At 40.0% G+C, this 72,089-nt stretch overlaps 1 long non-coding RNA gene and 1 pseudogene across 1 annotated transcript; both read right to left on the bottom strand.

The window, feature by feature from the left end:
• Positions 1 to 5,035: 5,035 nt before the first annotated feature.
• Positions 5,036 to 16,848, bottom strand: LOC102281955 (lysine-specific demethylase 3A-like; annotated as a pseudogene).
• Positions 16,849 to 22,206: 5,358 nt separating this feature from the next.
• On the bottom strand, positions 22,207 to 46,145 carry LOC138990432 (uncharacterized). Its single transcript, XR_011466534.1, has 4 exons — positions 46,009 to 46,145; positions 23,052 to 23,092; positions 22,534 to 22,839; positions 22,207 to 22,353 (listed from the first exon to the last, which is right to left on the bottom strand). It is a non-coding gene; the product is annotated as an uncharacterized lncRNA (long non-coding RNA).
• Between the last annotated feature and the right edge of the window lie 25,944 nt (positions 46,146 to 72,089).

Here is a 72,089-nt window from a genome sequence, read left to right on the forward strand (position 1 = left end):
GAGTGCCTAGAAATTTTTCTGATATTCAAAAAATTAATTTTGTTCAATAAACTTTTGAGTTTATACTTTGTGAAAAGGTAAGATATTATTCCTAATTTGCAATGGTGCATGCAGTCAAGTTATTACAGGCCAATGGGACTAGAAACTAGTGCTTACAGTTTCAGAGCAGACACATCAATATCACATACAGGCAGGCTAACTGTCACATAGCAAGAAAAGATTCTAACCAGATATTTTACCTCAGATCAACCACATGAAAATTGCTGCCTCACTGTCACTGCACACAGAGCGCCTGAAGACCTGTACTATTAATAGAAACTTATCTATCTGGACCCCTCTGCAGTTCACAAAATGCAATGCCCGTAAAACAGCTCATTCATCTCCATAAAAATCAGTCAGAAGAGTATAGTCCAGAAGAAGTGAAGTTTCTTGCCCAAAGTGATGAATGAAAAATAGAAATCAAATTCTGATTCAGATCTTTGATCACAAAACCTGAATCCTTTTCACAAAGTGAATTCTATGTAATTCTATGTAAGTAATCAATAATGTTTATAATATCATAATGTTAATTAATGCAATAGTTACAGTATATCTCATCCAAGTTCTGATGACATGAAAATGTTAAAAATTCTTAAACTAGACCAGTTTAAGAAACCGTGGAAGAATTCACTGAAGTCCTAACGTTACCATATGGCATAAGTCAAACACTGGAAAGTGGCAGCAGTAAGTGGGATAGTAGAGTACATGATAATCTAAGATGACATCACTTTATTTTTAATTCCTCTCCCGACAATTCCTGGCAATCGCCTATCTTCTCACTGTCTACATAGTTTTGTGTCATAGATGGAATCACATTAAACAGCCTTTGCCGATTATCTTCTTCCACTTAGTAATATGCATTTAACTTTCCCCTGTGTATTTTAATAGCTTGATAGCTCATTCCTTTATAGCACTGAATAATATGCTCTTGTCTTGCTATCACACAGGTTATTTACCATCCACCTTCTGAAGGCATCTTGGTTGCTTCCAGATCTGGCAATTATGAGTAAGGCTACTGTAAACATCTATGTGCAGGTTTTTGTGTGAGTTTTCAATTCTTGTGGGTAAATACCAAGGAGTGTGTTTGCTGGATTATATTGTAAAAGAATGTTTTGTTTTCTACGAAACTACCAAACTGACTTCCAAAGTAGTTTTGCATTCCCACCAGTAAGTTCCACATCCTAGGCAACACTTAAAGTTGTCAGTGTTCTGGATTTTGGCTATTCTAATAGGAGTGCAGAGGTATCACACTGTTGTTTTAATTTGCATTTCCCTGATGACTTATGGTGTGAAGCGTCTTTTCACATGCATATTCGCCATCAGTATTTCTTCTTTGTAAGGTGTCTATTAAGGTCTTCACTCATTTTTCAATCAAACTATCTTCTTACTGTTGAGTTTTAGGAATTCTTTTATAATTTGAATAACAGTGCTTTATGATGCTGAAAAGGAGTGGTCAGATATAAGCCTTACCTTATATCTAATCTTAGTGAGAAAGCATCCATTTTCTCAGCATTAAGTATGCTGTTAGCTGTATTTTGTGTTTATTGGTTTGGTTGTTTTTGTAGATATTCTTTATCAAGTTGGGGAAGGTCCCCCTATTCATAGTTTACTGAGTGTTTTTATCATGAATGAGTATTGGATTTTGTCAAAAGCTTTTCCATCTATTGATATGATCATTAGATTGTTCTCTTTTAGTGACAGAGTAATATTAGTCAATATTTAAATGCTGAACCAGTCTTGCATATGTGAGACAAATTCCACTTGGTGGTGGTGTATAGTACATTTATACAGTTGGTCCTCCATATCCATGGGTTTCATATCTACAGATTCAAACAACCCTGGCACCAAAAATATTAGAAAAAAGTACAGAAAGTTCCAAAAAGCAAAACTTGAATTTTCTGGGCATCAGCAACTCTTTACTTAGCATTTAAGCTGTATTTACAACTATCTATATGGCATTTACATTGTATTAGGTATTATAAGTAATCTAGAGATGATTTAAAATATACAAAAAGATACATGCAGGTTATCTGCAGATGCTACAGAATTTTATACAAGGGACTTGAAGATCCATAGGTTTTGGTATCTGCAGTGGATCCCGGAACAAATCCCTTGTGGATATTATGGCACAACTGTATGTTATTGAATTTGATTTGCTCATTTCTTTTTTTATTTTTTTTTTTTAGGATTTGTACATCCATGTTCATGACAGACATCAGTCCATAGATTTCTTTTCCTATAATGTCTTGTCTGATTTGGTATTGGGGTAATGCTGACCTCATAGAATGAGTTAGGAAGTATTTCTTCATATCCCCACTATTTCTGTCCTTTGAAAAAAATTATAAACAACAAGTATAATTTCTTCCTTAATGTTTGGTAGAATTCACCAGTTGACTCATTTGAGCTTGGTGCTTTCCATTTTGGAAGGTTATTAATTATTCACTTTCTTTAATAGATATAGGTCTATTCAGATTTTGTATTACTTGTGTGAGTTTTAGCAGAATATGTCTGTCAAAAAATTGGTCCACTTCATCTGGGTTATCAAATTTAAGGGCATAGAGTTGTATAGTATTGCTTGATTATCCCTTTAATGATCATGGGATGTCTCTCCTTTCATTTCTAATGTTAGTAATTTGTGTGCTCTTTTTCTTAGCCTGGCTAGACGCTTATCAATTTTATTCATATTTTCAAAGAAACAGCTTTTGGTTTTACTGATTTTCTCTATTGATCTCCTGTTTTTAATTTCATTTATTTTTGCTCTGTTTTTGGATCTTTTGGAGCTATAATTGACATCCAGCACTGTATAAATTTAAGGTGTACTGCATAATGATTCTACTTTCATACATCATGAAATGATTATCACAATAGGTTTAGTAAATATCCGTCATCTCCTACAGATACGACATTTTATTGACTATATTCCCCACAGTGTACATTTCATACCTAAGACTCATTTATCTGCTAACTGGAAGTTTGTGCCTCTTAATCTCCCTCACCTATTTCTCCCATTTCCCCGCTCCTTTTTCCTCGAGCAACCACCCATTTGTTCTCTGTATGTATGATTCTTTCTGTTTTGCCATGTTTGTTTTTTAGATTCCACATGTAAGTGAAATCATACAGTATTTGTCTTCATCTGTCTGACTTATTTCACTTAGTATAATACCCCTTGGGGCCCATCCATTTTGTTGCAAATGTTAAGATTTTATTCTTTTTTTGGCTGAGCAACATTATATATATATATATATAATATTTTGATATATTATTTATATAAAATATATAAATGTATTTATATTATATAAAATATATAATTTATATAAATTATATATATATATGCTATTAACTGGTACTTAAGTTGCTTCCGTATCTTGGCTATTGTAAATAATGCTGCAATGAACAGAGGCATGCATATGTCTTTCCAAATTAGTGTTTTTGTTTTCTTCAGATAAATATCCAGAAGTGGAATTGCTAGATCATATGGTAGTTGTATTTTTAATATTTTGAGAAACCTCCAGTTTTCCATAGTAACTTCTTTTAATTTCATTGATGCCTGCTCTAATTTTTATTATTTCTTTTCTTCTGCTTACTAATTTAATTCACTCTTCTTTTTCTGGTTTTCTGAGGTAGAAACTTAGATTATTGATTATAGAAATTTATTCTTTTCTAATATGTGCATTCAATACTATAAATTTTCCTCTAAGCACTGCTTTCACTGTATCTCACATATTTTAATAAGCTGCATTTTAATTTTTATTCAGTTGAAAGTGTTTTTTAAATTCTTGTGAGATATCTTCTTTGACTAATGTGTTATTTAGAAATGGTGCCTAATCATAGCATATTTTGGAAATTTTCAATTACCTTTTTTTTCTCTTGATTTCTAGTAGACTCCACCATAGTCAAAGAGCAGACATTTCATTATTTCTATTCTCTTAAATTTGTTAAGGTGTATTCCAGAATGTGGTCTTGGTGAATGTTCCCTGTGAGATTGAGAAGAATGCATATTTTATGGGGTTTTTTTTTTCATTTTGTTTTTTGTGGGTTTTTTTGTTGTTGTTGCTGTTTGTTTTGGCTGTGCTGGGTCTTAACTGCCACATGCAGGATCTTTAGTTGTGGCATGTGGGATCTAGTTCCTTGACCAGGCCCAGGATCCCTGCATTGGGAGCACAGTCTTACCGCTGGACCATCAGGGAAGTCCTTGTATATTTTACTATTGTTGGATGAAGTGGTCTGTAGATGTTATTATATCCAGTTGATTGATGGTTCAACTATGGTTCAACTGATTGAGGTCGACTATGTCCTTACTGCTTTTTTGCCTTCTGGGTCTGTCCATTCTGATAGAGGGACACTGAAATCTCCAATTATGATAATGGATTCATCTATTTCTCCTTGTAACCCCCTTAGCTTATGCCTTACATGTTCTAATGCTGCATCACTTTTTTTTAAGCAAAGGTATCCTGTATAATTTTTTAAATTATATGAATAGTTTAATGCAAATGCTTAGCATTTAAAATTATCGAAGCTTTATTTAAATAAAAAAATTTATTAAACAATGATGATTAACTCCAAGAATTATTTCATTTCTGCTCTATAATTCTATATAATGCCAATCCTATGCGATACAATGAGAACTGCATCTTCACTATTCTTCACTCAAGGGCAGAGGAGGGAGTAATCAGACAGACACAAAGCAAAACACAATCCAAATACAGTGCTCCCGGGCTGATAAGTTTTGTTTTTACAGCTTAGTAAAAGCTTTATACTAAGTACTTAGTAAAAACTTTGTCACAGTTTAAGAATGCATGCTCTTTAAATAGAAATTACATATATACATTTAGTGTCTATAAACACTAGAAATATGTTAGACAGGGTAGGTCTATGTATTCTTCAAAAGTTGGGTAGGTTTTAAAAAGGATGAAGTAACATGACTTTCAAGGTCCAGGGGAATCCTGCCTGAAGGGTTTATCTTCATTGTGCAGGAGTTAAGGCATCTCTGGGACCCTTAGGGTTTGTCCAAACTGGATTTTCTGGTCTTCAGTATAGCAAGTGCATCTTTCACTCTGTGGTAAATAACATTCTTCACCTTAATTTATCTTCATGATTAGTATAAGTTTGTGACAAATACCAGAATTCCTAGTTAGTCAGAAGCATTAACATGCTCTGGAGAAACAAAATCTTCAAACACTTTGATGTGACTATGTAAGTTATGAACCTTGCATGTAATTCCAGCTGGGATAAATGCCACATCTCTAGGAACTGTATAAACTGTATAATAGCCCAGCCTTGAGTTCCATATTTTTTATGAAGATATTTTCTTAGTGATCAATCTAAATACCAGCTCTAATCACTGATAAGATCATGGTTGCAGGGTTTTCTTGAACATTCTCTTTTGATGCCTTTTTAAAGAATCTTCATATCTTCATATCTTTTTCATGTCTTAATTAACATATATTTGCCAGAAGGCTCCTGGCTTCTCTTCCAATAAATTGCTTTATTGTGAGTTCTTGAGAATTTCCATCTTGCACAACTTTAAGGACTTCCTGGTCACACTGTCCTTTGAGAATTCCCACATAGACCAGAACATTAGCCGTATCTGATGTCTCAGTAAAGACATTGCTCCACATTTTTAATCTTCTGGAGTAATTAATCCATAAGCATTATGGACCCCATTATGGGACCTCAGTCTGAGCAAATAAAGTAGTTAGGCAGCCTAGAGACAAAATTCAATTGTCAGCTCACCCTGCATACTCAAGTAACAGGATGCTGGCTTTGGTTTGGCCATCAAAGCTGGAGGACATGGCATCTCTGAACTTCCCCAATAGTCAGTCCTTAAGTATCAACATCATTAATTCTTTTTCATTTTCCAAGAGATTTGGAAAATCTTCAAATCCATTCCAGAAGTATCCTACTGTGGCTTCTGTGACGATTTCATCGTTCCTTGGTATAGCCTGAATGTTTGTGTCCTCCCAAAATTTGTATGTTGAAACCTAATCCCCAAGTGTGATGGTATTTGGAGGTGGGGCCTTAGGTTTGAAGGCAGAGCCCTCATGAATGGGATTAGTGTCTTTATAAAAGAGACCCCAGAGAGCTCCACCACCCCCTTCCATCACATGAGGACACATGAAGACAGCCACCTATGAACAAGGAGGTGGACCCTCACCAGATACCAAATCTACTGGCGCCTTGACCTTGAACTTCCCATCTTCCAAAACTGTGAGAAATAAATGTTTGGTTTTTTTAAGCTATCCAGTCTATGGTATTTTGTTACAGCAACTCGAACAGTCCTACAGTTTAGTAGATCTACTTCCTGGTCACCAAACACTTTGCTGAAGGAGTCGGGTTTCCAAAATTCAGTGTCCAGTTTATGATGGCTGGTTGCCCTTGTTTCCAGTACTCTCTGAACACATTCCAATTGCTCTTAATATTGGGATCTTGCAAGTACTGAAAGCAATTACTCCCACGGTCAGCAGTAAAGAGCATAGAATGCCAGGTATGTCCTGTGCCCTTGAGGTTCTTACATAAATCAGAGAAAGACATTTTTTACCAAAGAAGGAAAAATGTCATCAAGGATTTTTACTGTGCTCTTAAGTTCATTATATGTCTTTTTTCCCCTCCCTGTGGACATGCCTGCTGGTTAGATCTGACAGCCAGTTTAAAAGGGAAGCACTAATTGGACAGGCTGATTTCATGCGGCTAGCTGGCTTGGAGGCTGCACCGCTCCTCACAGATGCTCATTCCAACACTGAGAAATTCTGCAGGAGCATAGCACCAAGAATTTTTTTTTTCCTGACTAAGGCATTCTGTTTTATGTCTCCCTTTGAGACTGACTTTGTAAAGAGTTCAAACTGCCTGTATGAACAATTTGCCTCACTACTCATAAAATGAACAGACTTCAACATCATAGAGGGTTTTTCTAAGAATGACCTGTGTAGGCATCAAGTTCCCTGGTTCATGTATTTAACTCTTCATTCATCTCAACCAAGAAAAAGTCTTGCAGGTAATACCCCATTGGCAGTCTTCCCCCCTTCATCTAGTAGCAATTCACACAAACTCCAAATTCACACTGAGGATACACTCAGTGCAAACTGAAGATGGTGGAATCACACGCACCACACAGTTCCTGAACACCTTTGACAGCTCACTCCTAGCAACCCTCCAAGAGACGCTCTTACTATATGGTTGCACTGTGGACTGGGCTTCCTTTTCAGAAATTGCCATTTGATACAGGTGTCTCCAACAGTGGCCTGGAGAAGGCAATGGCACCCCACTCCAGTACTTTTGCCTAGAAAATCCCATGCGGAGGAGCCTGGTAGGCTGCAGTCCATGGGGTCGTGAAGAGTCGAACACGACTAAACGACTTCCCTTTCACTTTTCACTTTCATGCATTGGAGAAGGAAATGGCAACCCACTCCAGTGTTCTTGCCTGGAGAATCCCAGGGACGGGGAAGCCTGGTGGGCTGCTGTCTATGGGGTCGCACAGAGTCAGACACGACTGAAGCAACTTAGCAGCAGCAGCAGCAACAGTGGCCAGGATGTACTTTTCTAAACCCACATCAGTCCCTAACATTTTTGGTTACAGGTACCCATAAGCTAACTACTTCATTGTTATTAGAAACACTTTGACAAAGCCAAGGTTCTAATAACCTAGTAAATAAAGTTTTCTAGAATCTGTGTGAGGAGACTTGTAATCATACAGCTCCCTTTTCTCTTTCATCACTCACCTCAGAGAAACAGTGCCTAGGATGACTAAACTGACATTATTTCAAGTATACTAGGTCAGGAGTGCCTTGGGAAGCAGAAAATCTAACTAAACAAAGAATGTAGAGATTGGCGGTCATGGATGTTGGTCAACCACTAAGCCATGTCATCAAGAGCCCAGACTTTATTTGCTCTATCATCCTTAGCTGTGTGGCTTCCTAGATGGTGCAAAGGTAAAGAAACTACCTGCCAATGCAGGAGACACCAGGGGTGTGGGTTTGATCCCTGGGTCAGAAAGATCCCCTGGAGTAGGACATGGTAACCCACTCCAGTATTCTTGCCTGGAGAATCCCATGGACAGAGGAGCTTAGCAGGCTACAGTTCATGGGGTCACAAAGAGTTGGACACAACTGAACATGTATGCACAACCTTGATCCTTAGCTGTTAGCTTTACATCTTTGTGTCTTTTGATTTATGGTCTCAAGATGCCCACTGAATTTTCAAGCAAAGAAGAAGAGGGAAAGATCACTTCCAGTCCCCACCATGCCTTTTATCAAGGAGGAAAAAGCTTTTCCAGAAGTCCCCTGTAAATACCTTTGCAAATTTCTTTGGCCAGTCTGGGTCATTTGGACACTCCTACCTCCAAGAGAATCTGGAAATCAACTGTATTGAAAAGAATAACAAAATTAGCTTAGACCAATTATGATTCATCCCCTGGAACTGGGCAGACTGCTGCCTGTATTAGTTGGCTATTGCTGTGAAAATGCTCGATAACAAGCAACCCCACATTCTTAGTGGTTTACAAGAACAAGCATTTGTTTCTTAATTATGATCGAGTAGGTCATTTGTGTGGAGTAGGAAATGGCAACCGACTCCAGTGTTCTTGCCTGGGAAATCCCAGGGACAGGGGAGCCTGGTGGGCTCTCGTCTCTGGGATCGCACAAAGTTGGACACGACTGAAGCGAGTTAGCAGCAGCAGCAGGAAATGGCAACCTACTCCAGTATTCTTGCCTGGGAAATCCTATGGACAGAGGAGCCTGGTGGGCTACAATCCATGAGGTCACAAAGAGTCAGACACGACTGAGAGACGAACACACACAGGTCATTTGTGACTCTGCTGGGTTTGACTAGGATCAACTGGACTTGAATGTAGGCTGTGTGTTTTCACGTCCGCTCCATGTATCTTCTTATTCTGGTACTACTGGCCACATAGCTTATTCTTCTCACGGCAAATGATAGGTGCACAAGAAGCCAGGTACAATTTATACTAACACATTTAGAGGATCTGCTCATGTCCTGTCCAGTAACATTACATTTGCCAGACAAATCACCTGGCCAAGTCCAATACAAACTAGGCGAGAATATACGCTCTGCCTATTCCGGTGGAAAGTGCTAGAAAGTCATGTGCCAAAAGGTGCATTAATGGGTGTGTAATTCTATTAGAGAGAATGAAGAATTGGGAACAAAAATTCAATCTGTCCCCTAATTCCACCAACCTGGGGAATGAGAAAGAAAGGAATGGCTCTTGGGTAGGCATCCAGAAGTGTCTTCCCACCAGAGTAGTCAAAAGAAGCCTTAGAAACTTCTTTTTCTGATTTAGTTAGCAGAGGGAAGAGGGGAAAGTAAGGAAACAGTAAAGTTACAGACTGCTTTCCTGGGCAGGGGTCTCCAGCTATAACATTGATGGCTAGTTGAATAGGCTGACAAACTGTTTCACAACTCAAACTCAGTTTCACAGTCTGACTGCCTGCAAATAGCCTGCGTGTCTCTGATGCAGGAGGTGCCAGGTATGACACTAAGTACTTCGAATGCATTAACTCACTTTATCTTCACAACAAATTTATGAAGCTTTTTCACTTTACAGTTAAGTGGTCAGGGGACTTAGGCAGCTGCGCACACATGGCAAAACCACTAGCAAAGCCCAAATCCCTCTGATTTCATTCACTCAGCCATCTATTACTCACCAGATGTTGACTGAGGATGCAGGCCAATAACACAGTCCCTGACCTCCAGGACTTCAGATCTCAGTCTCTAAGTTTCCCAGCCCACTGGACTTTACATGTCAACTAAAAAAAATTGAGTCCAAGACAAATGTGTTTTATTTTTTAAATCAATATACTTTATGCCAGTTACACTTCTAAAAGCTTATCATGATATATTCCAATAAACCATCATGCCTACTCTTGGAGATAAGTACTATTATTCCACAATTTAAGTATGAATGAACTGAGATCCTGAGAGGTTTCCTTTGTTACCTTTGTGAGAGGGAATGTTCTCACATCATGTATGGATGTGAGAGTTGGACCATAAAGAAATCTGGGCACTGAAGAATTGATGCTTTTGAACTGTGGTGTTGGAGAAGACTCTTGAGAGTCCCCTGGACTGCAAGGAGATCCAACCAGTCAGTCCTAAAGGAAATTAGTCCTGAATATTCATTGGAAAGACTGATGCTGAAAGCTGAAACTCACCTGACGTGAAGAACTGACTCATTGGAAAAGACTTTTATGCTAGGAAGCACTGAAGGCAGGAGAAGGGAACGACAGAGGATGAGATGCTTGGACGGCGTCACTGACTCGATGGACATGAGTTTGAGTAAGTTCCGGGAGTTGGTGATGGACAAGGAAGCCTGGTGTGCTGCAGTCCATGGGGTCTTAAAGAGTTGGTACCCAACTGAGTGACTGAACTGAACTGAGAAACGGATGGAGCAGAATTAGAAACCAAGCCACTTGACTCCAGAATCCACCTTTTCACCACACCTGCCATGCACAGTCCATGACCAGTAGAAAATAGATTTCTTCAAGTAAAGTAATAAATCAATACAACGTTTTCTGATGCATTTTCTCATTAAAAGATATTAGTTATAAACTTATTGCATAAAGGCCTGTTAACTACTTTATGTTAAAAAGGGTTCCTCACACTTAACACAGGCTTTCCAGGTGGTACTCAGTTCAGTTCAGTCGCTCAGTCGTGTCCAACTCTTTGCGATCCGATGAACCGCAGCATGCCAGGCCTCCCTGTCCATCACCAACTGCCGGAGTCCACCCAAACTCATGTCCATTGAGTCCGTGATGCCATCCAACCATCTCATCCTCTGTTGTCCCCTTCTCCTCCTGCCCTCAATCTTTCCCAGCATCAGGGTCTTTTACAATGAGTCAACTCTTCGCATCAGGTGGCCAAAGTATTGGAGTTTCAGCTTCAGCATCAGTCCTTCCAATGAACACCCAGGACTGATCTCCTTTAGGATGGACTGGCTGATCTCCTTGCAGTCCAAGGGACTCTCAAGTCTTCAACAACACAGTTCAAAAGCATCAACTCTTCAAAAGCGCCAGGTGGCGCTACTGGCAAAGAATCCACCTGCCATTGCAAGAGATCCAAGAGACACAGGTTCGATCCCTGGGTTGGAAAGATCCACTGGAGTAGGAAGTGGCAAACCACTCCAGTATTCTTGCCTGGAGAATTCCATGGACACAGAAGCCTGGCGGGCTACAGTCCATGGGGTCACAAAGAGTAGGACACAAGTGAGCACACTTAAAACACTTGGGGTCATGGGTCTGGTATTTTTTTAGTGTTTCAAAATTATAAACTAAGAGAGAAGATATCAAAATATAAAATGACAGTTGTCGTTTCTTTTTCTTTAAATCTCACAGACTGGATTTCATTGATTCCACTATTTTATCTGCTTGATGTTCACATAATACTTTACAACTGCTAATTAATCACACTACATTTTAGCCATAATTATTAAAATCACCTCGTATTCGGGAGCTGGAGGCACCTCTGGAGCCCTCTTGCCTGCCAGTTCCACCAAAGAGTCACAAGTGGGGCGGCAGCCCGTCACTCCGGCTCCTGGTCCCCAGCCACCTGGCGACACAACTGCGGGGCGATTTGTCCGCACCCGGGCGGCGCTGCTAAGCGCTGATTCCCCAAAGCTGTGGGGCTGCCCGCCGCCGCCCGTCTGCTGCCGCAGAACTTCCGGTCCAGGGCCCCGACTCCGCGCTGAGGACCGGAGCCCACCGCCCACACTGCAGCAGACTGGCCCTGCTCCATATCCAGGGCGCCTTTCAGCCGGAGCAAATTTTTCAGAGCATCAAGCAAGACTACAGTCACTATCAGAAGTGGAGTCATTCAGAAGTTGTTCTTAAAGCTTGTGTTTTGGGAATTCATCTCCCTCCTCGGCATGCCCAGCATCTAGGTTCTCCAGGTTCCTCCTGTATGAACACCAATCAGTCCTCCTCCATCGTCCAACAAGTTGCAATTATGTGTAAGCATCTCTTACAAGACTAAAAAGATCATATTTGGGAAGGGTATGAGCAAATCCTCTACAGCTAATTAGCAGAATGGTATGAATCTTTTGTGAAATTCACACATCGTGAGATTAGGCCACGAGATGGGAGGAGGCCAACAAATTAAGTGTCCTGAAGCTGTTTGCACGTCTGGGTACCAGGCTAGCCATCAAAGAGATGGCTGGTATGTACTTTTTGCAGCTGGTTTGGTTTCATATTTCACTCCAAGTTTACTACAACCTGAGAACACTTAAGTGTTTCTACAGGTCCTTTTTATGAACTTAAACTTTCTGGTTGCAACAAGGATCTCATTTCTGTTCACCCAATAAACAGCCATGCCCTACTGGGATAGATTTTCCAAACAAAACAGCTGGAGGAACAACTTAGCAAAATATACCTTCAGTGGCATTTAACGAATGGAGTTTCCCCGGGCACAATTCTGTAAGACGTGTGTGTATGTATCTTTTACATTATTGCTAGTTTTGTTCAATTAAAAAAAAATCCTTGGGGATTCTGGCTGTGAATGTGAGACGTGATAACTATGGTTAAAAGACTATGATCTTCTACAGACCATTCATGTTTTGTGACCATGTATTTAATACATTGCAACAGTGGATTCTGTGTAGGAATTATGGTTAAATACAGGGGCCGTTTCCAGGCACAGAATGTGAATCATAAGTTAGTATGGGCATCAGATGGTCTTATAATGATATAGCAAAGTCTGTGGTCCTAGGTCTGCAAATGCATGGTAGGGAAGTAGGACAAACCAGAAATGAGCCACTGACAGCTGGATTCTCTCTAGCTGGTATTAGGAAAATACTTTGATTCCAACCCTTAAACACCCACGTGGCGCCTGTGTTCACTCAGTCACATAAAGAGCTCCCTGGACACTGACCTCTAAAAAGAAAACACTTCCTCTGGAGTGAAAGCATCAGGATTTATTTGGGAGCTTAGCAGAGGTGAGCATAGGGTGGGCCTGATTCAGGAGGCACTGCTGCTTGGCAGAGACCACTTGACCTTTGTATCTGTTCTAAAAATAGAACTTGGATTCCTTGGTCAGATTCCCCCAAATTCTTTTAAGAGGTGTCCACATCCAACTGGCTTGAGCTTGGCTTTGGCAGCCCTTCCGTAAAATTGCTTATGGATTGTTTTTCACACTGTTTCCAAGGCAGAGAAACAGCAAGCAGCCTCTGCTTGGAGGAAGTGGAAGTTAAACATACATTTATTCATTTACAGTGACTTGTTCAGGACCACATTTTATAAATGCTTTGTTTCTTTTATTGTTGTTTCTAGAAAGAAAAGTTCTATTAAAACTAATAGTTTCGATATGGAATAATTTTTTTAATAGGGCTTATTTGGGGACTTCTCTGGTGGCTCAGTAGTAAAGAATCCACCTGACAATGCAGGAGTCATGGGTTCGATCCCTGGTCCCAGAAGATCCCACAGGCCAAGGAGCAACTCAGCCCTTGTGCCACAACTCTTGAGACGGTGCTCAAGAGCCCATGCTCACCAGCAAGAGAAGCCCCCGCAGTGAGAAGCCCGCACACCACAACTAAAGAGAGTCCCCGCTTGCCACAACTAGAGAATGCCTGCACACAGCAGTGAAGACCCGGTGTAGCCAAAAATCAGTATATACACACAACTATTAAAAATGACAGTAAAATGAAATAGGGCTTATTTTGAAAAATTGAGTTTAATTCCCATGGGAAAAAAAAATTTTAAAGGTAACCTTATTGATAAATACAGTTGCAAAATTCCTAAATAAAATATTCACAAACTACACTTGAAGGAAAGTTACAAGGCTCAAAATAGCCTGGAGTTAAAACTCCCTTCCTATCCTCCCCACCATTCTATGCAAAACAAAGGGGTCTTCTCACCTGAAGAAAAAAAATGGACATTAAGGTTGATTACGCCCAGCTCCCAGCTGGTCCCAGCCTCTGGCCGATCTCCAGAATTCCTTACACCAGCCTTTTAAGAGATAACTAACCTGAACAACCTTGGAGAAGAATAGGCCCCATTAAGGCAGTAGATTTCCACATATATGCCTATATATACTTACTCTTTTCTTGGATTAGTGCAGCAGCTCACTAATCTGACTGCTGCCCCTTCTCACCTCATTCCATTCAGTTCAGTTCAGTCACTCAGTCATGTCCGACTCTTTGCGACCCCATGAATTGCAGCACGCCAGGCCTCCCTGTCCATCACCAACTCCCAGACTTCACTCAGACTCATGTCCATTGAGTCGGTGATGCCATCCAGCCATCTCATCCTCTGTCGTCCCCTTCTCCTCTTGCCCCCAATCCCTCCCAGCATCAGAGTCTTTTCCAATGAGTCAACTCTTCGCATGAGGTGGCCAAGGTATTGGAGTTTCAGCTTTAGCATCAGTCCTTTCAATGAACACCCAGGACTGATCTCCTTTAGGATGGACTGGTTGGACCTCCTTGCAGTCCAAGGGACTCTCAAGAGTTCTCCAACACCACAGTTCAAAAGCATCAATTCTTCAGCTCTCAGCTTTCTTCACAGTCCAACTCTCACATCCATACATGACCACAGGAAAAACCATAGCCTTGACTAGACGGATCTTTGTTGGCAAAGTAATGTCTCTGCTTTTTAATATGCTCTCTAGGTTGGTCATAACTTTCCTTCCAAGGAGTAAGCGTTTTTAATTTCATGGCTGCAATCACCATCTGCAGTGATTGTGGAGCCCCCAAAAATAAAGTCTGACACTGTTTCCACTGTTTCCCCATCTATTTCCCATGAAGTGATGGGACCAGATGTCCTGATCTTCATTTTCTGAATGCTGAGTTTTAAGCCAACTTTTTAACTTTTCTCTTTTACTTTCATCAAGAGGCTTTTGAGTTCCTCTTCACTTTCTGCCATAAGGGTGGTGTCATCTGCATATCTGAGGTTATTGATATTTCTCCCAGCAATCTTGATTCTAGCTTGTGCTTCTTCCAGCCCAGGGTTTCTCATGATGTACTCTGTGTATAAGTTAAATCAGCAGGGTGACAATATACAGCCTTGACGTACTCCTTTTCCTATTTGGAACCAGTCTATTGTTCCATGTCCAGTTCTAACTGTTGCTTCCTGACCTACATATAGGTTTCTCAAGAGGCAGGTCAGGTGGTCTGGTATTCCCATCTCTTGAAGAATTTTCTACAGTTTATTGTGATCCACACAGTCAAAGGCTTTGGCATAGTCAATAAAGCAGAAATAGATGCTTTTCTGGAACTCTCTTGCTTTTTTTGATAATCCAACGGATGTTGGCAATGTGATCTCTGGTTCCTCTGCCTTTTCTAAAACCAGCTTGAACATCAGGAAGTTCACAGTTCACATATTGCTGAAGCCTGGCTTGGAGAATTTTGAGCATTACTTTACTAGCGTGTGAGATGAGTGCAATTGTGTGGTCGTTTGAGCATTCTTTGGCATTGCCTTTCTTTGGGTTTGGAATGAAAACACCTTTTCCAGTCCTGTGTCCACTACTGAGTTTTCCAAATTTGCTGGCATATTGAGTGTAGCACTTTCACAGCATCATCTTTCAGGATTTCAAAAAGCTCAACGGGAATTCCATCACCTCCACTAGCTTTGTTCGTAGTGATGCTTCCTAAGGCCCACTTGACTTCACATTCCAGGATGTCTGGCTGTAGGTGAGTGATGACATCATCGTGATTATCTCACCTCATTTGTAAAGTGCTGGTCTCCTTTTTCTGAACCTCGCATTCTCTAACTCCCTTACCCTACAACACTCATCAATGCTCAAGAAAAAACACTACATCATAACCAACGGTGGATCTAGAAACGCAAGGATTTTCCAACACTGGAAAATCTATTTATGGAGGTGACTGAAATATAAATAATATTTAAATCCTTAGTAATAAAGGAGATTCCCTAAGAAAGACAAAGTAGATAAAGTGATTCCCAAGAATGTGATCTGCAACATTTAAAATGTATGCAAAGGAGATCTCAAAGGAGCTCCAGTTAAATGAGGGTGGAATTGGCAAGAAAGACGTGTGGTGTCCAGGCATTGGAGAGGAGAAAGGGTTTCAAGTGGTCAAGCCTTGAGACGTCAAGTAAGATGAGGACTGAGAACTATTAATTTAGCATGGTAGTGGTCACTGTTTCTGGGATAATCACAATTTCTGTGGAGTGATGGGAGAGAGATCTGATTAGACTGGGTTAAGGAAAAATGTGAAGTGAGAAGTGGAGCTCAGACTATAGAAAATTCCTTTAAGAAGTTAAGAGTTGAAGGGAACAGATAAATGGGGTGGTAACATGGCCTTTTTAAGAGGAATTGGTAAAAGAAAGGTTTTGTTTCTTTGTATATTGTTTTATATTTGTTGGTGTTATTTAAAGATGATAGGTACTGGACATATTTTATACCAAAGGGAAAAAATCAATGAATAAAAGTTTGACAATCCAGGAAGAAAAGACATAATTATGGGAGTAATGCTTTCTCCCTCAGCCAGGAACACCTTGCGAAACTCCAACTCAGGTGAAAGTCAACTGTCTTCCATGCTCCTGAGCTTAGTAAGGGAATGGGGGGTGGGGGTGGGGGTGGAAATACACAGCTAGTGTCACTTAAAATCCGTGACTACAAATCTCAAAAGAACACTTAACAGTCCTTCCACACTTTGCTAATATGATGACTTCACCTCTCTCCAAAATAACTACATCACACAGTCTTCTCTCTCCAAAAGCTGATGTTCTTTTCCTCCCCCACTAAAACAGGAGCTGTTAGGTAGCCATCTGTCATTTTCACACCGCCACATCTACCTGCTTTCGTGCACCCGTCATCTTTCTTCTGTCTCTCCGTGTGGTCTGGACCCCACTTCATTATAATAGGACACCAGTTTAAGGATAACTGAAATACGCAGACTTTCTTAGAAGAAAGCTCCGTCCAAATAAAACTGAAAAATCACTAAAACTGTACACAATAAAAATGTGACTAAAATTAATGGAAAAATTCAATCTCCTTGAAAAAGTTAGATGCACAAACTGACCTGGGAAAATTAGATTTGGTAGTAATAATCCACCCAAATAAAGGTCCAGTGCTATGTGTCATCAGCAACAAAAATCTTTTTTAAAGATTCCACATAAGTACAGTATTTCTCTGACTTACTTCACTTAGTAAAATACCCTCAAGGCCCATCTGTGTTGTTGAAAATGGCTGTAATAACCTTTAATGTTCATTAGAAAGAACCTCAGTGTCTTCACCGAGAAACAAATTTCAAGCCATTTGCTGCTTTGCATTTAAATAAAGAGCTTGGCCATAGCCCTTTCAACCTAACAACAAGTAAAAAGCTATACATACTGAAAAATCCACAATCTTCTTGGACCCATAAAAAAGGGGAAGGACACGCAGCAAACTTCTGCCCCCAAGACTGGAGAGGCAGACAGCAAATACAGAGTCACGACTCTCCAGACCAGACAGCCCCTCTGGAAACAGCTGCAGGGAAGGAAAGCGGGGCTGTAACCGATGCACAGCTGGAGGCTCAGTGTGGGCAGCGCTGAGAATAAAAAACTTCAGGGGCCCAGTCAGAGGGCACCCCCGCAGTATCGCGAGGTTTGTTTCCAGGAGCTCAAGCGGGTTCGCATAGTAAACATTGGAGAAAAACCCTGTCCTGTTTCCAGCAGGATTGGGGAAAGGGGCCTAATTTGAAATATGTCAGCGCGTTCGCAACGAGGCTGGCCCTCAGGTTAAACAGAGTTAACCAGACCCCGACACCTTGGAGTGTTATTAGAACCTAACTCACCCGGCTGGGGAAGGAAATACTCCAGCCAGCCCCAGCCCACTCTAGCATCCTCTCCCACGTAACTGAGAAACACTTGTGATGTTCACAGTCCAGAGGTACAACTTCACTGAGAGACTGAGCCCTAATCACAGGGCTATAGAATCCTTCCCCTACACCACATACCTCACCACCATATTACTAAAGCCCAATACATCATTTCCTTTTACCCAGTACATCATGTCTGGTTATCAGAAGAAAAAAATTACAAAACATACTAAAAGCAAACACCACCACCAATGCCTACATAGTATTCCAATAGAAGAAAGCATTGTATTCTACTTTTACAGGATCCTATCTATGTTGTTTAAATTTTCCACCATCCTAAAATGATAAAAACTCTTGTGTGTATATATTTATAATTTGATATTTGTAATCAGATGGTAAATTTCCTTAGGATGCATTGCTAACAGTGATTTGCCAAATGTTTGAAAATAATAGATTATCAGCTAGCTTAGTAAACAAATACTGTACAATATTACTTATACATGGTATCTAAAAAATACAACTAGTGAATGTAATTTTAAAAAAAATAGACTCATAGAAAACAAATGGGTGGTTACCAGTAAGGAGCGGGGAGGGAGGGGCAATATGTGCCTGTGTGCTTAGTCACTCAGTTGTTTCCTATTCACTGCGACCCGTGGACTGGAGCCCGCCAGGCTCCTCTGTCCCTGGAATTCTCCAGGCAAGAACACTGGAGTGGGTTGCCATTTCCTTCTCCAGGGAATCTTCCCAACCCAGGGATCGAACCCAGGTCTCCCGCATTGTGGTCAGATTCTTTACTGTCTGAGCTATCAGGGAATCCCAGGGGCAATACAGGAGTAGAGAATTAAAAGGTATTAACTATTAGGTACAAAATAAGCTACAAAGATATATTGTACAGACAGAGGAATATAACAAATATTTTATAGTAACTATAAAATTTTTGAATCACTATATTGTATACTTATAACATATAATAAATTTTAAAAAATTTAGCCTCTGGCATAGGAGAGAAGAGCATGGGCACTGTGGGGGAAGAGGAAAAAATAAGTCAATCTAGACAAAGATACGACCAACCTAGACAGCATATTAAAAAGTAGAGACAATTACTTTGCCAACAAAGGTCCATCTAGTCAAAGCTATGGTTTTTCCTGTAGTCATGTATGGATGTGAGAGTTAGACTATAAAGAAAGCTGAGTGCTCAAGAATTGAAGCTTTTGAACTGTGGTTTTGGAGAAAACTCTTGAGAGTCCCTTGGATTGCAAGGAGATCCAACCAGTCCATCCTAAAGGAGATCAGTCCTGGGTGTTCACTGGAAGGACTGATGTTGAAGCTGAAACTCGAATACTTTCACCACCTGATGTGAAGAGCTAACTCATTGGAAAAGACCCTGATTCTGGGAAAGATTGAAGGCAGGAGGAAAAGGGGACAACAGAAGATGAGATGGTTGGATGGCATCACTGACTCAATGGACATGAGTATGAGTAAGCTCTGGGAGTTGGTGATGGACAGGGAAGCCCAGCATGCTGCAGTCCACGGGGTCTCAAAGAGTTGAACATGACTGAGTGACTGAACTGAACTGATCTGAGACTTATGACCACATTTATTTCTCTTTTTAAAATTTCTATATTAATTTTTTGAATATGATAAAAAATATCCTTGGATTTCAAAGAATGTGTGGAGAAAAGTAAGCCTACCTCTCATATGTCTCCCAGTTCCTGGTTTTCTCCCTAGTTTCTCTATCCTTTTAGATATCAAGGTGAACCAAACAAAAAAACCAGTTTTGTAGATCAAACACAGTTTAAAGTTTTCAGAAATGCAATATGGTTCCACCTAATATGATATGCATATCCATTTACTTTTCCAAATATATGACCATAATAAGCTCAGTGACGTTTTCATATATATCAGGAAGTTTTGCTGTCAAATTCTGTCCTCAATGGGTACAAAGAAAGTGAAGTTGCTCAGTCGTGTCCTACTCTTTGTGACCTCATGGACTGTAGTCCACCAGGCTCCTCCATCCATGGAATTTTCCAGGTTAGAGTATGGAGTGGGTTGCCATTTCCTTCTCCAGGGGATCTTCCCGACCCAGGGATTGAACCCGGGTCTCCAGCATTGCAGGCAGACGCTTTACCATCTGAACCACCAGGGAAGCCCCTCAGTGGGGACAAAATATCCACAGATCAGGTTTTAAAAATTAAAACTGCCAAGGGACATCAGATAAGTGGAATAGAGGTCTTGGGGGTGGTGTAATTCATTTTCTTAAAATGAGAAATTGTTTCCTTTAACTTGAAGAGAGAACAACACTTTTGAAGTCTATAAGTTACATAAACAAATGATAAGAAAACATATTGTGTGAAGAATATCTCCCACTATCAAAGCTCAGTGATTTCCTACAGTAGGAGAAAGCCCAGCCTCAGGCTATGAAGGCATGCAGGCTAGAGGGTGCTGCGGTTCTTCCAAACTTGTTCCTGTAGCCAGGATTTGGGGATAAAATTGCCTAGAATAGTTTCTATACTATTAGAGGACCATGGGTGAACAGTATGTCTGTTACAGCGTCACTTCCTGAAGTCCCTTTCCTGATTAAAAAAAAAAGAAGAAGAAATTATTAAAAATACTTAGCTACGTAAGTAAAATAATATCTTTTCAAGAAAAATGCAGATTATAGACCTGGAAGAAACCATGGAAACTCCATGGTTCTTAACAAGGAATCATATCAGTTTTGCCATGGCATTTTGGCTAATTATTCAAGGTCAGTAAAATGATTTTTTTTTCAAGTTTGAACCTGGATCTTTGGATATGGCAGCTTTGGAAAGTGATCCTTCCTATTTTTGTTGTCCAGTTCTTCTGAATTACAGCTCAGTCACCTCTTCAAAAAGCATTCCTATCATTTTCTCCACAAAGTGTATCTGGAATTACTATATCCTGATCAACTCTGCTGACCTATAAAATGCATTTCCTCACTCCCAATCTCTGAAGTGAAATTTCCCCTATACACAGTATAAATTGTCTATTCATGTATTGGGTTTAATTTGACCTTCCCTTGCCTCTGTGTAGTGCGTTCAGTTTCCTGTTAAAAGCATTTGCTTGTACATTAGGCTGTTTGTTTCTGTGGGAAAGTATGTTTTGTGTCAGTTTAGAAAATGGTGGTTGGGCTTCCAAGCCAAAAAAACGATACAGTCTATAATTTACGTGAACCATGATGCTGATGCCCCCCTTTTCAATTATACCTCCATTCCATTGAGTAAGCACTGACGAGGCATGTACTGGAAGATTTTATTGTGTTCATGATGTGGGATACTAGCAACAAAAATTTCTCTTAACTTCAATAGGCAGCATGACCACTGGCTGCAGAGTCAGAAGGAATTGCTGGGCATCAATCTCAGCGTTCACTCACTGTATTTGAAGTACCTCGGGTCTTCAGCGATACTCTTGTTTTCAGTAAACAACTATTCTGAAAAATGGTGTGTAATCAAGCTAATGAATACATGGCAAAATTCAAGTGGGAACAGTTCAGACAGTATTTTGTCTAGTGGTTAAATAAGTGAGCCAAGGTAAGTCATTCTACAAACCGTTTGCTTTTATTTCAAGTCAGCAGCAGATATGTAGGGAGCATTAGGGCAATGGCAAAAAAGAAACTTAGAAGACTTCTCTAAACATTGCCACTTCTCAAAATGGAAGTAAAAGAATGTGGAAAGAAATTAAAAATGGAGAAGATAGAAGGGTTATCTGGGTGCTTTCAATGAGAGGCAGCATCTGTTCCCACAATTTGGTTAGGTGTGGTTTGTTCTGATTCATTTGTAAGTGGTTAAATGAGGTTTTCCTAAAAGCAACAATGATGTCGCTGCTGTGTTATCAGTTTGCTGCTAAGTCACTTCAGTCGTGTCCGACTCTGTGCGTCCCCAGAGACGGCAGCCCACCAGGCTCCCCATCCCTGGGATTCTCCAGGCAAGAACACTGGAGTGGGTTGCCATTTCCTTCTCCAATGCAGGAAAGTGAAAAGTGAAAGTGAAGTCGCTCAGTTGTGTCCGACTCTCAGCGACCCCATGGACTGCAGCCTACCAGGCTCCTCCCTCCATGGGATTTTCCAGGCAAGAGTACTGGAGTGGGGCGCCATTGCCTTCTCCACCGACTCTGTTTACATCATCTCAAAAACAAGAACACACTTGCACAAGACTAAAGCTTCCAGTTCGCACTTAGATTCCTAACCCTCTGCCAAGTGTGCCTCAAATTGCCTATAAGGTCACCAGCAATGAGGCATGCAAGGTGGATGGCTGTGTGAAAATCCACCATCACTAATGAAATCAAATAAGTTCTAGTGTCCAGTGCAATGTCAATAAGTCAATCACATCCTATCTGTAAGGAAAAGACAGAGTTTATTGTGTGAACAGTGGTTCATTAATACAACTCCTTTTTTTTTTTTTTTTTTTCAGAATATTAGCTTGTTTGCCTATAAGTGGACACATTCGCTGCACAAAGACGAATATTCTCAAGTTGAGTGGAAGGTAAACACTGTCGTAGAGTTTTCTCTCTTCGATGATCTTTGCTGCATGAGTGGAATATGGAGGCTGATGGAGAAACAGGGAGAATGATTATGGAATAAGTAGCAAATATTTCCCAGTAATTGATTTACATAAGATTAAGCACAATTAACCTGTTCCTCTGACTCACTGAAAGGTTTCTCAGTCCAAGAGGCAAGGTCTGCACCTGGTATTTGAGGGAAGTCAAAGACCTTTCTAATTACCTACCTGCGAGAATATCCATTAGCATAGATCAAGTGTGTTAGTCGTTCAGTCAGGCCCAACTCTTTGTGTTCCCATGGAGTGTAACCCGTCAGGCTCCTCTGTCCGTGGAAGTCTCCAGGCAAGAATACTGGAATGAATTGCCACTCCCTTCTCCAAGAGATCTTCCCAACCCAGGGATCAAACCCGGGTCCTCCCCCCACTCCGCCCACTGTAGGCAGATTCTTTACCACCTGAGCCACCAGGGAAGTCCAGCACAGATCATGTGAGTGGATTAATCCATCAGCAGTGGCCATCTAAGAGAAAATTTCCCTAGAAAATAAATCGACCTTGTTGAGACTGAGAAGGTGGATGGTGAATACGCTAAAAAGGGAAAGAGTATTAACATTAAAGGACAGTTTCCTTAGTTGAATTCAGGACACATTGTGTCAAACTAACAAATATGAATTTGTAGCAAGTATGAGTTCTCTGCTGGAAAAACGTAAAAGATACAAAAAGGGCTAAGATCTTTGAAGGCAGCTTACCTCTTCATAGAAGCTTCAGGCTTAAATTCCACAGGCTTATTCTGAAACAAAAAGAATTAAAACTTTTAAAATATTACTTCATACTTCTGAATATGTTTTGCCAGGGAAGACTTCAGGTTACCATCAAACAGAATCAATTCTATTCTTGCTGTTTGGTATCACATATAAAGCCACACATTGTCATCTCTGGAGATGGGACACAAACTTTTCAATCCAACCATGTGATCTCACTCATTAAGAATCCATTTCTGGGCATCTCCAATGGAGCCAATCGTGACAAGAGATGTTAAATGACAACAACAAGAACAAAAACAATAACAAAGTCAAACTATATTTGACCCAGTTGAAGATATTTGCTTAAGGTTTGACCATTTTTCAACTAGGAGGAAAATTACAAAAACAATAAAACGTTTGTTTAAACATGTTCAACTTTTTGGTAATTTATCAGTAACAAAGGAATTTAGTTATTTTCAGCATTTGGTATACTGCTGCTGCTCCTGCTAAGTCGCTTCAGTCGTGTCCGACTCTGTGCGACCCCAGAGACGGCAGCCCACCAGTCTCCCCCGTCCCTGGGATTCTCCAGGCAAGAACACTGGAGTGGGTTGCCATTTCCTTCTCCAATGCATGAAAGTGAAAAGTGAAAGTGAAGTCGCTCAGTCGTGTCCGACTCTTAGCGACCCCATGGACTACAGACCACCAGGCTCCTCCGTCCATGGGATTTTCCAGGCAAGGGTACTGGAGTGGGGTGCCATTGCCTTCTCCGCATTTGGTATACAGATACCACAAAGAATATATAGGGACTTTTAAAAACAATGACTCATTATAATGAAAATTCTCTTTATAGACTTTCCCATACAGACAACAGACTATATTTTTAGAGATCTCATTTAAAAGCATGATTTCTAAAAAATAAAAAATAAATAAAAGCATGATTTTTCTAAACCATTGACTATAGGACAAGATGTTTTTGGACTAGAAGGAATTTACAGAAAACAGAGACAAATGGCTTTTCTAATATGATTCTGAATTAAAACCATCCCACTTACTTCTTTATAGTTTTTTCCCAACTACTGCTATTCAGAAAAACTTTCTAAATTTTAGACTACTGATTTTTCTTAGTAATACAAAACTTAATCTTATGCTTAGATTAGAGAAGAACTTTCAGCAGAATATTAGTAGTTTAAAAGCACTTAAACTTTTATTTGAGGCAATGCCAGTGAAACTGTTTGCACTGTGCGCTTCACCAATATCTGGAGAGTCATCCTCAATGTGGAATTAACAGGTCACCTCTCGGTAATGCATTCCACTGTCATCGGGATATAAACAGGAAATCATTTTTTTCAGCTTACCAAATCAAATCCATATATTTTGTTATAGCAGATTTTCCTGTGGTTATAAATGCTAGAGAGTCATAAATACCATTTCTGTGTAAATGAATTAATCTTTATTTTGTGAATCTATTTTTAAGTCATCTATCTGAAATCACATTATGCATTTCAGAAATGCGTTACTGTTTCTTTTAGAGCATGGAAGTCAATGTTTCAAAGCCTGAAAAAAAACCATACAAAAAATACAAAGGTTTTTGCTTGATTCTTCTCTATTCATTCAGAAAGAATCTAAATGAGATTCTAAAATGCTCAAGGATTTTTTTAAGGAAGAAATATCTTGTTGTCAGTAAGTACACATCATTTAAAATTCCATCTTTTAAAATATGTTGAGTTGCACAATAGCACAGAATGTTTGGCAAGCAGTGTTGAAGCTCACAGGGCCTGATGTTCCCTCATCTGAGATATCTGGTAAGCAAAATCTCTTTGATATGCCTTCATCCAAGATTTGGTGTAATGTTTGTAAACTACAAAAGAATTGGCCACACAGAATTAGCTACCAGGCTTCCTCTATCCTAAGATGTACTTTCCCCCAGTTTAACTTTTCTAAAATCAAATGGTTCTATGTTAGGGTAATTATATTTAAAATAGTGTCATGTTCTTTTCCAGTGACCTGGGAGGATTTTTGTTTGTTCTTTTCTTCTGCCTTTTTCTTTTTTCTTTTTTTAATGAATCCCCTCTGCTTTCAGAGAGATTTGCTGTGGACTGGTACTCCTGGAGCCCTCAGGTCCATCACCTCCTGCCAGCTTTCCATGTGTGCTTTGCCATGAAAAAGGAAGGAAACGATTTTAAATCAGGGGTGAATCTTATTAATATGATGGATGTTGTCTGGACAAATGTCTGTACTTTGCAAGTATATTGAGCATGCTCCTTTTAACATCCTTTTTTTTTCTTTCTGAAACCCCACAGAGAATGTGTTAATCATATTAACGTATTGGTTTTAGAACCATGACCTAAGTTTACATGTGACTTTTAAAGAAATATTTGTATAGCCAAGATTTAGATAATAACTGTCACCAGAAAGCTAGCTTTAAGGGGAAATCACTCTTGATAAAAATCTTAGTAAACCGCTTCTGCACAACAAAGGAAACTATTAGCAAGGTGAAAAGACAGCCTTCAGAATGGGAGAAAATAATAGCAAATGAAGCAACTGACAAAGAACTAATCTCAAAAATACACAAGCAACTCCTGCAGCTCAATTCCAGAAAAATAAATGACACAGTAAAAAATGGGCCAAAGAACTAAACAGACATTTCTCCAAAGAAGACATACAGATGGCTAACAAACACATGAAAAGATGCTCAACATCACTCATTATCAGAGAAATGCAAATCAAAACCACTATGAGGCACCATTTCACACCAGTCAGAATGGCTGCGATCCAAAGTCTACAAACAATAAATGCTGGAGAGGGTGTGGAGAAAAGGGAACTCTCTTACACTGTTGGTGGGAATGCAAACTAGTACAGCCACTATGGAGAACAGTGTGGAGATTCCTTAAAAAACTGGAAATAGAACTGCCTTATGATCCAGCAATCCCACTGCTGGGCATACACACTGAGGAAACCAGAAGGGAAAGAGACACGTGTACCCCAATGTTCATTGCAGCACTGTTTATAATAGCCAGGACATGGAAGCAGCCTAGATGTCCATCAGCAGATGAATGGATAAGAAAGCAGTAGTACATATACACAATGGAGTATTGCTCAGCCATTAAAAAGAATACATTTGAATCAGTTCTAATGAGGTGGATGAAACTGGAACCTATTATACAGAGTGAAGTAAGCCAGAAAGAAAAACACCAATACAGTATACTAACGTATATATATGGAATTTAGAAAGATGGTAATGATAACCCTGTAAGCGAGACAGCAAAAGAGACACAGATGTATAGAACAGTCTTTTAGACTCTGTGGGAGAGGGAGAGGGTGGGATGATTTGGGAGAATGGCATTGAAACATGTATAATATCATATATGAAATGAATCGCCAGTCCAGGTTCGATGCAGGATACAGGATGCTCGGGGCTGGTGCACTGGGATGACCCAGAGGGATGGTATGGGGAGGGAGGTGGGAGGGGGTTCAGGATGGGGAACACGTGTACGCCCGTGGTGGATTCATGTTGCTGTATGGCAAAACCAATACAATATTGTAAAGTAATTAACCTCCAACTAAAATAAATAAATTTATATTAAAAAATAAAGATGTCACGTTAAAAAAGAAATCTTAGTAAACCAAAATCAAAGAGATTAATTTTCTGCACTGCAATTCTTTTTTTTTTTCCATATTTTTCATTTTTCAGTAGTAGCTAATAGGCTTCTGAAATGAACATCTAAAGTCTTTGTAAATCAAATATCTCTCTCAAGTATAAGAAAGACTGATACAGCTGGAAGTATTCTCCTGAATTAGGAATGTGTGTGTGTGTGTCTGTTGTGATATATTTTGTATATGCCATATATGTAACTGTGATGAAAGCTACATCATTCTTGTGGTTTTGTTAACCACAAACGTTCAAATTCAGACTTGACCAAGTGAAGAGAAGCCAAGAGCAATTACTAGTGTTGGGAAAAGACAGAACTCGGCATTGCAAAATCTGGGATGAAGTCCCTGCTCAGTCCCTTGGGCTAGTCCCTTAAAACCTCTAAACCTCAGTTTTCGACATCTGACATTAAGAATGCATAATATGCCACTTCTTAGGATGGCTGAGCATTCAAATGCCATAATGGAAATATATATATTTTACAAATAATAAAATGCTCTACAAATGTCATTTTAAAACATTTGAAAAATAAAATCTGAGACAACTTCCTAGCTGAGCAGGGCCTCTGGGAATTATTTAAATAATCAGAAAAGAAGATCATTAGAAGCTGAACTTGGCACAATTGAGCATGAGATAGTCAAAATTCATGCTGACTTACCAGGCCAGTGTATTAATCCCAGGATCCTCATGCCCTTGGCTGTGCAAGGAAGCCTCAGTCTGTGGACCTGGGAGCCATGGGGAAAATTTTCACGTTCCTGAATGACCAGGATGAGTTGGTTTCTTCATTCATACTCTGTACTAGGCTCTGGAGATACAGAGAGGGCTAAGAGCCAAGGCATATGTTCTTCTAGAACTTAAAGTCCAATAAGAGAGACACAACTCAATCAACTAATTACCTAAATACATTAAAATAGTGAATAGCCTTTAAGAGTTCAGGTGGCTCTGAAGCATATGAAATGCAGACTTATTTTGGTCTTGTCAGAAAGCTTTCCTGGGGAAGTAACATTTGGACTAATACATGACAGCAACAATGAGATGAAGTTGGGGGCAGAATGGAGAGGATTGTAGCAGAGAGAAATGTTTTAGCAAAGACTTTGAGACAGAAACAGCTGAAAGGAGGCTGTGTTGAAGGAGCCTGGAACTGGAGACAGTCAAAGAAATAAGCAGGAACCAGCCTGGAGAAGGTAATGGCACCCCACTCCAGTACTCTTGCCTGGAAAATCCCATGGACGGAGGAGCCTTGTAGGCTGCAGTCCATGGAGTCTCAAAGAGTCTGACACGACTGAGCGACTTCACTTTGACTTTTCACTTTCATGCATTGGAGAAGGAAATGGCAACCCACTTCAGTGTTCTTGCCTGGAGAATCCCAGGGACGGCGGAGCCTGGTGGGCTGCCCTCTATGGGGTCGCACAGAGTCGGACACGACTGAAGTGACTTAGCAGCAGCAGTCTGTATCTGAGAGCAGAGACATGACAATATTACTTTCTTGAGATAACACTGTGGAGTGAATTGGTGAGCTGAGAGGCAAAAGTGAAAAACAGTAAGTTTGATTAACATGGCAAGTTTGATTCAATGGAGAGGATTTGCTAGTTTCAAAAGAGGTCTGGGTACCATCCCATATCTGTGGATGTAGATTAAGAGAAAGGGTTGAGGAATAAGCTTTGGGCGGCTCTAACTTTTAAAGTCTCAATAGAAGAGGAGAAGTCTAAAAACAAGAGATAGAAAGATAAGAGGGGCATTAAGAGTCAGAAGGGGGAAAGTTGCTGCTGAGTGGTCTAGTAAGGTGAAGACTGAAAAAATGCTCATTGGTTTAGTGACATGGAGGGCATTAAGTCAGAGAGAACTATATTGGAGGCAAGATGGGAACAAATGTCTGCCAAAGAGTGAGAGGAAATAAAGAAATGGAACTAAGTTGTTTAAGACATTTGGTTATGAAAACTACAAGTAAAAGAGTGTGGTAGCTGAGGAGGGAGATAGAGAAATATAGGGGGACTTTTTGTCCATCCCCCAAATCAGCTGGTCACTCACTCTATTGGTCTAGAATTTCTTTCTCCCTTAAATTTGGGATGGTGTTGGTCCTTAGAGAGTATTTGAAGAGGAGGGTGGGTAGTCTGATAAATATAGTCTCCAAAATAAATAAATAAATGGATCATTCATTTCCTCACTACCCACTATCAACAAGTCCCACACCAGCATTTATGATTTCTAAAAGAAACTTTCAATGATATGTTACTGGAAGAAGGAAGAAAGAAAGATGTAATATTTCTCAATATAAGTGTGGGCTTTCCTCTCATTCAGACTTCTTTTCCCAGACAATTATTTAAAGCCATGTCCTGTTCCTTCCTAACACCTCTTGTGAGTCCATTTAATCCATCTCTGTCTTCACTGGCTTGGAAACATCTCCTCTATGTTGGGCCCTAGACAGGTATGGCCCCAGGGCTCAGGGGAGATGTCACTATCTTCTCTACCCTGGTCATCACTCCTCACCCCTCATCCTCTAACAGCAGAGAGACTTCTACTGAGCACCCAGCCACTGGTGTTATGCTGGGCTGTGCTGAGGTTGCTCAAGATGAGATTCCAGTGCCTCTTGCCACCGGCAGTTCTCCTCTGCCATTCACTGATAGTAAACCACACACCGCAGGTTGGCAATCGGCACTTGTCTTGCAAGCCTGCTGAGTCTGGCCCCCAAACACAGGTTCAACATCTTCTAGATCCTGCTGCCTCTTTTTGGAAGCTTTTTCTAGCTAAACCTAGATGTCAATGGGCAGTGTAGTATATTCTACAACCAAAATGTATTTTTGTCAAAAAGTAAATTTATTTTCCATTACTGATCTAATTTAGTAAACATTTAACTGAAATAATTAAAATCGCTATGTATGTGTCTGACTGTTGGTGACCCCATGGACTGTAGCCCTCCAGGCTCCTCTGAACATTGAATGCTTCAGACAAGAATACTGGAATGGATAGCCATTTCTTTCCCCAGTGGATCTTCCTGACCCAGGGATCAAATCTTGGTCTCCTGCATTGTAGGCATATTCTTCACCATCTAAGTCACCAGGGAAACCCAGTTAGAATCCCTAAGGATCACCAATAATTGATAAAATTAAAAAAAAATTTTTTTGAGAATGTTCTGGAAGCTATTTCTCTTTTGCTGTGTACTCAGGGGACTCTTGAGTACAAATAAAAGGATTATGTCTGTAGGACATATGTTGCCATCTGTTTGAAATGAATCAATGACCAATAACTCATATATGGTATCAATGTATTTTCCAATTTAAAAACAACAAGTTAGAAAGCTGTACACTTTAAAATACAAAGCAGGACAGAAGATGTGAACAGATGTTTCACTGATGAGGCTATATGGATGTATCAGTTCAGTTCAGTCGCTCAGTCGTGTCCGACTCTTCGCTACCCCATGTATACAGGCACATTAAAGGATATTGAACATCATTAGCTACCAGATAAATGCAGGTTAAAATGATCATGAAACAGCACTACACCTATCAGAACCGCTAAAATAAAATTAGTAACAACCAAATGCTAGTGAGGATGTGCGGGAGTAGATCACACATACATTGCTGGCAGGGAGTGAAAAGGTATAGCTTCCCTGGAAAACAGCTGGCAGTTTCTTATGTAACTAAACAAACAATACTATTCAACCCAGCAAATACATTCTTGGGCATTTATCCTAGAGAAATTAAAACATATGCCCACACCAAATGCTGTACATAAATTGTCATTGCGGCTTTATTTGTAAGAGCCAAAAAGTTAAAACAGATGTCTTTCAACACAAACTGTTCCCTACCATGGGACACCACTAAACAATAAAAATAAATTAACTATTGATATCTGCAAGGGGCTTCCCTGGTGGCTCAAACAGGAAAGAGTGCCTGCTATGCAGGAGACCCAGGTTCGATCCTGGGTTGGGAAGATCCCTTGGAGAAAGGAATGGCAACCCGCTCCAGTATTCTTGCCTGGAGAATTCCATGGACAGAGGAGTCTGGCCAGCTACAGTCCAGGGGGTTGCAAAGAGTTAGACACGACTGAGTAACTAACACTTTTACTTTCACTGATATTTGCAACAACTTAGAGGGACCTTCAGAGAATCATGTTGAGTGAAAAACATCAATCCTAAAGGTTACATCATATATGATTCCATTTACATAATATTTTTTAAATGACAAGATTTTGGAAATACAGAATGGATTAGTGGTTGCCAGGGGTGAGGTATAGGGTGAAAGGTATGCAGGGGAGAAGAGGGGATATGGTTATTAAAGGGCAATGGGAAAGGTACTTGTCCAGTATCATGACTGGTGACAGATACAGGAAAACCTACATGTGATAAAATCGTATACAACTAAACACACATGCACACACACAAGTGAGTACAAGTAAAACTGGGGACATCTCAATAAAATCAGTGGATTTTATCCTGATCCTGGTTGTGATGATACACTAGAGTGTGCAAAATGTTATCACAAAGAGAAACTGGGAAATGTGTAAACAGGATCTCTCTATATTACCTCTTACAACTGCATGTGAATCTATACTTAGTAATATCTCAATTAATTTTAAATACAAAAGTCTTTATTGTTTAGTCGCTAAGTTGTGTCTGACTCTTTAGGACCCTGTGGACTGCAGTCTGCCAGGCTCTTCTGTCCATGAGATTTCTCAGGCAAGAATACTGGAGTGGATTACCATTTCATTCTCCAGGGGATCTTCCTGATCCAGGGATTGAACTCTCATCTCTTGTGTCTTCTGCATTGGCAGACAGATTCTTTACTTCTGAGACAGCAGGGAAGTCCAAAAAAGTCTTTACCACAGTTTTTTACCAACATGAGTTTCTTTTCTTTGTGAGGTACTCCTCTAAGCAAAATGGTGATGAGCAGTGAATATTAGTGAGCACACACTTTGCCACATGAAGGTTAAGACAGCTGTGTCAATAGGATGGCTGGAAAATGATAGTTCAAGTAGGTTTTATTCCGATAGCCAATGAGTACTTTATATTCTTTTCAAATAACATCAGGAGCCAATTTACTGTACAAAAACCACTACTATTAATTTTTCCCAAAGCTTTTTTTTTTTCATAATCCATTTCTATGAAAATGTAAGTAGGAACCTCCATCTGGGTGGGAGTTTGCAAAAGCTCTGTAATTAGCCTAAAAAATTTTGACCTTGCTTCTTAGCCATGCAGTGGCCATACGAGGAACTCCTATCCATTTATAACTCAGAATCTTGCAATTTTGGAGTAGGTTTGGTTTTGAACCCTCTTCTCTGCTCTTTTTCTCACAAGCTCATCTGAATCCTGAGGGGGTAACTCTTTACCATAGCTTCTCAACAGCTTATCACTGCAGCAATCAGATCACATTTTAAAAAATGCATTTTTAACTTCCTCTATGGGGTCCCACAGAGTTGGACACGACTGAAGCGACTTAGCAGCAACAGCAGCAGCAACACAGATATGGTGCTCCCCAGGTGGCAGTAGTAGCAAAGAATCCTCCTGCCAACGCAGGAGACACAAGAGACACGGGTTCCTCCCTGGGTTGGGAGGATCCCCTGAAGTAGGGAATGGTAACCCACCACGGTATTCTTGCCTGGAAAATTCCTCAGACAGAGAGGAGCCTGGTGGACTACAGACCGTGGGGTCGAAAAGAGTCGGACACAACCCATCAACTGAGCACAACACAGACATGCTTTCCCAGCACACCTTAACATTTTCCTTTCTATTTTAGAAAGGTTTATTATAAGAAATAACCATCTGAAGACTGTTTCTGCATCTCCTCAAACTATGAATTGAGTGCACTACCATATTATTAAATGTCTCCTATGTAATAATTTCTGTGACAAATTTTTCTCAGAGTATTGGAGAAAATGAAATGTCCCTTTGAATACAAAAGTATAATTATATTAGATCACAAGAAATATAGAATCTAACATGATTTATTTCTGTCCTACCTAGAAACTCAGATCTAAGCTTTGTTTTCATTTACTACTTTTACCTAACTAGAGATATTTTTCTCTTCCTCATACCTGTTTACTTTCAATATAATTTGTCTTAAGGGTTGTACTTACTAAAATTTTATCAAAGATCTTAGCCAACTGAAGTTCATTTAATTCTTGCAATTAATAACATCACTATAATACTACTTAAGCATTATGTATTTTAATTCTTTTTCCAAAAAGATAAACAATGTACGCTATGGAAATAAAACCAGCAAAAGGACACATGCAGGATTACTTAATATATTTGTGTTTCTATTCATTTTAAAACTTAAGACTCAGGGATATTTAGTTCCCTATTTTAACAAACTCATAAGTTGTCTTCATTTAAGAAAAACAGGTTTCCTGTATCTAAAGTCAAATCACTAAGTATAACTCATATGGTAGGCATTAAAAAGAAAAAAAGCCTACTCTGCCAGAAATTCCTTCAAATTGTTTTTGGTCCTAAATAGAAGGAATGACTTTTATGTAAATGTATTTTCTGCTCGGGTGTAAGCAAAGGCCTAGGTAAACATCTTTTCTCTTACCCTCTGCCGGAAGCCCAGGATACACTATCACCGTGTACCTAATTTTCCTGATTTATGCACTCTTTCTTAGGTACATACTACAGACTAGCTCTCTGGATGCCTCTGACCCACATGGGTTAAATAATAACCACCTTGCATAGTGCTGCATAGGCCTGTCTTACTCTGCCTTCAACCCCATTATGGGCTTACAGCTCTTTCAGGGGTTACACTCAGAGCCTCTTAAATGAATGCTCATTCCTCTGCCTGGTCCAAGCTGGTCCAAGCTGGCGGTCTCTTTGTTCCAATTTATTTCCATCTCTACCCCTCTCTTCTCTATCAAAAGTGACTTCCACTGGAATTTCAGAGAAAGCTGGAGAGAGACCACCAAGCCATGTGGCCTCCCAGCCTGGCCCTTCCAGGGGCCATCTCCCCCTGGGGCTCTCAGCTGTAGCTTTCCTTGGTTTCTCTGTCAGTTCCCAGCATCAGCAGTTCCAGATGTGTGATCACAGGCACTTCTCTGGTTTACTACGAATTTTCTTGATGATTGCTCTTGCAGGTGATCAGTGAAGACCATCCTATTAGCAGTGTTCTCACTTTTGTACATGTCTACCATGACCCTGTGTCTTAAATGAGACTGACTGATTTCTGCAGATACAATCAATGCCCGATAAAGGAGAAGCCAAGCATTGTTATTCTGCTCATTGCAAAAAGTCCAGGCCTGGACCCCAGCTCCAATACTCTGGCCACTGATGCGAAAAGCCGACTCATTAGAAAAGATCCTGATGCTGGGAAAGATTGAGGGCAGGAGGAGAAGAGGGCAGCAGAGGATGAGAAGGTTGGATGGCACCACCGACTCAGTGGACATGCCATTGTTGTTGTTCAGTCACCAAGTCGTGTCCAACTCTTTGTGACCCCATGGGCTAGATCCAGCATGCCAGGCTTCCCTGTCCTTCACCATCTCCAGGAATTTGCTCAGACTCATGTCCATTGAGTTGGTGATGCCGCCCAACCATCTAATGAGTTTGAGCAAACTCCAGGTGATGGTGAAGGACAGGGAAGCCTGTTGTGTAGCAGCCCATGGGGTCACAAAGAGTCAGACATGGCTTAGTGACTGAACAAGACGCCTTCACTACTGTACTTTAAACTCCTCTTCATCTTGTTCCTGGACTCTTAGATTTCTTCTTGACTTTTGGATCCTGACTTTTTTTTTTTTTTTTTTTTGACCCATAGCACTCTTTCTTAGGTACATACTACAGACTAGCTCTCTGGATGCCTCTGACCCACATGGTTAAATAATAACTACCTTGCATAGTGCTGCATAGGCCTGTCTTACTCTGCCTTCAACCCCATTATGGGGCCTACAGCTCTTTCAGGGGTTACACTCAGAGCCTCTTAAATGAATGCTCATTCCTCTGCCTCCAGAGAGGTGCCCCTAGTTAGGGAGAGAGGAGAATACTCAGAGCTGCTTCACAGACTTTCTCCTGCTCTTTTTGGAACTAGAGACTAAGCCTACTCTTATTGCAAATAAGCCCTCGAATATTTGTGAATGTCCACCCAGGGGCTGCTGTGTGGAGTCCATCACTTCTTTATATCCAATTCAGTATGAAGACAACTTGAACAAACACCTAAATTCCATTTCATTTTTTTTACTCACCCAAGACACTAATCCAAATCAGATCATAAGAACATCCTTGGCTATTTCATAGTTCCCCAAGCTGGATCAATTTACTGAATTCTAATGTTCAAAGTGGTCACTGCTTATACTGATAATTCTAATTTATACTATAATTTTAACTATTAACTAGCTAGTTTTAACTATCAACTAATTTTAACTATAGCACTTAGATGGTTCCAATCATAGTGCTCTCCTTTCAATTCGTCAAATACACCGAATGCATGGTAACAGTGCTTATCTGGCCTTACATAATCTAGCTTCTGCCAACTTCTCCATCCTCATCTTTTACCACTTCCTTTCTCGCTTCAGTCATGCTGAACTTGTTTCGGTTCCTCGAATGCTCTTACTGGGACTCGCACTTATTTGTGCTTTTGTCTGACACTATTTAGCCCCCAGCTTTTGTTCCTCCTTATAACACTATGTCCTTAGCCCAAGTTTGGATCGTATGGTCTATCTGGGTACATGCATGGTGGGGAGCTATACATGATATAATGGGAATTAAAATTACATGTGTTTCGCTTTTCCAAAGTGTTTCCTGGTTATGTCTGTTTACTTGATGGTCTCTACCATTAGACTACAAGCTTTGTGAGGTCAGAGGCCGTGTCAACATAGTAAATGGCCAATTCATATTGGTTCAATGAATGAGCCATCGAACTGTAAGTTTCCAATAAATCTCTTCCAGTGCAGTGCACTTAGATTGTTGTATTAGTTATATTCACACTCTTGAGAACAGGGGAAGCCTACGCTGCTGATGTTGCCTCGGCCCGTATCCCTATATCTCACAGTCTCACAGCCGAGCTTTACCTGTTTTGACAGTGAGAAGTAAGATGTGGCTGCCTTGGTAGATTAATTTCCTAAGATGAGGGGGGAAAAAAAAGCTCAGACAGCAAATACAACATCATGTTCACAGACTAAGCATTCAGGCTTCAAAGAAAGGTAATTGAAAAGCCATCTCATCCTTTATTCTTGAAAATATTGACTATGACTGTGTGTAGTCCGAAGTACAGAAACTTCAAATTCGGCAGAGAATGTTATCTGGAAGGTAAAGTCTGAGCAAATACTGGATCATTACCTCAGTACTCCCTATCAGTCACTTCTGCTGCGATTCTACCATTAGCTTCAAATCGAGTGAATTTTCAAAAACAGCCTAATTTTCCTTCTTCAGACAACTTTAAAAGCAGGATCATTGAGAGTCAGTGGAAGTGGTACTAATAAATAGATCTGAATTGTTTTTCCCCTGACCACGGCCATCCCCATTTTTGTTAAATCACCAACCATGTTATGCTTTGCTTTTTTTGCTCTCATTGAAACCTGTTTATGTGTCTTACCAAAATAGAAACACTGTAGTCAGTTCCTTTGAGAAGGAAGTAAACACTGGCTCTTCCCTCATAAGACAAGGTTCACTTCAACAGTAAGTCCTGACCAGAATACAAGGAGTGCTGACTCATTTTTAAGTCAGATTTCTATATAAGAATGTTTCAACTATTCCAGAAGGTTCAATACCTGAAGAGTAAAATACTAATTTTTCCCCATTTTTTTTCTTGAATTTATTGCACCTAATTAATAAGATTCATTTAATCAAACATTTGAAGATACCATTTTATTCTTAAACCTTTTAAGAATGAAAGAAATAATAACCATTTCAGCCTCTAATACCTAAAATCCAGATTATCTTTCAAATGGTTTTATCATTAATCAAGACAACTCCCCAAGCAAATACTTTAATCCTATTCAATGTCTTCAACTATTCGAAGACTGACTTGAGACCTGAGATCAAACCAGGTCTGAAAACTCTCCAGGCTTCTGAGATCCTGGGACATGCCTAGATCAAGACTCAGTACAGTGCAATTAGGTGTGGGGTGGGAATGGTTTGGTAGAGAGGTCAGTCCTGTGGGAACAAGATACAGAAAAGAGAAGTGTTGCTGGTAAGGAGGAAGAAAATATGGCAGATTCTAGTCTTGAGTTGAGCCACAGATTTTTTTAAGTTGAGATAAGATTGGCTTATGCCATTATGTAAGTTTCATGTGTATAACATTATATTTCTACTTCTGTAAGCAGTGTGCTCACCATGCAAAAAACTAGTTTATATCCAACACCCAGCAGTTGACCCCCTTTACTCCTTTTGCCCTCTTCCCTGTCCCTTCTTCTCTAGTAATCGTTACTCTGTTCTCATTATCTACATGTTTATCTGGTTTGGTTTATTCATTTATTTTGTTGTTTGTTTGTTATATTCCACATATAAGTTAAATCATATGATATTTGTCTTTCTCTTACTTGTTTCATTTATCATGAAACTTTGAACTTCATCCATGTTGTTGAAAATGGCAAGATTTCTCTCTTTTTATGGCCAGTGTTATTCCATTGTATACATATTCCACTGTTCTCTATCCTGGGCTTTCCTGGTGGCTCAGTGGTGAAGAATCTACCTGTCAATGCAGGAGATGAGGGTTCCATCCTTGGGTGGGGAAGATCCCCTGAAGAAGGAAATGGAAACTCTCTCCAGTATTCTTGCCTGGGGAATCCCATGGACAGAAGAGCCTGGCAGGCTACAGTCCCTGGGGTCGCAAAAGAGTTGGACATGACTCAGTGACTACACAACAATTCTTTGTTCTATCGTCCATTGGTGGGCACTTAGGTTTTTTCCATATCTGAGTTATAATAAAGAATGCTGGGATGAACATAGGGGTGTATGTATTTTTTCAAATGACCATTTTTACATCCTTTGGATAAATATCCAGAAGTGGAATAGTCAGACCATATGGTAGTACTGTTCTTAATTTTTTGAGGAGTCTCTATATTGTTTCCACAGAAGCCCAAGGCTCTCTTGAGATACTGACCCAGAGAGAGATGTCTGGGATAGCTAACTCATCAGCCTTCCTGAGTTGTTACTGCCATTTGGCCAAGGAAGGCAAGCTCTAGTCATGGGTTGTTCTGCTTACTGTTTTGAGCGAAATGATCTCCATTCTTACCTGTTGCACATGTCTATCACATGTTCTGTCTCATTATGTAGTTATATTTTTAAGTTTCTTGAGGCAGCATCTGTGTATTGTAATATTCTATACCATCATACATCCATGCCTGGCACAGTGAAGTGAAACCACTCAGTTGTGTCCGACTCTTTGCGACCCCATGGACTATAACCTACCAGGCCTCTTCGACCATGGGATTCTCCAGGCAAGAATACTGGAGTGGGTTGCCATTTCCTTCTCCAGGGGATCTTCCCGACCCAGGGATCGAACCCAGGTCTCCTGCATTGCAGGCAGACACTTTACCATCTGAGCCACCAGGGAAGCCTGTCACAGAGCAATATGCAAAAGAGATTTGTTAAATCAATGAATAAATTAATTTTTATAATGCTTGAGGTTCAGTGTAACAAAACACTGAGAAAATCATATCTTCAACATAGTTCAGTCTGCACTATTTATATGATGAAAAATACATAATTTGTTACCTATTAATACTTCTAAATGCATAAATTTAAAGAAAACACTAATTCACCAGCACAAGATGCAAGGCAATGTCTTCTTATTTGGAATATGCTGGTATTTAAATGGATCAATAAGCTCTGAGAGCTGGTGATGGACAGGAAGCCTGGCATGCTGTAGTCCATAGGTTGCAAAGAGTTGGATATGACTGAGCGACTGATCTGAAATGGAACAATACTCAGCATTTTGAGTTGCTTAGTTTGAGACTAGTTCTGTTTCCTCATTTTTGCTAATCATCATGTTTGTCACAGGCAGTCATACTCTCTATTTATTCCACAATATTAGTTCATCTGTAAGCAGATGTGGTGTTTCCCCTCTTTGACATCTTCTATTCCAACTTCCTCCACAACACATCTGTGCCAAGCAGAGATGCCTGGGTGTGCACATTATTATAAGACACAGATGCTTATCTCAAGAAGCTTACAAAGATAGCTACATAAGTAGGTAATACATAAATTGTTTCTCACCTTCAACTCTTTCAACAAAGCATAAGTAATAAAAAATAATATTCATTGACCTTTGTTATCCCAGAACATGACAATAAATGTTGTATTATTTAATCTTATAGCAACATTTTATAGCTGGGAAAAAAACAGAAGTTCAGGAACTTGTATAAATTGTCTGTAGTCATATAGAGGTCAATGCTACTGTCACTAATGCCTAAATGGAGCTCAAAAGAAGAAGTAATGTAGGAGAAATAATGTGATATTGGCAGTTGATGGCACGGTGGTAATTATTGATAGGGTGGGAATGCATGAAACGACTATCTCAGGGGAAGAACATGAAAGTGAATAAGCAATTCCAAATTAATCCTGGGTGAATAAACAGAAAGAATGAGAGAAATTGAGAAGGAGCCATAGAACAGGTAAGAAGAGAACTAAGAAAAGGTAACACTGTAGAAATCAAGAAAAAATGATCAATAGTGTAACTGCTACAAAGAAGTCAAGGAAGGTAAGGCCTGGAAACAGGTTCTGGACTTGTCAGTAAAAAAGTTATTAGCAATCCTAACCAGCATATTTTCTCAGGGGTTGTGGTGATAGAAGTCAATTTGCAAAGAGAGATCAGGAAGTCAAAGAGAGAAAATAGAGCCAAATCTTATACACATTTTGGTGTCAAAAGAAGAAGATAAAGCAGAACAGTTGGCCCTCCATATTTGGGAGTTCCTCATGTGTGGCACCCCACTCCAGTATTCTTGCCTGGAAAATCCCACGGACAGAGGAGCCTGGTGGGCTGCAGTCCATGGGGTCGCTAAGAGTCGGACACGACTGAGTGACTTCCCTTTCACTTTTCACTTCATGCATTGGAGATGGAAATGGCAACCCACTGCAGTGTTCTTGCCTGGAGAATCCCAGGGACGGCGGAGCCTGGTGGGCTTCCATCTATGGGGCCGCACAGAGTCGGACACGACTGAAGCGACTTAGCAGCAGCATGTGTGGATTCTATCAAGCTTGGATAGAAAATGCTGGGAAAGAATTCCAGAAAGTTACAGAAAGCAAAACTGAATTTGCTGCACACAGCAACTATTTACACAGCATTTACATTGCATTAGGTATTATAAGTATTCAAGAGATGATTTAAAGCACACAGGAGTATGTGTGTTAGGTTATATGTTAGTTAAGGGACTTGAGCATCTGTGGATTTGTGCATCTTCGGAGGATCTTGGAACCAATCCCCCACAGATACCAAGGGATGACTCTAGTTTGAGGCAGAAACAAGGGGCGATTCTGTAAAGTCCTTTATGGTTCTAAAAGAGCCAACAATAACCGACTGAACAAAGTCATAAAAGGGAGAGAAAGGATTCCCTTAGGGAGACAGAAAGAGCAGAGGGAGTGGTGGGTGAAGTTATTCATGCTGGAAGGATAGGAAAGGGAAATAAATGGGCTTTATTGTATCTGTGACTTAAGAGATAAAGTCATATACCTAGAATGAGAAGATGAGTAGGATAAAGAGTTTCAGAAGGTTTGAAAATAATTGGGACCATCCCAATGAAGAAAAAGAAATGAAACTTTTAAAAAAAAAGAAAGAAAAGAAAAATATCTGGAAGCACTAAAGCGCTCAGAGGGAGGGTGGACTCACCATAAATTCCTTAATTTTCCCAACAGGACCCAGGTCAGCAAGCTTCCTGCCCACCATGGCTCTTAAAATCAACCCCTCTTTCTAGTAAAATGACATTGAAGGTGGGAAACCAGACTAGCCAGATTTGAGGTGGGGAGAGGTTGTACTCTCTAAAATAAACTACACTCAAGAGAGAGCAAGGGTTTCAAAACCAAACTGTGAGACAAAATAAGAGCTTCTTTGTATCTTTACCCTCTCCACCCGCCAGTTACTTTTCCTTCTCCGGGAGAATACTTCACTTTCCTTTCCTTTCCTTCCCCCTCACCTATTTTCTCAAACTCGACCCACGTTGTGCCATCTACTGAATTCAGAACTGGAAAATGCACATGTGTTATTTTTAGTCCAAGCATCACATGGTTGGAGAATATTTCATTTTTATTTCACATTGTCTCAGGTCAATGTACCAGGTTCTTAAGGCTGTCACAAGTCTCAGAGATCACTCCTGAGAACTGCAAAACAAAGAATCCTGTGACACAGATGCTGACAACGTGGAAAGACCTTGTGATTTGCTGAGTCACTGATCAGAACTCGCAGTTTTGAATACTTTCTTTTGGAATTAAAATTCCGCATCCTAACACGCCCATCTCTCTCTATATACGGATTAAAAATCATTTAAAATTGACTTGCATTTGTAAATGAAATGGTAAATAATGTTTTTGAGTACCTGTCCCCCACCATACACATTCAACTTTTAAAATGTTCAGTTTCTCATTAATTCAATCTTTTCTTTTACTGAAAATTTGGTGTAGTTTAGAAGTGACCTAGTTGTAAACTTTTGTTTTCCACATCTTTCAAGAAGCAAGAAGAGTAGACACAATTTCAAAACTTATGTTTACTTGAATGGACAAATTGTGTTGAAGTTTGGATTGAATATATGCCAATGGAAACATTTCTGTGGTGAGATGAATCAGTGCCACATTGTCTAACTATGGATTTGCTGACCATTCTTCTATATTCCTTAAAAACAACCTCTACTAAAATGCATGTTAACCTAGATCCAGGTCCTGTCTCTATTTGAAAGTACAGTTGACCCTTGAACAAGAATTTGAATTGTAAGTGTTCACTTATATGTGGATATTTTTCAACAGTAAATGCTACAGTAATACCACAGTAAATACTGCATAATTCATGGTTGGTAGTATCTGCAAATATCCAACCATTGCTATGCAGGAACCACTTATATAAAGGACCAAGTTATACTTGGGTTTTCAACTGTGCAGAGTGGAAAACCTGGGGGCTCTTGGCGCTTCCAACCGCAAGTTGTACAAGGGCCAAATGTAATAAAATTGCATTCCTATTTAAATGTTTTATTGGTTTAAGTAGTATAATAATTCTAATCAGCCTTGATCATAATTAGTGTATTAATATAACCTTATGTTTATCTTACTTCTACCATTTAAAGTATATATTGTTCTTATTCCTATGAAAGTCCTGAAAACAAAAATATTTATTTCACCAGTGTCAGTCTAAAATGCTTCTTTAATATCAGATCAGAGGTAGTATTTCAAAAGGAGCAGTTCTCAAAAGCCTTGACAGTTCCTGCCACATAGCTGAGTTAAAATGAAGACTTACCATCAGGCAGCATTTTTAAAGCCTAGTATGAGATATTTTCTCTACTTAAAAGTAAGAAACAACATCTGCTTAAACAAAAAAAAAACTTTCCTATTTACATTTTGCATTAATTTTGACTGGGTATGTGTTATTTGTTGATATACATAATTGATTAAGATTATTACTCTAGGTTGATCTTATTTAAAATAATCTTTCTCTTCCATCTATTTCAGAGTAATTGGCTAGCACTGACCTCTCCAAATTTGTAATTTCTGAAATCTGCATTAATTCTGTTTATCTCTGATAAAATAGTCCAATGTTTAGAATTCTCTCAGTGCTACAGACTTATTTGTGCTGCGAATGTATAAAGCTATCAGGGCACTACGCTGGGTGTGATAATCCTGAAAGGCACCCAGTCAGGGTCAAGAACCTGCATGAAGCAAGATGACTTTACAAGAAGAGGACACAGTACGCAGAGTGAGGGGAGCAGCAGCCACAAGTTGGTGAGATCAGTGTACAGGACTGTTTTATAGGGGAGGTGGTGGCGAGCTGGGTCCTAAAAGAAAAGGTCTGGAAGATCCTTCCCATGTGTGGCAGGCCAGCCAGGGCAGGCAGAGGCCTGGGGATACAGTCCCCTGAGAGCTGTGGTGATGTCTTAGACCACCTGTATGGTTAGACTTTCAAGGACACAGGAAAAGGGGAGGGGCTCATTCTCCCCGACTTCACAGTGGTCAGAAGATTGGACTTCAGTCCTAAATTCAAAGTACTTCAACACTGAAAAATATTTGTGATCCTTTGTTCCTTTGCTCTTGAATGTAAGACGTTGTATAAATGTTCTCTAAACAGGTCTTTCACTTTGGGAAAGGAAAGGTTCAAAGAGCAAAATTTTAAGCTACGGAGCCCTTCTCAGAAGGAATGTTCTATATATATACTAGAGGAAGCCAAGTCTCAGTGAGCTCGCGGGTTGAGAGAGGAGATGGGCGTCAGGACTCTGCATGCTTCCTTGTATGGCTCCAGACTGGAGTGACTGTTGCTGGTTGTCCCAGAAATGTTTTCTAGTCATGAAGGAAAGTCATGTGAGAGACTGTCTCCTTCCTGATTGTTTTACTTTTAACTCAACAGAACAGCTAGAAAGCAGATTTCCCAGACACTTCAGAAGGAGATAAACAGCCTGAAGAAAATCTGACATCTGCAAATCAGCATAGACTAGCTCTTAAATATTTCACATGAGTAATATATTAAAAAAGCAGCCAAGCAGGACATGGCAGATGGAAGACTGGGTGGAAAGCTGAAGTCTGGGCTGGAGATAAGTACCTAATAAAAACCATTCTTTCCAAAGAATGCCAAGAACTCAGATTTGAAGATTGGCCTTGTCAACACTTAAAGTCTCTGATTCCTCTCAAGAAAAGATGTGATAAATAATTAAGAGTGAATTATAATGAGCATATCCTTGAAAGCATTTGTTCCACACAGAGAAGTCATGGAGGGTAATTCTTCAGTCACTTCAAACTCATCACTGGCTTCTCTGGTAACAGCTGACTAGTACTGGTAACATCTTTTGACATCAAGAGCCAAGAAAAACCTCTCGAGATCATTTGCGTGTCTTTAAGTTGATGATTGATGTCACTCTTAGTATTTTCAACTCTTTGAGAAACTGTTCAACCTAAAAAACATGATTGCCTTGATACTTGCTTTCTCTCATTACATTTCTTCAATTGCTAATTCAACGTTGGTAAATGGATTTCTTGCTAGGCTAATAAATGAGCTGCTGAGAAAAAATTTATAATGAGCATGTTCGTGGTTATCTATAATGAAAAGCACTTACAAGCAGTTATTTTACGCCTCTTAAATGTTCAGGTGTGGTACTAATTTACGTTATAAAGAAAATGACTGACTTAGCAAATGCACAAATTGGTCTAGCCAGTTACCACAAACCTCAAGTAGTAGAGGCCAAAGCAATGGCCTGTCCTGATGCATGCTTTCTCACATGCATCATTTGAAGCTAGATTGCAGCTTTTGAAGCTAGATTTAAAAGCAAAAACCCATTACCTTTCATATGAAGCTCCATCAGTTACTAATTAAAGATTATGCATTCTTACACATTAAATACACATATGCAAGGCCTCATTTTAAGACAAAAATAAAACTTTATAAATAGACTGCAAAGCATGACCAACCTCCCTAGCCAATTGGCTGGGTTGCTCCCTGTTGTGAGAACATCCCAGGAGAGGAGTCTGTCATCTATTAGGAGGCGTCCAAGGATCTGAGTGCTTGGAAGGCAGAGTTCTTCTCTGGCTCTGGGAATCCTAGCGCTGGCTAGGGGCCAAATCAGGAATTACTGTGAAGCCCTTAGGTTACTTGAGGCAGTAACCTCAAAAGATACAGTAATCTCAAAAAAGATACACAAAAAAAATCTCTCTCAGGTGTTTCATATTAAAAGTTTTGGGTGGAGTTCTACAGACAGCAGATTCAAAACATAGGTGAGGCTCTAACAAAGCTTGGTGATAAGGCAGATCAGTATACCTTGCTGATGATTTAAAAACCTAATCTAGACCATTGCTTCAAAATTAAGAATTAAAACACTAATACAAACCTAAACTTTTAAAATTATTGTTGAACTCTGCTTCCTAAGAAAAATCTTTCAGAGGGACTTCCCTGGCAGTCCAGTGGCTAAGACTCTGTGCTCCCAAAGCAGGGGGCCCAGGTTCAATTCCTGGTCAGGGAACTAGATCCCACATACTACGACTAAAGTTCACACATGCCATGACGAGGGGGAAGATCCCGCATGCCTCAACCAAGACCCAGAGCAGCAAAATAAAAAACCTCAAAACAAAGATCGGTCAGAATCCTTTGAATCTCTTAGTTTTTAAGGGCAGTATTTAATTTGTCTAATGTAAGTGTAATCACCATTTTATGGTTGGCAAACATAAAATCAGAGAGGTAAGGAATTTTCCTTACATCACACAGTGGATAAATGAGTTTGTAATAGAATTCAAGCATCTTCCACCAGTAGCTAGAAATGACAACAATCATATAGCCAATTTTTTATTATCAGGGTTTTTCATTCTTCACGTGACTTTTTGTGTTTGTTTGATTCTATAACCTATAATGTAGGTACTACTGACATTTTCATTCCACATGTGAAAAACCAAAGCTCAGAGAAGCTCCCTGACTGCTCCAGCATCACACATTGGCCAGCAAATATGCAGGCAGGAGGGACATTTACAGGCCCTGCTCTTAACCACTGTACAAAAGTGGTTTTATTTCTCTATCCACTTCTACCTCTTTCTCAACCTACTTCCCTACAAAAATTTGTGGGTTATTTGTCTATCAGATATCATAAAGGAACTCATCATAGAGTGAGTCCTCCCTCTAGACCCAAAGGCAGAACAAAACCACAAGGGTGACTTTTCATCTAACAATCTGTGACCCGGGATCTGCCAAGAAGAGGCACCCCCTTACAATTCCTGCACAGCCTCTGTGGTTGACGGCCTTGACCCCGAGACTCCCTAATTCCACCAGCATTCACATTAGTTGTAAGCAAGCATTCTTTCCATGTACAACATTGTTTGTTTTGTAGAAATGCAAAAAGCACATTTCGACTACTCATCTGTTGCTTAAATCTCCTCTATGATACTCTGGCCAAGCAGTCTGGAAATTTGAAACCTCCCATGTTAGCACATTCCATCTTGGACAGCTTTAACTGAGAAATGTCTTTTCTCATATTGAAAAAAAAAAAAATCTGCCTGTGACTTCTTTTTGTTTTTTGCAATTATAAGTATTAAGTCTGTTTATTTGTTTTTATTTTGAGAATTTAATGAACTATATAGACCCTATCCCTGGAAAAAAAAAAGACTACAGCCATACACAAAAAGGCTGACAAGCAGCCCTCTGAAGGCATATAATGGTCTGTGAACCTCAAGGTTAGAAACCCTCTTCAATAACAGCATTTCAAATGCTGTAAGTGAGAGAGCACTCTTACCCTCCGTGCTGTGAACCATGTCCAAGAAAGGGCTTGTGTTCTTCTCTTGCCACTGAATTACGTCGGCTTAGATTGTGGTCATTCGTTTAGCCCATGGAGACCTTCCTGAACCCTGGCGCTGTGATCTAATCTATTCACTATGCCTTCTTCAAGTCAGCTCTAGTCTTGATCACCACAGCCCTGGCAAAGATCTTAGACAGGAAATAGCTGGAGATAAAACCCCAGTGACAGGATAATCACCCTGTGAGGTGGGAAGTGCCCCCTACATTTTTCTGCAAAGATCATATACTGGGACTTGAGTCTGTGAATACACAGGGAAGTGTGCACGTTTCAACAAACAGAATATAATCATATGCCATTAACTTTATCCCTCAAGAAACCTGCTTTTGTTTCATTTCTTCAGTGTTGGGTTAGTTCAGGACTTAGACTAACCAACTCAGAGGATATGAAAACACATGAGAACCACATGATTGAGGGTCTAGGTACCAATTGCAAAACTTCCTTTTACATCTTAGAATGTGGCCTCAGGAAACCCAAGTATTTTCCCAGGTCTAAACTCCCTCCAACTACAGTTTTCCTAAATAAAACAGAGTAGCTGCCTAGGGGCTATCTCTTTGGTGTGAAGAATTCTCACACCAGCAAGTTTATAAATGCCAAAAAGCAAGTTTACAAATGCCATGTTGTGTATTAGGGTTTTTTTTTTTTAATGGTTTAATTTACTTGTTTTTAAATGAGTTTTTTCATTTATGCTTCAGGGTATGCTTCAAGGATACCTCATAGTGTTCTAGCATTTTGAGTACAAGTTGACATTGACCCTGTCCAAGTACTTTGTAGATTTTAGAAATTAAATAATATCACTTCTAATGTTTGTCATTTCAAAGCTAAGAGCTTTAATATAGCCAGCATTGTGGAAGAAGATTGGAAAAGAATTGAGTCAGAGGATCCCACTCTGTCTTTAACTACACAAGTGATAACAAGCAATTCTTCTGTCCTTTCTGGGCCTCTTATTTCTCATACATAAAAGTCACTTCTCCTCCAGTTCTCAAAAATCATTTTATTCTAATTTTGTTAAATTAGATGGATGCGCTAAAGCATCAGAACCAAGACAACAGCAGTATCTGGATTCCTTTCTGTGTCTTAATTAAGGCTGGAAGTATGATTTTAACATACAAGCGCTGTCACAAAATATCCTTTCACTCTAGTGGTGATGCATGGTGGGTCACAGGACACAATGCCTCTATTCCAAAGGTTCCTGAACTTTGGAAACACTTAGGGAATTAAAAAAAAAAAATTCTTGAGGCCTAGATCTCACCCCAAAATGTTCCAAAAGGCGTGAGATTACCTCGACCAGTAGAATTATAAAAACCTAGAAAACTTAGAAAACATAAAAACTTCAGTTTAGAACCACTGCTCCATTCCAGCTTTCAATTCTGAATGTATGTAAGAATCAACTGATAATTTTTCAAAGCCTGCCAGTGCCTAGATCCACCCCCAGATTCTGATTCAACTGGCCCGTGGGCCAAGGGCATTGATGTGTTTTAAAACTCTGCAGGTTCCTGTGATGTGCAAACAGGGGTGGGAACTACTCCTCTAATCTCTACTTCACATGATCCTTCTAGTCGATCATCCTGACATCAGTCGCACACCGGCCACTCATCAAATGAAAAATCTTTGGACCTAATTACAAGGTACAGGTCCACCTCCACTATATCAACCTGGTGTCATAACTTCCTGCTTTTTCTCTAGGACCATAACTTCTTATCTTGTCAATTAACCAGTGCTCCCGGTGTTTTGTGACCTGAATTTCCCAGCTATGGACTCTCAAGTGCTTCTTTCAGATTGTAGTCCCACTTCTATCAACTTCTGTTTGCCTTGTGCATCAATTCTCCCTAGTACTTTGAATGCCCTTGCCTATTCTTCCAAATGCCCTCTGTATCTTGGATTATTCTGATCAAATTTCCCCTATGATCCCAACTAACTACTATTAAATGGGAGTCAAAAGGATATATTCAACGGAGAAAAAAAATCTGCCTAATTTTGCCAATGGCTGAGCAAATCCTAGGCATACATATCAAGGAAATTGGAAACACACACACACAATTTCTAAAACCATAACACTTTTTTTCCATTCTACACTGGCTTCAGTTCTGGCCAAGTACTTAAGAAACACAAGAACCAACCTTGGAAAACTACAAAGATGAGAACTGTACATTTTTAAGAGAATTAAGGAGTTACCAATAGAAGGTGAAAGCCAAGATTAGAACCTCAGTCTAGAAAAATGAAAGCTGATGGAGAATCATTTTTTAAGAGTGACTAAAACAATATTATTTTCTCAAATATGGAGCATAGAAGCTGAAAGAACAATGTTCTAGTAAAAAATGAAATACTGCATAGTAATTATAAAATAAACTTATAAGGAGTTTATACAGGGTAAAAATAAAAAGGTTCTCTGAAGTCTTAGATAAATGTGGTAAATGAGAATGTTCAGAAAAAAAGCACTTAGTAGTATTTGGGGAGTAATTTACAAGTTTTTAAAGTGCTTTCATATACATGTTCTTACTTGAGGCTTGTAAAAAATCAGAAATTAGAGCTTCTCTGAGTATATTTTGAACAGTTTGAGGCAGTGTTATAAAGGGATCCAACATCTGCTTTGATGAAAGTTTCTTTGAGATGCTGAGAGTGGGCTGGCCAGATCTTTGCTCTAGTGGTATTTATACCCTTTATGACCAAAGGTGGATTTGCCATAAATCTAGTGAAGTTTTAAGCTTTAACTGCTTCTCTTGCAAGGGTTTTTCCCAAGCCTTAAGAGGAGCCCTGGCAGTAGGTTCTCATGGTTGTGTGTTTTTGTCACATAGCAAAAGTAAGTTATCATTTGCTGTGATTTTTTTCTTCATTCTTCTTATTTTTGTACATACTCTGTATTGGGCATTTTATATTCTTTTTCTTAAATATGAACTGTGGTGCCTCTCCTGCTTATGAGCTATTATTACTAAGTCATGGCATCCTGCTAACCGTTGCAAGGCCCTTAGCATCCTCCTTGTCTTCTACTTTTCTTTCTCCATCAACACTCAGCCTTTGAGCTTCAGCTGTTCCCTGCCGTCTCTTCAGCCGTGTTCCTCACTTCTGATGATCATCTCTTCACAGGAAGTGTCTTCCCCAGGAAGACTCAGAGTATCAGGTCAAGCTTTCCAGTTAATCCCCTTCTCTCCCCTGAACCGGTTCTCCTCCTTTCCCTCACCTTTGGAGTTTCTCAGCCTGAGAGAACTGTTTCCACTTGGACTCTGTCCACGGGGTCCTCCCAGCTGCACCCTTTCGTCTGAGGCGCCGAAAGGGCTGCTCCTCAGAACCTTCCCTGCTCAGCCCTTTCAGCAGTGATGGTCTCCTCCAGTGGTTTCTCCTTTCTAAATTTTCATTCCTTAACCACCAGGGAAAAATACACTAGATACTGAAAATGCCTTTTATCTTGAGCTGTTTTGGCACAAGTGCCACAGAAGGGCAGGAAAGAAAAAGTTTTGTGGCAGCTGCTCCTGGGCCAACCTTGGGAGCTGTGCTTTCCCCCTCTATGGATAAGCTGTCAAAATAGACACTGGGAAATGTAAAGAAATAAAATAAAATAAAAACATAGGTTTTCTTTCCATGGAACATGGTTTTGCACACCTGGAGTTCTCAGGTCAGCCTGAGGGAGGCAGAAAGAGTAGCGTGGGGCTGTGCATCACCAAGGGATCCATTTACGCACACGCACATGACATAGAGCACGGGTCAGGTGTTTTAGGACAACTAAGGCAATGGCAACCCACTCCAGTACTCTTGCCTGGAAAATCCCATGGACAGAGGAGCCTCATAGGTTGCAGTCCCTGGGGTCGCTGCGAGTTGGACATGACTGAGCGGCTTCGCTTTTTTTCACTTTCATGCATTGGAGAAGGCAATGGCAACCCACTCCAGTGTTCTTGCCTGGAGAATCCCAGGGACGGGGGAGCCTGGTGGGCTGCCGTCTATGGGGTCGCACAGAGTGGGACACGACTGAAGCGACTCAGCAGCAGCAGGAGCTTAGCTGTGAAATAAAGATCTGCTCGAAATTACCCACCCAATATAGGAAAAGAGGGAAATTTTTATTTTACAGAGATTTCAATAATGCAGGCTTAAGCTCAAAGAACAACAGCACTTTGAAGTTTATCTAGAAGATGTAATTAAATGTAGACCATCTCTGTCAGTGAATATTTTAGTTATCATGTTTGTTTTCTCATTTAAGTAATACTAAATAGGGATTCTGAAAAAGATTTAAAATATGTTATACTGCTATGGTATCCTAATACCCGCCCGCCCCCCACCCAGAAACCCTTCTAATGGGTTAAATAAAACTTAAGTAAAGATGTTAATATCAAGAAGCATTTAAATGAGCATCCTGGGCAGGATCAGCATTGTGTTTAAATAGAAATACACAGAGTCAGCAAAAAAAAAAAGAAGAAGGGATTTGACCTTTGCCTTAGATTTCAGTCTAGGAATTTGCAATACTTTAATGCTACACATTTTGTTCAACCTACAAAAACCCACAATATTTATGGAAGCTCAAGGGAGTCAGCTTCTCACTTGATGTTCTCAGTACAATAAAACACTAGTGCTGTGCAAAAATCATAATTTTCATACACACAGGAGAAAACTGTGCTGATTTCCTGGGAGCAAAAAATTTAGTAATAAAAAATAAATGAAATTATCAGATCAGATCAAATCAGTCGCTCAGTCGTGTCCGACTCTTTGCGACCCCATGAATCGCAGCACGCCAGGCCTCAGTTTTTCACACCTATCATTTTCATATCTACTAATTTGAAGACCCACGTACTGGGATATCTCTTTGGGGAGAAGAAACAACCGTGTACAAATAATAACTGAGTCCTGTGAATTCCTGACAGTTCTAACATTTTTGACATAAAGATTTTTAGTAAGATATGTATGCCTTGATTTTATCCCAACTCTTATCACCACCCTGGGCATTCTCTTTCTTTCAATAGTTCAACAGTATACACTCACTGAAAATGCTGACTCACAATGATGTGAGCTAATCATGCAATCTCCTGCTTAGGATTACCCATAATGAAGAAAAATCAGTGATGATTGGATAAATAATGACCAATATGGAATTTAGTCCACTACTTATATTGGCTGTCTGTTTGTAGGGGGGATTCCCTGATGGCTCAGCAGGGGAAAGAATCTGACTACAATGCAGGAGGCACAGGAGACGTGGGTTCAGTCCCTGGGTTGGGAAGATCTCCTGGAGGAGGAAATGGCAATCACTCCAGTATTCTTGCCTGAAAAATTCCATGTAGAGATGAGCCTGGTGGGCTACATTCCAATGGGTCGCAAAGAGTCGGACACAACTGAGCAAGTAAGGAAACACAAACACTCCATTTTTAAGCCAAATTCCACAAGGCCACACTGCCTTGGGCATGAGGAAACAACTGGTCTAACAAAAATACAGATCAGATTCCTTACAATATTAGACTAAAGCTTACATCATTAAAAAAAAAAAAAAAAAAGAAAAAGAGAAACATGACCACAGTTTCCCAAAAGGATTGGATTAGCTTCGTTGAGTCATCACAGAAAAAATGGACTAACATTCAGCAGCAGTATCAATGCTCCTAACAGCATATGCAGACTGGAAAAGCATCAGAACCCAAACATCATAGACCACACACATAAAAAGTTGGGCAGAACCACCTTCTTCAAGCAGTGGCCACAGCAATCATCTTTCAAATGTCAGAGAAATATCCCAGAGCATTGATATTCAAATTAGTAAATATTTGTTCTGAGCATTAAAACAACTAGCTTCATATAACCCTTCTCTTCTTTTCTCCTCACTGTACCTTGCTGTCCTACTACCTCTGTGTTTGGCACATAGTTGAATTTTACATATGAATAAACAAATGGTAGAAAAGTGAGTATCTTGGGATATGATGTGGCTGGATTTAATTCTTAAAAATAAGACTTTTTAAGGATTCTTGAACTGGGAGAATTTCCCAGAAGGGGCCCCTAAAGGATGCTGCTGCTGCTGCTGCTAAGTCACTTCAGTCGTGTCTGACTCTGTGCCACCCCATAGATGGCAGCCCGCCAGGCTCCCCCTCCCTGGGATTCTCCAGGCAAGAACACTGGAGTGGGTTGCCATTTCCTTCTCCAACCCTAAAGGATGACCTATTCTCAATGCATAATAAAGTTTCATTAACTATTTTATTCCTTCATTTATTCACTGCATATTTTTTGTCTGTCTTCTGCACACCAAGAATTGTTCTGGGTTTTTGTGATTTGCTAAACAACAGCACAGACATGGACACTGATCTCATAGAATTTACTTTCTAGGGTGGAAGGACATAATTAAAAAGTAAAAATGAACACAGGAACACATGAATAACGAGATAGTTATGATTGTGATTAGAGCCAAAATGGAGCTTTTTTGAGAAATGGAAAGGTGAGAGCCAGATTGTACAACGCCTTATAAACTATCTCAAGGATTTTCTATTTTATCCTAAGATAAACGGTAAATACTGTAAAGTTTAGGAAGCGTTATAATTAAAATTTTATTTTTAAAAGATGACTCTAGGTGTCTGTAAGTAAAAAGAATTAGAAGAGATGAGAAAAACATGATTATGGCAGATGTGGATGAGAGTAAAGGTCCAGCTGGGGAGGCTACTGCTGTAGTCTAGGTAAAAGATGATGACAGTTGAGACAGAGGAGTAGCTGTGGGTACATGGAGATGTAACCAGATTCAAGATTCATCTGGAAGGCACAAGATTCTTATCAAGGAGATAGTAGTCAAAGGTAATATCGGCATTTCTGTCATGAGCAACTTGAAGCATGGGAGATGCGAAGACTGAAAATATCAAATGAAGAATTGGTTTAAGGGATAAAATGCAGGACACGTAACCAAGAGGAGATAGCAAATAAATGTACGTACAGTTTTGTAGCTTACAAGGGAGATCTGTGTTGGAGAATGCAACCTCCGAGTCATGGTGAATACACAGTATTATTTATAAGCTGTGGAAGTGAATGAGAGCTCATGGGAAAAGAATGTAAGGTAAGAAATAAACAGGCTCCAAGACTGATCTTTGAAAAGCTCCAGTTGCCAAGCAGAGGAGGAAGCTTTACCAAAGGTGAATGAAAAAGGTTGTCATGATGGGGTAGAAAAAACAGTAGACTGTGTGTGTGTTACTCTAAGTTGTGTATTACAGAAGCCAAGAAAAAGAGAATTTCAGATAAAGTGATCACACAGGAAGTCAAGTAAGGGGAGGATTTTGCAATGGGGTCACCATTGAGATCTTAGCCAGGACAGCTAGAGTTATGGTAGATTGGAGAGAACGGAGCTGTGAAAGGGAAGTGAAGGCATTAGGAAAATGTGCACATAATTACTCTTCTTAGAAGCCTGATAATAAGCAGAATTTTGAGGTTCTGTTCTCAGTTACATAGCCTTCACTTCCCCATCCACAATGTGAGAGTGTAAATATAATCATATTCCAAAAATAACTCAGAAATGCAAGGGCAAAGTCCGGTGATTGGCATCACTCCATTCAGTTGAGTTCAAGTAATATTTATTGAGCACAAAGATGAACAGGACAAGGTGCATTCTTGCCAAAAGCTTATGGGGGAGACAGAATAACTCGTACATTTTTTTTTTAATGCAGTAAATTTGAAGATGAAAGTTTGCATGCTGTGCTGAGAGAGCAAGGAAGGAGGGCATTTACCCCAACCAGAATATTTGAAAAAATTTCTGTAAGAGAAAAGACACATGAACTAAACTGTGGAGGAACAAATAGGAATTAGCCCAGTGGTGAGAGGAAGTAAAGCTGCATCACAGAGGAAATATATGAACATCAACAAGGGCCCAGAGAGGTGGAAGACAAGTTAAATTCTGTGTGCATCCTGTCCATGATTTGCTCAGAGCATGTACACACACATCAGCTCCTAGAATATAAAGCAGAGTGTGAGAGTTAGGTCTAGAGAGGTAGACAGGCCAAGCTCATGAAGAATTTGTGTGCTCTGTTAAGATTTGACTTGAGAGATGCAGACACAGAAAACAGATGTGTGGAGGGAAGGGGAAGGGCAGGAAAAACTGGGAGATTAGGCCGACATACACACACTGAGAGTCAGTCGCCCAGTTGTGTCTGACTCTTTGTGACTCCCAGGACTGTAGTCTGCCAGGCTCCTCTGTCCGTGGAATTCTCCAGGCAAGAATAGTAGAGTGGGTAGCCATTCCCTCCTCCAGAGGATCTTCCTGACCCAGGGCTCAAGCTCGGGTCTCCTGCATTGCAGGCAGATTCTTTACCGGCGGAACCACCAGGGAAGCCCCATATATACACTACCATGTACAAAATAGGTAGCTGGTGGGAACCTGCTGTGTAACACAGGGAGTTCAGCTTGGTGCTCTGTGATGACCTAGCTGGGTGGGATGGGGTGGGGTTTGGGAAGGAGGTTCCAAAGGGAGGGGATATATGTATGTGTGTTAGTTGCTCAGTGGTGTCTGGCTCTTGGTGACCCTATGGAGTATAGCAAGCAGGCTCCTCTGTCCAAGGGATTTCCCAGGCAAGAATACTGGAGTGGGTTGCCTTTGCCTTCTCCAGGGGATCTTTTCAACCCAGGGGTTGAATCCTGGTCTCCTGCATCTCAGGCAGACTCTTTACCATCTGAGCCACCGGGGAAGCCCAGATATATGTATACGTATAGCTGATTTGGGTCTCCCAGGTGGTATTAGTGGTAAAGAACCTGCCTGCCAATGCAGGAGACATGACAGATGCAGGTTCCATCTGCAACCCACTCCAGTATTCTTGCCTGGAAAATCCCATGGAAAAAGGGGCCTGGCGGGCTACAGTCCATGGGGTTCCAAAGAGCCGGACTTGGCTTACTGACTGATCACCCCCACATGCATAGCTGATTCACTTCATTGTACAGCAGAAACTGACACAACATTGTAAAAGTAATTATACTCCAGTTAAAAAATAAAAAAAAAATTTACATTTAAAAATTAAAAAAAAGATTGATTCAAATTTAAGATCAACCACCTATTATTTCTGGGCCCTTGGACAATTTACTCAGTCTTCCAGAGCCTTGATTTCCTTAATGAGAGTTTTTATTTTTAGTTTCCTTGAATTAGAGTTTAAATAATATTTACATCCTAATGTGAAAATTTCATGAACTCACAATTAGGGTTAAACATTAACTAAGCAGGGAGCAAACTTAGACTCATCCAATCTACTTATTATACATATAAGGGAACTGAGTCCTGAGGAGCTTGATCATTTATCCAAATTCATGCCTTTAGGAAGCAGGAGAGCCTACAGCAAATCTAAGTTCTGTTATCTGACACTATGACACTATTGAGGGGTTCTCAAGTGGCTCAGGGGTAAAGAATCTGCTTGCCAATGCAAGAGACACAAGAGATTCAGGTTCGATCCCTGGTTCAGGATGATCCTCTGGAGGAAGACATGGCAACCCACTCCATCATTCTTGCCTGCAAAATTCCATGCAGAGAGGAGCCTGGCAGGCTACCATCCATGGGGTCGCAAAGAGTTCGACATGACTGAGCGACTGAGTATGCACCCATGCGTGACACTATTAAACATGCCTTTCTTCTTGAGTTAAAGTCGGAAGTAACCAGAAAATGAAAGGGGCAGAAGACGGGCTGTCAAATGCCAAAGTGTCAGGGGAGATGCATTTTCTGTTGATGAACAATAAACTAAAGGTTGAGAAATAAGACAGGCACAAGGGCTGAGGATATGGTGGCCACATCTCCAGATATCTTTCTTCCTGGTGTAAATAACCATGAACTCACAGCTTGCTACATATATTGCAAGAGGCTTTGACAGAAACCAGTCCAGGTTCATATCCCTGTTCTGCCATTTACTTGCTATGTGACTTGATTTAACTTTTTTCTGTATCTATAAAATATGAAAATAATGCCTTACTGATTTCTTATGAAGCTTGAATAAGTTAATGTATATGGACATGCTTAATATGTTGCCTCACCAAATGTGGCACCTAAACATTTTCTTTATTCCTTCTGAAAATAATACAGGGCACACCAGCATACATACAAGTTGAGTCCATTTAATGACATGTCCCCACCCAATTTATTCTCATGACTCTCAAAGAGAATCTGAAAAAGGAAGAAAATATGCTATTCTATAGGCTGTGCTTTATTTTCCAGATTTCAGACTGACTTGCTATGTCCTGGACAACCGATGACAGACTAGCCAAAGCTCAGAGACCAAAGATCAGAGTCTGAATTGACTTGGTGGAGCTTTTAGTTAACAAGAAAGGGTCATGTCATGGGTTAGTAGGACAGGTGTGGTGTCTGGGATAGAAATAAATGTAAGCAAAGGTGAGAAAAGTAAAACTGGTGAAGTAGAGAAAGAAGCTGTCAACCCACACATCATCGTCTCAAACATAAAAATGGTCTAGCTAGGCAGCCATAAAATGCTTTCTTTGTAATTATTAACAGCTGTTGCCTGAAAATTATTGTGCATTCATTCCAATGTAAATAGTAAGACAGGAGGAGTAAGCACTTTTCTTTAACTGCATGACCTTTAAGGATGAAAGCTTAAGATTTGCTTAAAGTAGCCATGACACTTGTACTATCATCTTCACATGACTGGGTGCACTCCAGCTCCTGATGAAGGGGTCCTGACAATGAGCCCCAGGCATGTGGTACATGAGGATTTTGAACCATATTTCATTGCCACTTCTTTCCTTCCCTGAAATTTGCTAACTTCTCTGTTCAGGGCATTTGGTAACATGCACACTTCCTGTTGAAACAGCCAGATGAAAACAAAGGCAGACTAAGCTCTTTTCATGCTGGTAATCTTGAGCCTCACAAGTATTTTATTTGCTAAAGTCATACCCTATCATGTCAGGTCTCTTCACCTTTCCCAATCTAAATGAATTTGTCTATAACCCCCTCTTCCTTTTACTGTTTAAGAAATTCTGATAGGAAGGAATTAGGAAATACAGAGGAGTCTCATTTACTTTTCAACTATTCACCGAGGACCTCGAATGGGTCAGATGCTCTGCTAGATACAGGAGACACAAGGATAATAAGACACAGAACTTGCCCTCAGGCACTCTCGGTCTCATACAGAAACAGACATGAAAACTAGTCACTGTACTACAGTGTAACAAGTGTAATGAAAGAGCTAAGCAAGGAATTAAAAGGGGCTCATCAACATCCAAGGCAGAGGAAGGAAACATCCATGAGTTGTCAAAGTAGAAAAACGGGACTTTGCCAGAGAAAAGGGGAAAATGTCAGTTGTAACAATACTACCAATATAGGGAGATATGAAAGAACCTGGCAAATTTGTGTATCTGCTAATAGTTTGTTCTTAATGGAATGACGGTACAATGGAATGGAACAGGATTGGGGAAATGAGACCAGAGAAGGCAGCAGAGACTAATTCATGAAGGGATTCATATGCCATGATAGAAGCTTTTTAACTTTACCCAGAGGGTCATAGACACCCATTGAAAGGTATTAATCCAGGGAGTAAATAAATAGATTTAAACTCTAGAAAGATCATCTTCACTGGGGTGGAGGTGGGGAGAGGATTGGATGGGGTGAAGAGTCAATATAGGATTTCTAGTGAGAAGTCACTAAATTGGTTCATGTGAGTGGTGATGGGAACCTGAACTGGAGGACTGGCAATGGGAATGGAGGAGAAGAGGCATATTTGTGAAGTATTTAAGATCAGCTAACTAATAAAATACGTAGAGTGAGGGCCAGGGACCTTTAGCTCCTGGGTAGGTGGTGGTAAATTTAGCTGAAGTAGAAACATGGAAGGATATTAAGGGGAAGATTTGTTTGTATTTATATTTAGATTTTTATTTTTATTGTGTTAAGCATACTTAGAACATGATTCAGCTCATAACCATTTTTTTTATGTGAAATACATTATTGTTGACTTATTTGTACAACGTGGTCCTAGAACTTAAATCATCTTGCTCAGCTGAAACTTTATGCTTGTTGAATAGTAATTTCCTATCTCCTCTTCTCTCTAGTCCCTGGCAATCACTAAATTCACTCTTTCAGTTTGTGAATTTTACTATTTTAATCTGTCATGTAAGCAGAATCATGCAGTGTTTGAAATCAGAATCTCAAAGACACATTAGCACTCTCGTGTTGGCTGCAGCTCTAGTCATAATAGCCAAGGTGTGGAAAGAACCTAAATCCCTGTCCACAGAGGAATGGACAAGAAAATGTGGTATAAATATACAACAGATTTTTATCTAGCTTTTAAAAAGAAGGAAATTCTAAAATATGCAGTAATAGTAATGAATCTTGAGGACATTATGCTAAGTGAAATAAGTTCCTGTGAACTTCCCATAGGGCACTAAGTTGGTGCTGTCCAATAAGTCCTTTAGATATACATATAGATCTTGAGCTGAAGTAGAGAAATACTAGAATAAAATCAAGACAAATCCCAAAGCTAAGAAGGCAATGAAAAAATCATGCATGACATTCTCTGCCTCTAGAAGTCAGACTTGTTTAGGAAATCAAATAGGAACATGTTTACATCTTATTATCAAAACAGGAAGAGAAGAAGACTGGAAACAAAATGAGTGTAAATCCTGAGTTCTTATCACAAGGAAAAAAAACTTTTTTAATTTCTCTTTTCTTTTGAATCTCTCTGAGATGATGAGTTCTCACTATCCTGCAGTGTTAATCACTTCATGATATATATAAGCCAAATCATTGTGCTGTACACCTTAAGTATACAGTGCTGTATGTCAATGATATCTCAATAAAATTGGAAGGAAAACAATTTAAAGAAAATAGGCTAATTATCCTGGAGAATGAGAAAAATTTCCTAAAAGGAAATATTGAGATCTTTGTGGACACCTTGACAGATTTAAATGAAGTCTGAAAGGCCAGGAGAGACTGATATGAAAAAGGATGCTCCCGTGTATAACTGCTTTTTTCGAGGGTTTCAGAGAGCGGAATGATGAGTCAGCTGCTATCAAATCAGAAACTGTGAAATGTAACTGCTCTGGGAAGACAGAAAACAGGTGAGAAGCACCTTCTTAAAGTCACAGACACTAAAAATAACGTGGGGAACTTGAAATATTGAGAGAAGGGTACAAAGCGGTTACTGAATGTATCGACAGATATGATGGGGGAAGATAGGAAGACCGGCCTAAGAGGTTCAGGGTCAGTTCAGTTCAGTTGCTCAGTCGTGTCCACCTCTTTGTGACCCTATGGACCGCAGCACACCAGGCTTCCTGTCCGTCACCAACTCCCAGATTTTACTCAAACTCATGTCCAACGTGTTGGTGATGCCATCCAACCATCGCATTCTCTGTTGTCCCCTTCTCCTCCCTCCTTTAATCTTTCCCAGAATCAGGGTCTTTTCCAACGAGTCAGTTCTTCTCATCAGGTGGCCAAAGTATTGGAGTTTCAACTTCAGCATCAGTCCTTCCAATGAATATTCAGGACTGGTTTCCTTTAGGATGGACTGGTTGGATCTCCTTGCAGTCTAAGGGACTCTCAAGAGTCTTCTCCAACACCACAGTTCAAAAGCATAACTTCTTCAGCGCTCAGCTTTCTTTATAGTCCAACTCTCACATCCATACCACTGGAAAAACCATAGCCTTGACTAGACGGACCTTTGTTGGTAAAGTAATGTTTCTGCTTTTTAATATGCTGTCTAGGTTGGTCATAACTTTTCTTCCAAGGAGCAAGGGTCTTTGAATTTCATGGCTGCAGTCACCATCTGCAGGGATTTTGGAACCCAAAAATATAAAATCTGTCACCGTTTCCATTGTTTCCCCATCTATTTCCCATAAAGTGATGGGACCAGATGCCATGATCTTAATTTTCTGAATGTTGAGTTTTAAGCCAACTTTTTCACTGTCCTCTTTCACTTTCATCAAGAGGCTCTTTAGTTCTTCTTCGCTTTCTGTCATAAGGGTGGTGTCATCTCTGGGTAATGAAGTAGAAACAATGAATAAGCAGAAACTCTGGGCTTGTATGAAGTAGAAAAAAAAGACAGAGTTATTGTCTTGATTGGTAACAGTTGATTGGTGTTGATAAGAGTAGTACAAGCAGTCAAAAAGCTGAGTCACTGTTATGATGGAGAGTTGGCTCAGTCTTTCACACTGAGGAAGCCACAAAATAACCCAATTCCCAAGTGTGTTTCGCCTCCATGAGGACCACTTAGAGTGTCATTCCTATGTTTCCATGAAATTTGTATTACCTTATTTCTACAAATATATTTACAATAAATCCCTCAGTACTTGGAGGTAGTTTGAGATCATACCGTTTTCTCTTTTTCTGGCAGCAAAAATGGCCTAAGATGCTGCTCCAACTTTTCAAAGCAGCTTACTACACCCTTCTTATAGTGTTGCAGCAAGAAATGAGTGGAATATGTCATATAGTCCAGTAAATGATCTCTCTATCCAGGAGGGAAATGATCACCCTCTCCTCTTTGAAAATCATCTCGTTTTATTAGCAGCCTCATCACACTGCTCATAATGACTTTTCTGTCAATTAAAAGCTTCAATTCTTTTATTATATACCAAGAACTTCTATTATATACTAAGCACTCCATATAAAAGGAACCAGAGGATATAAAAGACTAAAAGCAAAAACAGCCACCTGCCTTCATGTAGTTTAGCATCAAATGGGGGAGACAGACATTGAGTCAACAATCACACTCATGAAAGTACCATTCATTACTCACCTAATGTTGGCCCAGGACCACCTATACTCCCCATTGGACAGCCTTCCCTCGTGCTTTGTCCTTAGTTGCAGGAGAAAAGAGGGCGCTCCACAGCTTCTTCCCAGTTCAGTTCAGTTCAGTCGCTCAGTCGTGTCCGACTCTTTGCAACCCCACAAATTGCAGCACGCCAGGCCTCCCTGTCCATCACCAACTCCCGGAGTTCACCCAGACTCACGTCCATCGAGTCAGTGATGCCATCCAGCCATCTCATCCTCTGTTGTCCCCTTCTCCACCTGCTCCCAATCCCTCCCAGCATCAGTCTTTTCCAATGAGTCAACTCTTCGCAAGAGGTGGCCAAAGTACTGGAGTTTCAGCTTCAGCATCAGTCTTTCCAATGAACACCCAGGGCCGATCTCCTTCAGAATGGACTGGCTGGATCTTCTTGCAGTCCAAGGGACTCTCAAGAGTCTTCTCCAACACCACAGTTCAAAAGCATCAATTCTTCGGCACTCAGCTTTCTTCACAGTCCAACTCTTACATCCATACATGACCACTGGAGAAACCATAGCCTCGACTAGACGGACCTTTGTTGGCAAAGTAATGTCTCTGCTTTTGAATATGCTATCTAGGTTGGTCATAACTTTCCTTCCAAGGAGTAAGCATCTTTTAATACAACCCATTACGTTCTTCCAAAGAGCCTCTGGCTCACCTGCGTCTTTTTTTTTGTTGTTGCTGTTACCTTTAAACTTCCTCCAACATCTTCATCCCACCCTACTCTTTACCCTGCACCCAGTCCAATCAAAGTTTTTCCCCCCATGGTCCCATGGTAATAGTCCTTTTCAAGATCTCCAGTAACTGCCAAAATTCTCAATCCAATGATCAGTCATAGTCGTCATCTCATTTTACTTATCTTTGGCACAGGTGATCACTACTTTTTACTTGAAACATTTTTATGTCTTGACTTCCAGAACATTATACTTCCCTGGTTTTCCTTCTACTTCACTGGGTTCTCCTTCTTACTGTCTTCTGTTGATCCCTTCTCAACTTCCTCACTCTCAATGCTCAGGTCACCTTGGACATTTCTTCTTTAGTTCATTTACTCTCCGGACAATATAACCTAATCTCTCAAGTGGCTTTTATATGCCGAATGCTCACACATTCATATCTATAGTCCAGACCTAGGAAAACCAATTTACCCAGTTTTTCCAGGACTTTCTTGGTTTTAGCACCTGAAGTCCCACGTCCCAGGAACCTCCTCCATCTCAGGCAAACCAGGATGGCTGGTCACCCCACTCAGACTTCTTCCCCAAACTGTAGATTCATACATCCAACCAACCACTAGCTCCATTTGGATATGTACTAGGCATCTTAAAGCTGACATGTCCAGATGGATCTTTCCACTCAGATCTGCTTCTTTCATGGACTTGCCCATCTCAGTAAATGGTGACACTATTCTTCTAGTTATGCCATTAACCTTAATGCAATCTTTGATAGTTTTTTCTTCCTCCTATAAACTCATATTCAATCTGTCAACGTATTCTGTCATCTTTCCTTCAGAAATATCCAGACTCTGACCACTCCCTTCATTTTTACTGTTATTACCTTGGTCAAACCACCATGATATCTTATCTGGATTAGCACAGACAAGTTTCTAGGTGCTATCTCTGCTCTATTCGCTGACTCTCATCCACACAGTGTTTACTGCCCACACAGTAGCCAGTGCAATCTTTTGAAACGTATGTCAGATCACGTCCTTTGTTCAAATTGCATCATTATTCTCCACTCACTCAGACTGAAAGCCAAAGTTCTCACATTGACCTTTCAGGTCCTGCTTCACCCAACCCCTCTCTGTCTTCATCTCCTATTATTTGCATTTCCATTTATTTTGCTCCAAACACCCTGACCTTCATGCTGTTCTTTAAACATGGCAAACATGCTTCTATCTCCAGGCTTTTGCCCTTACTCTTCTCTCTACCTGGAGCAGTCTGCCTTTAGGTACATGCAAGCTTCACTCTCTAGCTCAAATGTTACCAAATCACTTCCTTCTTGACTATTTAAAATAACCTGTACTCGTGCACACATAGGTACTGTCTACACTCTCTGATGTACTTTTCTGCATAATGCTTAACAGCAGTGAACATCCTTTATGTTTTATTTGTTGCTATCTCCTCCATTACCAAATGAAGATCCTTAGGAAGGAAGTGATTTTTAAATTAATTTTTATTGCAGAATAGTTGCTTTACAATGTTGTGTTAGCTTCTGCTATACAGCAAAGTGAATCAGCTATATGTATACATATATCCCCTCTTTTTTAAGATTTCCTTCCCATTTAGGTCACCATAGAGCACTGAGTAGAGTTTTCGGTGCTGTACAGCAGGTTCACAGTGTGTTCACAGTTCAAGGAACTGAAGGAAAGCCCATATGACTGGGATATAGAGAACAAAGAGGAGATTGCTGAGACAAGCCTCAGGAGACATATACAGATGTGTTTTTTATTTGTATTAGAAGCACTTAATCTGGGAGTAGATGTGTATATGACTCAAGCATATTTGCATTATAAAAAATTACTAAGGCTGGTGTGTTAAATGGGGTGAAGGGAGCCAGAGTATAAGCACTGAGATCAGATGGAATATACTAATAGTGAGAAATGATGACCCTATGGATTAATAAGATAGTGGTGGAGATGATTGAGTGACAGATTCTGAGATTTTAGGAGTTAAAATGAATGAAGTCTGGAGAGGAGTTAAAGATGGGGAGGAGGGATAAAGAGGTATCAGTGATGATGCCAGATTGACTAACAGCACAGAGAGAGTAGGAATATTTGCTGATTCAGAGTACTGTAAGAGGACCTAGCTTGAAAAGGATGCTTTGAGTCCAATCTTAGACAAGCTAAGAATGAGGAGTCTTTCAGATATCCAGCTCCAAGAGAAATTGGTTGAGTTATTGAATATACAAGACTGTAGCTATGTATAGATCTGGGCTGGAGAAGAGTCTTTGGAAACTATAATTTTAAAGATGGTAATGAAGCCTTTAAACTGATAAGACAGCTGATTTTTTTTTCATGAGTTCCTACTAAGCCACATCTTTCCACCTTTGTACTCATAAACATAACTTTTCTGACAAAAGCACAGTTATGGTTTTATTCTTATTTGACTTCATTTTGTTGGAGTCAGATTATTACTGTCACCTGTAAAACTGTTTTTAAGGTTCTCATTCTCAATTTCCCCCTCCTCTTGCCATCTTTGCATATCCTGCACTAATAATAATAATCAGTAGTAGCAGCAGCATGGCATGAACGTCTGTAATCTGTTAATGAAAACATGGAACCAAACGAGATTTAAACGTTTCTCTTGGTACTCCACTTGGAACCTCTCTCCAAAGAGGCACTAACGTCACAGCAACAGTTCAAGGCTCATCCAACTATTCAACAGTCCCTATTGTCTCCCAAGGATAGCGTGAGAACTTGTAAAACTATTTTTGCATCAGGCAACTTCAGAAACATGACAAGCATACTCTTAAACCTTGTGTGCAAATCCCAGTTCCTTTGTTTGCTACAAGTTTGAGCAAGTTGCTGAAACTCTGGGTTATAGTTTCCATTTATAAAATACTGATCATAATATCTGCCCCACAGATCTACAACGAGGATTGAATGAGATAATGCATGCAAAACATCTGGCATCTAATAAGTACCCCAAACAAGAGCTTGTTTATTTTTATGTTAGTTTTATTACTACCATTTCCCGGAATCTGTATGTCCTTAATGTGTTACCAGGGTGTATCTTTTTTGATAACTTAGTGGGCTCAAGTCATAACCTCAGCAGTTATGAGGCTGCTTACCTTATTCCAGCAGATAATAGCAACATAAATGATATTTGTACAAAGTTGGTCGTAAGATGGGTAAAAAGAGTTATCCAGGAATAAACTATCACTGAGAAATATTTTTAAATATAGCATAGGGAATGAAAGGACAGTATTAGTGGAGAGTGAAAATAAAACTTTAAAAGGATGTTTTTTTGTTCAAACATTGGAAAGTATAGTCATGTACCTTTATTATTAATTTAATGCTGAAATATTTACTACTAGCTAAATGTCTTAGGTACCTAGAAAAATAGGGTATTTATAGAAATTCACATTATAGAAAATATTGACTTTTAATGGAAATATAACTAGTAATGCAATTTTACTAAAATCTGGTCTTTTTTAAGAAAGTATGGAGTGGGAAACCAAAGAAGAAGGTGAGTTTGGGGAGAACGATACATGCATGTATATGGCTGAGTTCCTTTGCTGTTCACCCGAAACTGTCAGCACACTGAGGAAAGTAGGGAAAACAACTAGACCATTCAGGTATGACCTAAATCAAATCCCTTACGATTATACAGTAGAAGTGACAAACAGACTCAAGGGATTAGATCTGATAGACAGAGTGCCTGAAGAACTATGGGTGGAGGTTTATGACAATGTACAGAAGGCAGCGATCAAGACTATCCCCAAGAAAAAGAAATGCAAAAAGGCAAAATGGTTGTCTGAGGAGGCCTTACAAATAGTTGAGAAAAGAAGAGAAGCAAAAGGCAAATGAGAAAAGGAAAGATACACCCATTTGAATGCAGACTTCCAAAGAATAGCAAGGAGAGATAAGAAAGCCTTCTTCAGGGATCAATGCAAAGAAATAGAGGAAAACAATAGCATGGGAAAGACTAGAGACCTTTTCAAGAAAATTAGAGATACGAAAGGAATATTTCCTGTAAAGATGAGCTCAAAAAAGGACAGAAATGGTATGGACCTAACAGAAGCAGAAGATGTTAAGAAGAGGTGGCAAGAAAACACAAAAGAACTATACAAAAAATATCTTCATGACCCAGATAACCACGATGGTGTGATCACTGACCTAGAGCCAGACATCCTGGAATGTGAAGTCAAGTGGGCCTTAGGAAGTATCATTATGAACAAAGCTAGTGGAGGTGATGGAATTCCAGTTGAGCTATTCCAAATCCTGAAAGATGATGCTGTAAAAGTGCTACACTCAATATGCCAGCAAATTTGGAAAACTCAGCAGTGGCTACAGAACTGGAAAGGGTCAGTTTTCATTCCAATCCCAAAGAAAGGCAATGCCAAAGAATGCTCAAACTACTGCACAATTGCACTCATCTCACACACTAGCAAAGTAATGCTCAAAATTCTCCAAGCCAGGCTTCAAAAGTACATTAGCTATGAACTTCCAGATGTTAAAGCTGGATTTAGAAAAGACAGAGGAACCAGACATTAAGTTGCCAACATCAGTTGGATCATCAAAAAAGTAAAAGAGTTTCAAAAAACATCTGCTTTATTGACTATGCCAAAGCCTTCAACTGTGTGGATCACAACAAACTACGGAATATTCTTCAAAAGATGGGAATACCAGACCACCTTACCTGCCTCCTGAGAAATCTGTATGTGAGTCAAGAAGCAACAGTTAGAACTGGACATAAAACAATGGACTGGTTCCAAATTGGGAAAGGAGTACGTCAAGGCTGTATTTGTCACCCTGCTTGTTTAACTTATATGCATAGGACATCATGAGAAATGCTGGGCTGGAGGAAGCACAAGCTGGAATCAAGATTGCTAGGAGAAATATCAATACCCTCAGATATGCAGATAATACCACTCTTATGGCAGAAAGTGAAGAGGAACTAAAGAGCCTCTTGATGAAAGTGAAAGAGGAGAGTGAAAAAGTTGGCTTAAACTCAATATTCAAAAAACAAAAATCATGGCATCTGGTCCCATCATTTCAAGGCAAATAAATTGGGAAACAATGGAAACAGATACAGACTTTATTTTCTTGGGCTCCAAAAGCACTGCAGATGGTAACTGCAGCCATGAAATTCAAAGACGCTTGCTCCTTGGAAGAAAAGTTATGACCAACCTAGACAGCATATTCAAAAGCAGAGACATTACTTTGCCAACAAAGGTCCGTCTAGTCAAGGCTATGGTTTTTCCAGTGGTCATGTATGGATGTGAGAGTTGGACTATAAAGAAAGCTGAGCGCTGAAGAATTGATGCTTTTCAACTGTGGTGTTGGAGAAGACTCTTGAGAATCCCTTGGACTACAGGGAAATCAAACCAGTCAATCCTAAAGGAAATCAGTCCTGAATATCCTTTGGAAGGACTGATGGTGAAGTTGAAACTCCAATACTTTGGCCACCTGATGTGAAGAACTGGCTCACTGGAAAAGACCCTGATGCTGGGAAAGATTGACAGCAGGAGGAGAAGGGGATGACAGAGGATAAGAATGTCGAATGGCATCTCAACTCAATGGACATGAATTTGAGCAAGTTCTGGGAGTTGGTGATGGACAGGGGAGCCTGGCGTGCTACAGTCCATGGGATTGTAAAGAGTTGGACACGACTGAGCAACTGAACTGAACTGATTACAATATTGTTAGTCAGTTAGACTCCAGTATAAAATAAAAAAAATTTTTTAAATGAAAGACCACAGATTTTGGAGTCAGATCTAGGCTGGTGATACAGCTCCCTACTTACACTGGGTTGCCATTAGCAATCTTTGCTCTGTGTCTCAATTTCCTCATGTACCAAATGTGAACACTAATGCCAATGTCACAAGGGTTTTGAGTGCATGAAGTGACTTATCATATGCGAAGTATTTTCTACAAAGTAAGCATTTAATAAATGTTAGTTCTGTTTTCCTAAACAGTGCTAGCTAAGCAAAGGCAAACAATAGGGGGAAAAAACCTTTATTTTGTTCATGGACTTAGAACCCAAGCTGTTCTAATACTGTACTCTGCAAACTTCGTGCTATCTTTCATTTTCAGCACTTATCTTTGCAAACCTGTTTAAGGGCCCTGCCATTCATTAGAGCCAGGCGAAGACAAAGAAACTGTATCTATTTTTAAAAACTTGCTAAATGATGCAGAAAGGAAAATTCATTTCTAATGATTTCGTGCTTAATCCCATGACACTTGGTAGATGAAAAATGAGTTTCATTCTTTGATTATATAAATAACTGTTCTTAGAAGTCATTTAACTTATATATTAATCAATATAATACATGCATGCGGTAATAAAGTAAATAGGACTTGTGATGAAAGCAAAAATAATATTCCCATCCTTCTCCTCGCACCTTCAGTGCACTCCCCAGGGGCATAATTTTTCAGTTGTTTCTGTTTTTAGTTTTGGTGATTCCCTCTAGATATTATGATTTTATCTCTGTTTTGATTCATCTACTTTGGACATAGTATCTAGTGAATCCTGTATGTGTGCGTGCATACTAAGTCACTTCAGTCCTATCTGACTCTGTGACCCCATGGACTGTGGCCTGCCAGGCTCTTCTGTCGATAGGATTCTCCAGGCAAGAATACTGGAGTGGGTTGCCATGCCCTAGGGCATCTTTCTGATCCAGGGATCAAACCCGAGTCTCTGATATTTCCTGCCTTGGCAGACAGGCCCTTTACCACTAGTGCCATCTGGGAAGCCTGAACCCTGTATATGAGAGCTTAACATTCAGGTCACTTACTCATCTCTACTCAGTATTTGTTATTATGATGTTAGTTACCTTTACATCTTTAATAATATATATAAATCTCTATTTCTTTATTCCAGTACTTTTGAGATTATCTGCGTCAGGCTCATATCCTACTGGCATAATGTACGGGAAACTCCCTGAAGGTAAGGAGTTCTCTGATGTTTTTCTTTCTGTTTCCCAAGTCCCTAGAACAGAACCTCTACCCAACAGTTCTCAGTAAATTTTTGTCAAGTGAATTAGTAAATGACTACACAAATGATATTAGTATATTAGCAGCCTTACCTTTTCTTCTACATGTCCTTCCTCCCATCAGCTTGCTTACTTTTTACATTTTACAATTATTATTATTTATATATTGTCCTGCAAGCGCAGCAAAGGCTTCCACATTTTGTCCATAAGTGATTCAAGGCTACTCTTCTTTCCCCAAATGTTGTTCAGTTTTTTTAGTTGGGCTTCCCTTGTAGCTCAGCTAGTAAAGAATCAACCTGTAATGCGGGAGATCTGGGTTCAATCCCTGGGTTGGGAAGATCCCCTGGAGAAGGGAAAGGCTACCCACTCCAGTATTCTAATCTGAAGAATTCCACGGACTATATAGTCAACGGGGTCACAAAGAGTCGGACACGAATGAGCAACTTTCATCTGTATGCCATCTGCCTATGTATTGGTTTGGGGAAGGAAGATAGAGGTACCCAGTGGTGGCCACAATTTCATCACAGACCTCACGTGAATTCCTTGATCTCAACTTGAGTTCTCACTTGCTTGTTGTTCATCCTGAGGCCAGAGACTCCGGGATTCTGCAGAGCAGATCAGCTCTTATCTACTTATAGCTCCTTATCGTCTATAAAACCATGACTTTTCTATCCTGTTTCACTTACCAAGACATTCTTGTTCATTCCCAATTTCCCAGAAACTTGATAAAATCATTTGTTTGTTGAATTTGTTCATCCCCAGTGTGGTTTTCTTTAATGTTAGGAACATGTTTTTTGTGTGTGTCTCCACAAACTCCAATACTTTGGTCACCTCATGCAAAGAGTTGACTCATTGGAAAAGACCCTGATGCGGGGAGGGATTGGGGGCAGGAGGAGAAGGGGATGACAGAGGATGAGATGGCTGGGTGGGATCACCAACTCGATGCACATGAGTTTGAGTGAACTCCAGGAATCGGTGATGGACAGGGAGGTCTGGCGTGCTGCAATTCATGGGGTCGCAAAGAGTCGGACATGACTGAGTGATTGAACTGAACTGTTATTTCAGTAGATGTTAAAATGAAAGTGTATGTGTCATTTGCCATCTTAAACCAGAAATGTTAGAAGTTATTTCTTAATGTTTTATTTAAGTCATGTGTATGTGAAGGAAATTATAGGATACGTATTATTTGTCACAGACAATTTCTCTTTGCCTTTCCTGCTCAAAGAATGACTTCTCACATGGAGCGTAACATGGTCAATATACGATTGTTGAGTCTCTTAACTTTTCTTTCTTATTTAAAATTGAAATCTGAGATTTATGCTAATCCTGTGTTGCATATTTTAAGCCACATTAAAAGCATTTTTTAGCAAATTCATTTAAAAATAAGAAATAAAAAAAAATACCTCCTTTCCCTCCCACACATACTGTTCAGTTCAGTCGCTCAGTTGTGTCCGACTCTTTGTGACCCCATGAACCACAGCACACCAGGCCTCCCTGTCCATCACCAACTCCCAGAGGTTACCCAAACTCATGTCCACTGAGTTGGTGATGCCATCTAACCATCTCATCCTCTGTCGTCTCCTTCTCCTCCTGCCCTCAATCTTTCCCAACATCAGGGTCTTTTTCAATGAGTCAGCTCTTTGCATCAGGTGCCCAAAATATTGGAGTTTCAGCTTCAATATCAGTCCTTCCAATGAACACCCAGGACTGATCTCCTAGTTGGATCTCCTTTCAGTCCAAGGGACTCTCAAGAGTCAAAAGCATCAATTCTTCAGTGCTCAGCTTTCTTTATAGTTCAACTCTGACATCCATACGTGACTACTGGAAAAACCATAGCCTTGACTAGATGGACCTTTGTTGACAAAGTAATGTCTCTGCTTTTGAATATGCTGTCTAGGTTGGTCATAACTTTTCTTTCAAGGAGTAAGCGTCTTCTAATTTCATGGCTGCAATCACCATCTGCAGTGATTTTGGAGCCCCCCAAAATAAAGTCAGCCACTGTTTCCACTGTTTTCCCATCTATTTGCCATGAAGTGATGGGACCCGATGCCATGATCTTAGTTTTCTGAATGCAGAGCTTTAAGCCAACTTTTTCACTCTCCTCTTTCACTTTCATCAAGAAGCTCTTTAGTTCTTCTTCACTTTCTGCCATAAGGGTGGTGTCATCTGCATATATGAGGTTATTGATATTTCTCCCAGCAATCTTGATTCCAGCTTGTGCTTCCTCCAGCCCAGCGTTTCTCATGATGTACTCTTCATATAAGTTAAATAAGTAGGGTGACAATATACACCCTGCTTGATGTACTCCTTTTCTTATTCCTGTCCTTTTCCAACAGACTGAAACAACCACTCTGTTGTTCCATGTCCAGTTCTAAATGTTGCTTCCTGGCCTGCATATAGGTTTCTCAAGAGGCAGGCCAGGTGGTCTGGTATTCCCATTTCTTTCAGAATTTTCCACAGTTTATTGTGATCCACACAGTCAAAGGCTTTGGCATAGTCAATAAAGCAGAAATAGATATTTTTCTGGAACTCTCTTGCTTTTTCCATGATCCAGCGGATGTTGGCAGTTTGATCTCTGGTTCCTCTGCCTTTTCTAAAACCAGCTTGAACATCAGGAAGTTCACGGTTCACGTATTGCTGAAGCCTGGCTTGGAGAATTTTGAGCATCACTTTAGCATGTGAGATGAGTGCAATTGTGCAGTAGTTTGAGTATTCTTTGGCATTGCCTTTCTCTGGAATTGGAATGAAAACTGACTTTTCCAGTCCTGTGGCCACTGCTGAGTTTTCCAAATTTGCTGACATATTGAGTGCAGCACTTTCACAGCATCATCTTTTAGGATTTGAAATACCTCAACTGGACTTCCATCACCTCCACTAGCTTTGTTTGTAGTGATGCTTCCTAAGGCCCACTTGACTTCCCATTCCAGGATGTCTGGCTGTAGGTGAGTGTTCACACCATCGTGATTATCTGGGTCATGAAGATCTTTTTGTGGATGAGGACAAATCCTACCTGAGAAAGGAATGAAGAAGAGGGAGACGGGAGGAGAAGTGAATGAGCCATGATGACAAAACTTCCTCCTTATGTGGCCATAGAGCCAAGTAATTGACTCAGACAATATTTTCCAAAGGGAGATGAGCCTGGAGAATTCCAGAAAGAAAGGTCCAAGAGTCACCTACGTTTAGTACTTCTACTTGAAGAGAAGTAGCTCTTTTACCAAATTCATTCATCTAACAAACATTATTTTGGAAGAAAGGAGTCTATATTTACCGATCATACCATGTTTTAACTCATCTACCTATATTACATTCTTTCATGTTTACAAGAAACATGAGTAGGTATTACAGTAGACTCTTATCACTTGAAGATTTAACATTAGAAGTTTTAGCTATTTCTAATAACTCCAAAAATTTAGGACTTGGCCTTCTCTCTAAAGCACTCACGTGCTGCTGATGTCCCCTTGGAGGCTGAGATCATGGAGCAAATGACCAATTAGTGAGACAGGGTTATTGGCAAGGATCTCTACCTCCTTTTGAGTTTGCTTTTCTCACAACTCTTCCCTATCTGTATAGCTTTTCAGAAGTACTCCAGTAGTCTTCTTGCATTTAAACCTGCTATGTCTCAAGAGTATCCCTTGAGTATTTCAAGGGTCTATTACAATCAAGACAAATGTTAATGCCACAATGTTT

Source organism: Bos mutus, chromosome 2, assembly GCF_027580195.1.
Source record: "Bos mutus isolate GX-2022 chromosome 2, NWIPB_WYAK_1.1, whole genome shotgun sequence".
NCBI classification, from domain to species: domain Eukaryota; kingdom Metazoa; phylum Chordata; class Mammalia; order Artiodactyla; family Bovidae; genus Bos; species Bos mutus.